The following is a 72,089-nucleotide window of genomic DNA, read 5'->3' on the forward strand; positions in this document are numbered from 1 at the left end:
TTTACAGAGCTAGAAATTGATGGAGGATAACGCAAGGTGCCTAAGATACGAAGAACACCATAGGAAAGTACCACTTAATCGTAAATACGTTTCTTCCAGCCCAAGATACAAAAGCGGAATTGAATGGTGGCTTTTTTGTGCTAAGCCGCCAAATCACTCAATTTACAAAAGGGTTGTTCTTGGACAAAAACTCAATGGCCACGATTTACTGAGGAATATTATTTTACAGCACTCAGACAACTATAGGAATATTCTAACTACCTATAGCAGAACCTACCACGTATCCGACAGTACACATCTAAGATTTTCAGCCTGAATAACATAGTTACCGCAGGGTGAGCATCTATATCGAGGGGTACAACGTTACATTCCAATTGCACCCCATCCGTGTGCCATGTTATCAGATAATACAAACAAGCCTATCAACTCACTTGCATTTTGGTGGCTCCACGAGACCAAGTTCGTATTACACAAACGGCAATTACAGTATATATGATCCACCGTTATCAAGAACGCTACACCAGAGCAGTTGCCCTGCTATACAAGTCCCGGTATGGCTTGTTCGAACATCTAATCACATGTAGAGGCTGGAGGAGGCAAACGTCAGACTTTTTCAACGATTCGACCTAGAACAACTAACACAAATCTCACAAAATGTTTCAGCTTATGAGGCCCTTGAAACAAGCGTTTTCCTTGCGATCCTTTATGTGAGGTTTCTGGCACTTAAAACCACAGCTCCTGCAGTTCTTTAATGAAGTTTTAAACAGCATATTTCTACCGGACACTTTCACTGATGTAACCGTCTTCCTTTTAACGAAGCAAGCCAGACCGACAATGTTGCAGCATTATCGACCTATCGCGTGCCTTAACCTGGCTTCAAGCTGTAAACCAGGTCACTTAACGCACGGATGCAGACAGTCACCACCCTAATACTAGGAGAGAAACAACCAAGGGCGGTACTAAGTCGAGGCTGAGGTTCTTGCGATACACAGAGAAGCTGTGTCAATGACGTGGCATGCGCACGCTTCTTTGGTCTTCGCCTTTTTAGCTTTTAAAAACGCATTTGATACCATACAGTATTCATACCTAATACTGCGTCTAATGACTTAAGGTTTTCAGACCGACTACTTTGAGATTGTAATGGGATGCCTCTTGTACACTCAAACCAGAATTAGTGTCTATCAGTCCCACACATTTCACGTAACTTTCCATCCACACCTGAGACTAGGCTGCCTGCATCGACGGCGCTACACGCATTAAACATTCATCCACTTCTGGGACATGTCGATACCTCGACTTCGCCGGCCGCGGTGGTCTAGCGATTCTAAGCGCTCATTCTGGAACCGGGGGACTGCTACGGTCGCAGGTTCGAATCCTGCCTCGGGCATGGATGTGTGTGATGTCCTTAGGTTAGTTAGGTTTAAGTAGTTCTAAGTTCTAGGGGACTTATGACCACAGATGTTAAGTCCCATAGTGCTCAGAGCCGAGCCTCGACTTAGAGGACTTCATGTTATCCAAACATAAATATGAAGTCCACGAATATGTAGATGACATCAGTGTTATATTTGCTGGCGAAAAAGTCCTGTCCTTTCTTCATGAGGCCCATCGTCAGCCATCGTCACCTATGAATGTTCTCGGCCACCCTGTACATGTTATTTCGTCCTCCTGATCTTAAATACTTTTCGAAAATATCTCGTTGACATCCTTTTGTATGTGGTCAATGTACAAATTGTTTGCTCCGTCAGTGCCTACCTACCTTTCACATTCTTTCGCTCTCGTAGTTCCATTAGCTTTCACCTCATGCTGTAGATGAACATTCACTTCATCTATTTCATCTCTGAGAATGTCTGAATTTCACATAATATATGCGTACAGTATGTTTTACAGAATTACCACTGTAAATGTAGGCTTTTCTTTCTTCCGGTTCCGGACTGAAGCGCCTAGAACCGCTTGGCCATATTGATGTTTAGGTAGTTGTTTGGTTTATTAGGGGGATTGGACCAAACAGCAATGTCTTCAGTCTCTTTGGATTACGGAAGGTTGGGGACGGCAGTCAGCAGTGGTCATTCGAAGGAACTATCCCGGCGTTTGCCTGAAGGGATTTAGGGAAATAATGGGAACCTAAATCGGGATAGCCGCACACGGGTTTGAACCGTCGTCCTTCCGAATGCGAGTCCACTATGCTAACCACTGCACCACAGTGATTAGGTAGCAATCACATTTTTTTGTACGTGCATTATTGGGACTTTGGATTATTACGTTATTTTGAAAGTCGAAATATTTAGCACGGCCTTGTCTCGGTAAAACACTTTTCATAATTCCCGGTAAAGTTTTCCGTCGTCACCGAACGCAGTTACAAATGTTATTCACAGTAATCATCATGAACATAAAATCCTGACACCGCATAATCGTCCAGTACAAAAATATTACAGCCGAAAAATTAACTACAAGAAGCGTTGGTAATCTGTTTATGTACGTGCTTAAATACATTCCATTCCATTTCATTATAGCCTGCTGCAGCAGTAGGTGAATAATCGAAACGAATAAATAGTACCTTTTGCAGTTACTAATGGTTTCTTGTTTCCTATTTAACGTATCACATGGTTAGCATATCATCACATTGAAGCAACAAGAAAATAATTACCGATCAAAAACGTGAAACAAGCCAGCAGTGGCTCCCATACTGCTCAAAGGTGAGTGAATTTAAAATGGTTTAAAATTTACTTGATCGGAAGCCGAAAGAGTTTAGTATGGGATGCCATAAAACGGCGGTCAAAGACACCTTTGTCATAAACTGCAGGTGAATGTACGAGCATAATGAAAAGAGGTAAAAAGATAAATAGGGAAAACATTGAATATGAATAGCATGGAGGGAGGCAGGGAGAGGTGCGAATAAGATATAAAAATAACAAGACGAAGTTGTCATGGAATTAAAACACCATGGTAAAAGGAAGATCCGCTGCAGCGTTAGGTACACGTTTAGAATCATAAAACTGACGAAAGTAGAATTGCAGTTCCCTCATCGACTGCAAACACGGAAGTGGTACAGCGAGGTTCATGACAGGAAACTGCGTGAGCTGAGGGCCGACCTGTTGACGGCACTGGAGAAACGGTAATGCGAATATAACGTCCCAGGGGATGGGGACAAAGGAGGGGAAGGGTCAGGGGGCAGGAGAAGGGAGAAGGGGAGGAAGTTAAACATACTAGGAACCTTATGTATATGTGTGAATAAATAATGAAAAAAGGGGATAAAAGAGTTGGTAACAGAGGAAATGTTGTGACGTGAGGCTCGTGTAAGATAGAGAGCCACGTTGTAATAAAGGTAAGCGAAACCTGTAATACTGTAAGAGGAATATTTTTTCATTTTCTTAAAGTGCACCTCATCGTACATTATTCAAATTGCACGAGCTCTTAAAATTAGATGTCTAGAACACCCTTCAGCTAAAAAGTGCTCTATCAACAACTCGGCCTTTTCCGATCATCCAAAGAGCAGCAAGCATATTCAGTCTCCTCTAGACAAGTTGCAAATCCTCCACTACGCCTCGAAAGGGAAGAAAAAGCTTCCAGTCTTTAAATAATTAGACATTTTCAAGTCCTTGAAACGGTGTGCTCTAGCAGTCTCAACGAGCAGTTGATCACAAAAAATCAAACGTTTCACAATACTATATTATCCACCTTCTCTCCAAAATCAAATCCAACTGTCCTCCGTCCGCACTACTACTACCTACCGCCTACCACTTCCACTTATCCTACTTATACATTAGAACCAATTCCCCCAACCTTCTACTCTTTCAACATTCACGATGCCTTTCTTTCCGTTTTTGCCAGGCCAAAATCTTTACTCTAGCAGTAAGACAGATTTCCCGATCTTTTATCACAATATTGCCCACTACGTTATGTACATCTCTTTTATCCCCTCCCCTCCCATTTAACCACCTTTTCCCTATTGTTAGATATCAATTCCTTAGAGTTACCTGGATATTTAACTTCATCCACATTTCCCACCCTTTCCCACACCCCAGCCCCCTTTCTACGCCATCCCCCTGTAAGGTGTCAGGCAAATCCAACACCTTCCATGAAAACCATGACATGATAAGCAAATCCAGTAGTATGTAACATAGCTCCGAATAAATCGCGACATTAAATTAACCAAAGTAATACAAGTAACGAGTGAGCAAACGAAAACCACAGACTAACTCAAGAATGCCTAAATGCATGTCATACCTTCCCACCGTGAGACAGATGTAGCTCCGAGGGGAGAAACGAGAACAGAAGCCGAGAGCAGATGCGTGTTAAGTTAGAAGGCCCTACGATAAGGGACGGACACCCACGTTCGACGTTATTTTACCAGCTAACTAAAAATAGGAAAGCCTTGAACCCTTTCCACTAAATTTAGTTAGTATTAAGATTCTTTTACAGGGAGTGCAGTGGAGATAACGCTGAAATCATTCAGTATTTGGTTATATCATCGCTAGTCTCACTGAACTCTTCTGGATTCTACATGTCATGTGTGGTCTGGCGTCTCCTTACCAGCAACAGGTCCTAGGTTCAAACTAGTCAATTCCCTAAAAAAACACGCTCAGAGCGTCGTTGCGCGAAAGTGGTAGGAGACACGATATAGAACAAACATACACCACGCAGAATGTTAGATCCCTTCACACGTAATTCATATCACTCCACCACAGCCATACTGGCCATAAAATCACACAGTTCCCTGTACGTAACTGCACTGTACCCCATGAAATATATTCGCATTTGCGCATATCGACTACGATGGAATGACGACAATAGACTTTGTGTCGAAGTGTTACTCGAACCAGAATTTCCTGCTCATCGCGAGCAGTCGTTTCACCTTTAGGCTATCCGAGCGATACCCACAGCCACACCCAAAAATCCATATGCCGCCAACCATTTGTCTGCCACCTGCACTCATACATTCATTATGTAGAGTCCCATACAGGGGAGACAATTTAATTGAAAGTCGCATGCCTGGTATCAGCGGATGAATACGATATTGCAGTGTTGTTCAGAAGTAACATGCAATGTTTTTTCAAACATGCACACATGTCCGAAGGAACAGGCAGTACAGTGACTATCGCCGTTACAAAATACATGCAATTTATTTGCCTCTGTGAATATGGATAAGCTTCAGCTGCATAATGGAATGACGCCAATGAAAAATGTGCCGGACCAGAATTCGAATCCGGATTTCCCGTTGATCGCGAGCGGTCGCCTTTCTATTAGGCTATCTTTTCCTTTTTATCCAGTGGAATCCTGCCGGCGCCCAAACCGAGGGACTGAGTAAAGCAGGCAGTGGTCCACATCTCATGTTCACTCCTTCAGGAGCCAAGGAAAGCGTGTGGAACGAGAAGTTGACGTAAGAAACATATCAATGAGACAAGGGTTGAATTTCTATTTTTGTTAATACCACCACGCGTTACAGGAGACTGACATGGCCAGGAGGAGGGAGCTTCAATTCGCACATTCGGTGGGACTATCGACGTATATTTTCTCGCGGAAGAACATTCTAATGACCAGAGAATAATCGGTACTAAGGGTGGAAAATGCGTGGATCAGCTGCTCATTGTAGAACACCCGAACTCGAGGGGGGGGGGGGAGTTTAAGAAAAATACTACTAACATGATTAGAGTTAATTTATCCTTATTATGGAATGAGGACAACTGCAAAAATCTAGGTCATTTTTATCTCCAACGAACCAGTAGTAAACTGCGTGTCCACAAATCCACTCCACAGAGATCGTCTTCGTTTGTGGGAAGCCTGAGTTGGGAAAGCAGAGCAGGTGACGTGGTATCTGATGAGGAGTTGTACATGTAATAAAGTCCAGCATGTGTCGCACTAAAAACCAGACACCTGTCGCCGATCGGCAACCAGCCTATGCTAGTCCGTGCCCAGAACATCATAGGCGACACACGTTGTGGTGTCTGCAAGGTGAATGCCGTGAAGGCGTGCCAGCATACCTGATTTACAGAGGCCGTAAGGGACTATCGACGCATATTTTCTTGGGGGAGAACATTCCAATGACTAGACTAGACGTCAGTTATAAGATAAGGAGCGCACACTCCAATCCATGTGCGGATGCGTGCCCTGAATTATATTCGGTGTCCTGCTCTGCTGAAGAAGGCCATATTTATCTGTCGTGGACCTCAAGCTCGTTGACAACAGCGCATTACGGACATAGATGAGCTCTAGGGGAAAAAGCGGAAGTAAAATAAGGGCGGGGGGAAGTCCGAAAGCGGGGTAAGGCTCACAGAGAGCGTAGAGTGAGAGTCTCCAGGAGCAGGCAGGTGAGGTACGTGAGAGAACTGGGCCACATCAGTCTGACAGTTGACGAAAATGGCTATTGCTCTATCAGGACACGATACGATCTTAAACCGCCCCTGCGCCACATCTGGCATAGGGTCTCGTACCCGATCTTGAACTTCAGTCCGTGGCAAACGTACAAACACTGTGCTTTTAGTATTCGGCATTCCAAGGAGATAGCGGAATGGGGAGTGTCTTTGCCACGTGGGGGATAGGTGACATCAAATATACATTAACATACTGCGTCCGTTGCAGAAGACAGAGGGCTCGTAAATGATAGTCTAAGAGCCCAGTTCTTAATTGGGACAGTAGGCGACGACGGCTGAGGGCAATCGTGCGCCGAAGATCACCCTTGAAATCGAGCCCTAAGAATCGGATAGTATCAGGTACACACAATGGAACAGCGCTGTCCTCAGGAAGCTCCGCACCTATAACCATAGGTCTCGATCTGTGGACATTTAGACAGCTGTCAGAAGTTTCGCCGTATACTGTAACCCATTCCAAGGACTCCATGCCTTCAGCACTGCTACGAAGAGCGAGGAAGAGATCGTCTGCATAAACACTGTAGCAAAAGACATAGCCACTGAGAGACATCCCACACAGGTGTTGAGAGAGGCTGCACACCAACGGTTTCATGGTGAAAGTAAACAAAAGTGAAGATAGCGGGCAGCCTTGACGCACCAAACGACGGATCAAGATGGGAAGAGTAAAATTACCATCGTAAAGGACACATGGCGTCGCTCCTTGAAGGAGATGAATTACGACGTAGACGGTAGTATCAGTGACCCGTGGTAAAATTTGCTGATTTGAAGAGAGCGCCGCAGCGCGTAGTGTAAAGCAGTCGCCCTCCGTTTCTGGCGGTGGCGCCGCTGTGGAAATCGCAGGTTTGGTGTCTCCCTTTTGAGGAAAAGGGGAAATGTTGCCTGTCCACGTGCATTTAAGGGGCGCTATGAGCTCGCCAGGAGGTCAGTCAGTCGGAAGCAGCTGGTCAGCTAGAGCAGTCTGTCAGTCTGGACGAGTCTGGTCATTTGGTCAGCCAAGTTAGTCTAGGTCTGTCTCTCGTCCGCATTGGTGAGGCGGTTAGTGTCTGTCGGTCGTCCGGAGTGCTAGTATGTGTTAGACCGCCAGTCTGCTCGAGTTTGCTCAGGCAATGGGAATTGGCGGTTGGTTCGATCGGTTGGTCGGTCGCGCACTGGAACAAAAGATGACTTGTCCGCCTGGAGCGTCGGCGCATGTGAGGTCACCACGTGAGTCCAGTGGCCGTGCCGTATAGCGAGGCGTAGTTGCTTCGCGGCCAGCACGAGAGCAACAGAAGTCAATCCACGACATCGGTCTGGCCGGGGCGAGCTGCGACGACGTCAGACGCGCCTTCCTGCGTCCGTTAAAGCGGCTGGCAGCGGACGGTTCGGGAGAGTGTTTTAGGGGTGCTGCGCCAGGTCTTTGTCAGAAATCGCAGTTATTAGAAGTTAAGTGATTAGTGATATGTTGTTTCAGTTATTTTTTAAATTCTACCTGTGTTCTTGGTAAGTCTCTCGTCTCCTGCTTGCTCGTCTGTTTCTCGTCCGTATTTGTTAGGCAGTTAGTCTCTGTCTGTCTGTCGGTCTGCCATACGTTAATAGCTGCCTCCGATATGTTTGTCAGATTCGGTGTTAACGAATTTATTGCTTAAGGGCTGAATTCTTGAAATATGTATTTATCTTGCCTATCATCTTGCGAGGTGGTATATGCGTAATGTAGAGCATGTTGTACATTTTATGTAAGTCTGCATTTCATGGGTTTTATTTAAATAGTCATTTTAGGTTATAAGGTTGCCGCCCTTCCACCGTAAGAGTCCTTAAAAAATTTCACTTTCGGTGGCAAATAATTTGAGTGTTGTAACATTTCCATCCCTCTTACGGGGTGCACAGATTAAGTGTTTGTGTGAGTTGTTAATTTTTTTTTTTGGTTTAAAGTAATCTGGTGTGTTGCAGTTTTGCACCAGTGTACTCTTTCAGAGGTTGTTGTGAGCGGTCATGACTACGGCCGTGTTGAAAGGGAGCAGGCAAGCTTCTCAGCCCGAAGGCTCCTACTGTTAGTATTGTTCTGTCTGCCTTAAAATAAAATTGTAACTTGTTATTTAAAGGGTGCTTTTGTGCTTATAATTTTAAATCTGTTTTGAAAAAGCTTTTAGGAATAAAACTCACATTTGTTAAAAGTAATTTCATTTTCCATCAGTTACTTTCTGGCAACTACTTCCACGCTCACCTAGTGTGATTAAATGTGTTAATGTTCTTGATGAATCGCTAGTAAATAAAGTAAATTTTTAAGAACAGATTATGAAAGTAAATTTACGGTTCAATCAGAATATTCCATTTTGCGAAGGGTGCTATCCAGGTGGTAGTGATCGACGCAATCGAAAGCCTGGCTGAAGTGAAGAGCGACTCTGTTTCGAGAGCGACGGAGGCCATTGCGGATGTTACTGGCACCCCCTGAGAGGTTTGATCAGGGGAAACCACAAACCGGGCTGTTTGTTTACGCTATGCTACCAACTGCCGAGCAAAGATCTTCGTTTGGCTGTTGAGCAATGATAAGGGGCGATAATCGCATATCTGTGGTGTAATCCGATTCTTGTGCATGGGAATGAGGAGACCATTGACTTAACCGTTTGGGATCTGCACAGCAGGCGATATAAGGTGTCGACAAATTCCCGTCCAAGTCTACTCCAGCACGGGACGAAATGTTCGATAAAACTCTAGTGGGAGGCCGTCAGGGCCAGGCGATTTGTCCTCCGTGACATCAGCTAGCGAATACCTCGTTACATCTCCAGGAACAGAGCCGAAAGGAAGTCGGGAGCCAAAAGGCAGTCGGGAGACTGTAGCCATGTTGGCGGGGTGGTGACGTTGTGCAAAGTACAGCGTAACATAACGTACGGGTAAGGTACACCCTATATCATACTGTGTATCTAAATGCTGTCCCCCATCACTCGCAAGAACATTAATGAAAGTATTCGTAATTATTATAACATTATCGGAGAACAGCGATCTTTTAGTGATAAAATAATTTTAAAACAGTGTTGGTCACCATCAAAACTACTTTTAAATAAAATTAATGAAAGTCCACCGGTGGCGCCTTTGCGCTATTACGTGGTACATAGGCGGTTGCTCCTGCTCTAGTCTCTCGTGTGCGCGCCCTGACCATTGCTCTTTCCAGGTGGCTTCCAGAGAGGGCTGTGAGCTGTCCCTTGGCACGATTCCCCATCGCCTGACGCTCTGACAAACGTGGCATCGTTGCGTAATTCCGGAAAACGGTGAAGCAGAAATCCAGGGTTCATTCCCTCGATACTGCAACCTCCCTTCTGTAACCAATCAAAGCCTTGCGGAGGGCAGGCTTTGTGCAGAGCACTCACCATGACGGGGCAGACTGATACGCATCGCGACGTCGACGACAGGCTGGCTATGTGTCTCGATCAGCAGCCACCAGTCGGGTAAAGTAAGAAGGATCATTTCAGTTTCCATGGTCTCCGCCCATGTCACGCCTACTGGCGACAGAGACTGGTGGTACAAACACAGGTACCATGGTCAGAGGACGCAATGGGCCCGGCCCCACCAAAAATATAGCAGGAGGTATCAACACGATCGACGCGACTGGAACAATGGCTATTGTAATTGGTAAACAACGAGAGATAGCCATGGACGTGCTCCCAAGAGTCCACAACGTTAAGGTGCTGGACAATTGGCTCTAGCATCTCGCAGAGAAAGTGAAACGGTAGTTGGTCTTTGCGCACCTGTGTGGAGTTGAAGTCGCCTCTCATGATCAAGGCATCCTGCCGACCTAGGAACAGAGCCGTGATCGCCTTGGAGAAGAAAGTGGAACCTTCGTAGTGGTGACCCGAACCCGATGTCAGTTAGACGTTGATGATCCTTTAGCAACCAAGCGTCAGAGGCATACCTCAGGCATCCGAGATATGGACAACTGCATCAGTGAACATACCGTCACGTAAGAGGTACGCTACCTTACTACCAGTGGGGGAAGAATGGAGATGTTTGCTGTAAGGCATTGTGGAGCCCACGAAACTGTAACATGCACCTCCTGAAGGAGATCAGCGTCAACATCCGCAGTATGTAGCGTTTCATGAGTAATACCAGTTTATGGGACGCATGAACAGTATTTGACATCAACTGTGCCTATGCAAAAAGATTTTAGCTACCGTTACCAGGTAAGTGGGCGGTGCAAACACACACGCGGAACTCCTGCTAGGTCCATGAAAAGGGCAAGTCACTGTGACAGGCAGGGAGTAGACCTCAACAAAGGGGTCCCATCGCCCTGTACTGTTCCAGTATGTCCATCTTTAGAACTGACGTCGTCCACCCAGGAGGCAGACATCTAGCCAGGCTAGTCCAGTGAAAATCTTTCACAGGAATGTCCACAGGTAACGTCAGACACAGAAAGGTGGTTAACGCCTCATACAATTGGGGAGGAAGATTGGTTTCCGTTGGTGGATGCTGACCAGAGACGGTGGCACGGAGAAACGTCACGTCGTCCAGTGGCAGGACGTCAGAGGACTGCGCATCATTAGTAGGTGGGTCATCATCTCATGCACATATCCAGTGGAGTAGATTTCGGATGGGTACATGGTTTCCTCGTCAACCGTTGCTTCCTAACATGCTGTTCCTTATCGGCTGTTGTCCGACATGCGTCAAGCCGGCAGAAAAGCGTAGGTTGGTGCAGCTACATGATCAACAACTATCGGGTCGGGACTGACTTCTTATTGCTGCTGACGGTCATCGTCTGTTAGTACATCCGCTGGTGGCAGTGTTGGAGAGACAGATAGGTTGTCCATTGCGTTATCGGGAAGAATCGACGCGGGTGCCGTCTTATTCAGAGTGTGCCAAGCAGGCATCCCCGCCGCGGACGCGTGAAACAGAGGTGACCCAGTGGGCGCCACTCGGAGACCGACGTCGTCACCGGTATCTGAAACAGTTGACGTGGAGCACATTCCAAAAGGACATGGCTTTCATGGTTACAACTTAAACAAGTGCGCGGCTGGCCATCATACATGACGACAGCACTACAACTGCCAATAACCAAGTAAAAAGCCTCGTATTTCCGAAGTTCAATTTTTGTCTGGCGTACACCAAAGAGGACACGGTAGGTTGTGAACGTCTTCCACGTTTCAGCTTCGTGACTGACGAAGCGGCCTAAGGTTTAAGGGAGTTATCACAACATCCGACGGCACCACAAATTGGATTTGGAAAACCCTCCACGTTCAGAGACAAAAACCTTCGTGATAATCACGACAGCCCCTATATGGCTGTTAGAGCAATGGAACTTGAGCTCTGCCACACAACGTCAACACACAGCTCTTTACTCGCCGTCTTGATATACACAGTGCCATTAATTATCTAAAAATGAACGCCGAGATTGTCTTGCTGTGGGAAACGCATTTCGTCCCGAATAAAATACTCGAACTAATACGACTTTGGCCTTGCATTTTCCAAAGAAAGAGCTAATTCAATCGTGGCTTGGCGATAGGAAAACGCCATTGTGGTCGATGAATACAGACATGAAGACAAGCCGCAACGCTGAGGTAAACAAATGCGCGGTCGCTCCCAAGCTGCACAGCAGACGAGTTACAAACAAGACGTGCTCACCGAAGGCAGACTCGGCTACCCGAGCGCAACTCTGGGCCTGACCCGAACTTACATATGTCATCAATCATGTGACTACAACCTGCGCTTGCACATTTAATATGTATATTCCTGCGCAGAGCATACAATTTAATAGAAAATCGCTTTCCCGCTAAATGGAAATGCCGTGTGGTTAGGACCTCCCGTCGGGTAGAGCGCTCACCTTGTGCAAGTCTTTCGAGTTGACTCCACTTCGGTGACCTTCGTGTCGATGGGGATGAAATAATGATGATAAGGACAACACAACAACCAGTCCCTGAGCGGAGAAAATCTCCGATAGGTATGACATTCTGTTGCGCTGACCACTCAGCTACCAGGGGCGGACACTGTCCCGCTGTCGACTGATAAAAACGAAGCTGCTGTGCAGGCACTGCTATACAGCCCCATCATCCCTGTATTAAAAAGTTCTCTGAGTGGAAGCAACAAGTTGGAAGGCTCGAGTCATTTGCAGAATGGTGATGGGAAGAGAATCCGAACACCCCTTAAGCCAACTAAATAACCGTGTCGACCCTGTGCTCATGCGGTACAAAGACATAAGAGAAAGAAAGAAAGACTCTACAGAATCTAGTTCGGGACACAACGTAGGTTTTACAACTGAAAATTATTCTAAACATGGCAGTGCTGCGCAACCACACTACATTGGGTTGGAATAGAGGAGACACAGATTAGCGACACAGGTTGCATCTACTAGCAAAATAATCAGAAAGTGTATGCAGATCCAAATCGTAATCAACATACGAGGGTGAGTCGAATGAAAGCCTTAAATTTGCAATAAAGATCAAAATTTGGCGCCGTTATCCTATACGTTGGTAAGCGTGATACAAACAGCGTGCAGAATAGCCTGTAGGTAGCACGATAGTGCAGATGCACACATACCGTCGCAGTATCAGTATAGAGATGGCCGCCCAACTTGCGACTAGCACCAGGGAAGAACAGCGTTCTGTTATTCGGTTTTTGCGTAGTGAAGGTGTGAAACCCATTGAAATTCATCGACGAATGAAGGTTCAGTACGGTGATGCATATTTGTCACAGTAGCAAGTGACGAATGGTGTGACTCCTGTGGAAGACGCTCCTCGTCCAGGCACAATGAGTTGTGATTCCACATAACATTGCAGCAGTTGAAGCCATAGTGGAGGAAAACCGTCGAGTTACACTGAATGACATTGCAGCATGTTTACAGATTAGTCTTTGGACAGCACACCACATTGTGCATAATGTGATCCAGTTTCACAAAGTGTCTGCAAGATGGATGCCACGGCAACTGACTCCGGAAATGAGAGAACGACGTGTTGATGCTTGTCAGGAACTTCTTCGGCGCTTTGAACGAGAAGGTGACGGCTTCCTTGCAAGAATCGTTACTGGGGACGAAACCTGGGTTCACTTCCACCAACAGGAAAACCAAAGACGTTTCGAACAGAACCATCAGCAGGGAAGGTTATACTAACTCTCTTTTGGGACGAAAAAGGGGTCATTTTGGAGCATTACGTGCCTATAGGGACCACTGTCATCAGTGCATCATACACAGATCTCCTAAAAAATCATCTGCTGCCTGCAATCAAATCAAATCGACGTGGATTGCTGTCAGCAGGTGTCCTTTGGCAAAGTGACAATGCAAGGCCCCACACTGCCCGTCCAACAGTTGCAACAATCACAGATCTGCATTTTGAGTGTCTTCCTCATCCACCATACTCACCAGACCTTGCCCCAAGTGTTTTCCATGTGTCAGGACCACTCAAAGATGCAATGGGAGGAAAGAAGTTCCGTTCTGATGAAGAGGTACGCCACGCGTGGTTGCGCGGACTACCTAAGGGAATTTATGCACTTTGTAAGCGCTGGAGGACTTGCATTGAGTATGGGGGAGATTATGTTGAAAAATGATACAGCTTTGTAACAATTTTGCACAATAAATGATATTTAAAAAATATTTAAGGTTTTCATTTGACTCAGTCTCGTATAAGCTTGGTTGTCGTAATCTAGGTTTAGAATCCAAGGGCACAATCCATATCGTAAACAAGGGGAACAACATCATACGCAGGTATTGTAACGTCACTTACAGAAGTCGTATGTACACGTTGGGATACAAGTAAGGGAGGCAGAGAAAACATTTGATTTACAACAATCCATTAATTGTTTTCCAAGAATAACTAAGAAAGCACTTACGTGTGAAGAGTACACTAGCATTACATGTAAATGCTTCAGATACTAACTTTAACAGTTATTGGATAATGAGGAAATTTATGTTACACGACATCATGTGTGTGTCAACGACGACTGCACCATATTTCGTTTCAAAACAGTCTTGAAGACAAAACAACAACCATAAATGCTTCATACACATCGCAATAGTATCTCTCCGAGTACAAAGCAGCCCTATTGTGCCCGCCCTCTCATACACCCCAGCTATTGCAGGCGATTTGCCAGTACCGCGTAAGAGCGTGTATAAAACTATAACTATGAGACCAATGATGTCTTAGCCATCTCGTTTTAATAGATATCGTTGTTGTAGGACATTATCCCAATAATGACACAACCAAGTCACACCACAGTACTATTGTAGACAAAAGTCACTTGGAAGACATTTCTGACCAATGAAGCATCAGAAATATAGAAATATCTTCAGAAACATTGTATTCTCCTATATATTTCTGGTCAGTCCTTTATGCACTTCGAACGACCGTCTCAATGGAAGCTGACAGTTGACCGTTTTTGAGATGGATGTGCCTTTGTTTTCTCTATCCCAGTACTTTGCCTAATTGAAAGAAACACAACACTGTGTGAGTTGAACTTTGTGTGCAGCTTGTCAATAGTAAACGACGTTGATGGCAGATGCCAACAGCCATAGCATGTGTCCGGCATCTGTATCCCTGCATCATTTCTCTCTTCAGACTGAATAGTTTACGTTCAGATACCGAGGTGGTTTGGGACATCGTTCACTGTAACTGGTGAAGTTGAGCTGTCTTAGTTTTATTCAGCATATGAATAGAATCCTCTCCTCTACTGATCAGCGAAATTCGTGTATCTTCGATCAGTGAAACAGATAATATCTGATAAACCACACAGACTACTCATTTACGTTATTACACATACGGTATGAGATTTATCGCCAAACAACACAGAAGCCTTGCCTTCGCTGTCTTTGTAAGGATAACGTGAAGACACAAGGAGGAATGTCTACCGAAAACTTTTAAGTAAGGAATTGGACTCCAGTTATACAAATACCATCATCATAGTACGTTTTTCTTCCGATCCATGTGCATAATTCTTGGTTTGTAGATAAATTATTTCATTTTAACACTTTTTGCATAAGTAGAACAATTTTTCTTTCGACCATTTGCCGAACACAGCAGTTAAAGCCTTATTATTCCATTGAGAAGAAGCGGGATTCAACGCCCGTCAATGCATCTAGGTTTATGTTTTACATGTTACGCCTTTCTCAGTGACGTAGAATATTAGGAAGATTCCATTGTATGACAACAGCTAATTCCTTTCTGCATCTTTGCCATCTGTTTTTCAACTCGACGTTATATTCTGATCTTTTTCCATCTTCCTTACTACCATCTTCCTTCTTCCTTCACTCAACATTTCATATCATGTCACACCCGACGATATACTGTGTTACCAAAATGAAACAGGTAGAACGAAGCAGTATTTTTCATTATATCGTACCCTGACATTAATGCATTTCATCTACTATTTTACAGGATAGGGAGGAGGTTAACGCTTAACGTCACGTCGATAACGAGGTCATTAGAGACGGAGCACAAGCTCGGATTAGGGTAGGCTGAGGAAGGAAATAGGCCGTGTTCTTTCAGAGGAACCCTCCAGGCATTGCCTGGCGCGATTTAGGGAAGCCACGGAAAACCTAAATCAGGACGGCCAGACGCGGGTTTCCACATATGTTCAAACTGTTATCTATTTGCTCCTACACACACACATGCTCTACTAAATTTGTGGGCTTACGAAAATCGTACACCTCAAGCTAGACCTCCGTGGTTGTTTAAGATTTATTTGCGAACTGAAATTATAGATAGATCCGTCAATTCTCCATGCGTGTTGCGAATGTTATGTATAGTGGCTTTATACAGAACACCCTACCAGATTGTTACAGGATGTGCATCTTCAAATAAGAGAAAGCAATGCAGTCACATTGTTTGGCATGGGTGATGTAAGTGGACAGACCAACCCATTTCCATGGCCTCAACGGATTACTTAATTTCGTTTTGTTGTGATATCTGAGGTAACAATGTGTTTATGTTGAAGACATTATTGATGAAGTGACACTTCACCAACGTGTTATGGAAGGCTATGAAACCATTGTCCTCCATCAGGAGTCATTAGAAACGATTCAGTAACACAACATACGATTTGACGTATATTTATATCTCTAGAAACTAGTGGAGGGCCCTTTGATTTCGGTTACGAGTTACTGATTTATAAACTTCGTAAAATTTTCTATCATTAATAGCTTAAAAACGAAGGGATCTCGTTCACACAGAGATTACTTCATTTTTAGTTGTCAAGGATATCCTCAAAAATTTGTAAATGTCTCTCTGTATACCATGTGGTCTGCCCATACTTAGTACATTTCTACACGTAGGTTTTTGGTTTCTTGTTTAGCCAAACGCATTTTCGATACTCCCTGCAATCCTAAAGTTATTAGGGTTATTCGGAAAACAAGGAACGATCAGTTGCGAAATGGAAACCACAGTGAAAAGCCGATGTTTAGCACAGGTGAATTGATCAGTGTCTCTAATATGCCCTTCGATCGCGTTACGTCCTTCTTTTTAGTTCTGAGCACACAGGGAGTGCATAGAGATACCTAGAACAATAGTGTCTCCCACCAAGTACGAGGGCCTGGTGAGAAATTTCGCCTGAAGCCAACATTACATAACTGTTGTGCGTTTTCTTCTTCAAGACAATTCTCAGCCGCATTCTGCAGGGGCAATTAAGATGCTCGTGCATCGTTTTCGATTGGAAATGTTTGATTACCCACAATACAGCCCGTAATTGTCTCTATCTTAGTTTCATTACTGTTCACATGAAGCGCTGGCTATGAAGACAACATCTTGGCACAGGCAACGACCTGTAGGCCAGGGTAAAGAATTGGCGAAAAGCACTGGCGGGTGCCCTATATAACGAGAGTATTGGAAAGTTGGTACAACGCTATGACAACCGTCTAAGTCGGATCGGCGACTATGGAGATAAGTAGGTGTAAGTTGTAGCTAACTATTGCAAATAAAACAGTTTTCATTTTCACTGTGGTTTCCATTTCGCGACCTATCGTTCCTTACTTCCCGAATAGCCCACGTATAACTAATAATTGTTGCCTACTAATGCCGTTTTCAGCGGTAAAACTCTTGCACGAGAATGTGCACTATAATGAGCACATCCAAGCCCTGATCGATGTTTCCGCGATAAATAATATAACTCTCCGCAAGTTATAGCTGCATAGAGTTCGGACGTCCTTAACATCAGTTAACAGCGTCTCTTGCTTGAGGGGATATACATAGCATGATTGACATTTAGTCAAATTGCCATTTCTTATTACGTAGAATTAAAGAAATAGATATCTGTTAATAGTCAATTACCCGTCTAAATTCATTTTCAACATTTTTATATGGAAGTTGTGGGCTGAACGGGTTTAAAGATATCCCATAAAAAAATAAAAATATTGTTTGCCGTCGATTTAGATTGTACTTGAAAACTATAGTGACAACTCTATGTATTATTTTGTGTGTAAGTATATCTGTTGTTGCACCTCGAAACACTGAAGCTAGAAGCGAAACCCTTTCATGCGCTGTTTCTCAAGCAGATGTCCTGTTAGTAAACTGAATTAGATTTATGAGACTACTTGAGGTTTATCTTTACCCAGTGACAAATGCACAGATATGTTTTGTCACTTTTGGACAGCACTTGAGATAACAAGCGGAATAACGTAGATGGTTGCTCGGAAAACAACCGTAAAACTTTAACTGCTAACTGAGACATAACGCAGATGGATACACGCCGTAGAAATAAACTTACTATTGAGAGGGAAGGAGTATGTCCTTGTTCTAGCCGTCTATTTCAACGATGACTCACACAGTATAATGAGAGATTTAAATTATATTAAGGCAGCGATTAGGGTAATTTTACAGGTTGTACTAAAGAATTATGGCCACTATTTTATACACAACCCAGTACTTTGAGATAAGGAATTAACGGTCTGCAATTAATATTTGGTTTTTATTGACATAAAAACTTAGAACTTACGGCAATAATTTAACTTGAAACCAAATGTTGAACCCAGTGAGAAAAAGTAATAATGCATGAGTTGAAACGGCTCGTTTTTGTTTTACGCACACTTTCGAACATTTCTGTGGTATCTGTGATTGATTTTAGTATGAGATAGGCAGCTTAGATCCCACAAAGACGCAGAAAAACAAAGGCCATAGTAATGCGAATCGACGATCGAGCTACCACAGGACGGTGACTTCCCTTCAAAAATGTAGCCAGTGTTCAAGAGCCTAATAAAATTTATCCAATGAAGATATTGTTTTTTAGTGTTTAACCACATAAACTCGCATATATTATAAGTAGTCTGTAAAACACTGTGACAGCATATCCCGAATGAAGACCACGGTAATACACACCATTCAACTGGGGTGGCAGGAAACGAGGTCCTGTTACTTGGACTTGCCTAGAAGTTGACAAAGACTTTATGTTAATCTCAGAGTGAACTATTCATTTTCGGTATTCATTTTCGCCACTCTAGTGGTGGCTACTGAGTATACTGCAACTACCGATTCTCACTTTGAACGTTTACCAGGATCTTAGGTTGTTGATAGAACGTGTTATTCTCTGATGATGGTAAAATAATTAAAAATCACTTTTTCACAATTCATGTGTTATTTCCGAGTACCAAAACTAGTTTCCTCCATAAATTATATACTTTTGTCGTCCTGCGTGTGGTACACACATGTATGGAATATTGTAAACCACCTATGATATTGAAGAACATTGAACGTTACTTAAGAGCTCACTGGATGTGTAGCACAATGTCAGAAACACATATTAAAGTTTCTTCTCTCGAGTGAAGTTCCACAGTGCTGAGACATTGGAGGAGGAAGGGAGGACGACGGTTCAAATCACAGTGCGTTCCTTTAGATTTGGGTGTCCCCTGATTTCCCTAAATCACTTAAGGCGTGTGGCAAGATAATTCCTATGACATGGACGGTCGATTTCCTTCCCCACTATGGTCAATTTCTACTGATTCTAAAATTGTTCAAATGGCTCAAAGCACTATTTGACTTAATATCTGAGGTCATCGGTCCCCTAGACTTAGAACTACTTAAACCTAATTAACCTAATGACATCATACACATCCATGCCAAAGGCAGGATTCGAATCTACGACCGTAGCAGCAGCACAGTTACGGAATGAAGCCCCTAGAACTGCTCGGCCACTCTGCTGATTCTAGAACGCAATATGTTGCTCCTAAGGGGGAAAAAATCGACAGATTTGAAAATTGATTTCGGGAGTATCCCAGGGGAGAGTTCGAGGGCTGTTACTGTCTACAGCTTTCATATAAGAACTTTTGGGTAAATTCGCAAGATCCATGATTCTATTCGATGACGACTTTGTTGTCTATAGGAAGGCAGCAACTAAGGGAGACTGTAGCAAAATACGAGAAGCCCTGTGTGTTTCCTGCCGCCGTTGGATAAGCAGCTGCAGCAGCAAGTCGTATACCCTTAGCTTACTTATTTGTTACATAGTTTAATTCTTAATTTCTTAGCGTGTTTTTGGTACTTGAATTGTTTAATTCATAAATTTCGGGCGTATTTTAGTATTTGAGAGTTGTAGCATCGAGCTTTAGTGTTTACTTCGTAGATTCTTACTTAAATTGCGTGTGAGTTTCGCATAGGAGGTGTAATTTCGAGTTTTAGTTACTGTAATCGTAAATTCAGCACATTGTAGCGCAGTCGTTAGGCTTTTGTACAGGTTAGTTAATACATTCTTTGCGTGTTTCACTTGCGTTATCTAGGCACAGACACGTGTTTCAGTAACTGTTGTTCAACATCGATTAGAGTGGACATTGACTGCGATTGCCGTGTTCGGATGAGGGCTGATTTGGTATCCCTTCGCTCACAGCTGCAAGCGGCGCTGACTTCGGTCGCGCAGCTGGAGGCAGTTGCCAATGGGCACCACTGTGGGGAGCCGGACTTGGGTATCACGGGGATGTCAACCTCGTCCCGTCTGTCCCCAGACCGGTCTGCCGCTGTGGTTGCCCCGGTTGCTGCCCGCAGTGGGGCTGAGCCCTCGCCTGTGGTTGATTGGGAAGTCGTTCCAAGGCGTGGCAGGCAGCGAAAGACGTCCCCGGAGGCTGATCAGAAAGCCTCCCCGGTGCGTCTGACAAACAGGTTTCAGGAACTATCTCGGGCTGAGCCAGATACAGCTACCTGCCATGTTTCAGAGGATCATTCTCAGCCTTCAAGGTCCGGGCAACCGCAGAGGGTGGGCTTATTGGTAGTTGGGAGCTCCAATGTTAGGCGCGTAATGGGGCCCCTTAGGGATATGGCGGCTAAGGAGGGGAAGAAATCCAGTGTGCACTCTGTGTGCATTCCGAGAGGAGTCATTCCTGATGTGGAAAGGGTCCTTCCGGATGCCATGAAGAGCACAGGGTGCAGCCAGCTGCAGGTGGTGGCACATGTCGGCACTAATGACGTGCGACGCTTTGGATCTGAGGAAATTCTCTCTGGATTCCAGCGGCTATCTGATTTGGTGAAGGCTGCCGGTCTTGCTTACGAGATAAGGGCAGAGCTCACCATCTGCAGCATCGTCGACAGAACCGACTGCGGACCTTTGGTGCAGAACCGGGTGGAGAGTCTGAATCAGAGGCTCAGACGGTTTTGCGACCGTGTTGGCTGCAGATTCCTTGACTTGCGCCATAGGGTGGTGGGGTTTCGGGTTCCGCTGAATAGGTCAAGAGTTCACTACACTCAGCTGGCGGCTGCACGGGTAGCGGAGGCTGTGTGGCGTGGACTGGGCGGTTTTTTAGGTTAGAAGGCCTCGGGAAAGTACGAGGTGGGCTGCAATCTCAAAGGGTGCATGGTAAATACAGGACGTGCTTGGATCAAGGAACAGTCGAAATTGTAGTTGTAAATTGTTGTAGCTGTGCTGGGAAAGTCCTGAGCTTCAAGCGCTAATAGAAAGCACAGAAGCTGAAATCGTTATAGGTACAGAAAGCTGGCTAAAGCCTGAAATAAGTTCTGCAGAAATTTTTACGAAGTCTCAGACGGTGTTCAGGAAAGATAGATTAGGCAGAATTGGTGGTGGAGTGTTTGTGTCTGTCAGTAGTGGTTTATCTTGTAGTGAAGAAGAAGTAGATACTCCGTGCGAATTGGTATGGGTGGAGGTTATACTTAACAGCCGAACTAAGTTAATAATTAGCTCCTTCTACCGACCCCCATACTCCGATGATGTAGTTGCGGAAGAGTTGAGAGAAAATTTGAGTCTCGTAACAAATAAATACCCCACTCATACGGTTATAGTTGGTGGGAACTCAACCTTCCCTCGACATGTTGGCAATAATACTTGTTCATAACCGGTGGTAGGCAGAAAACATCTTCCGAGATTGTCCTAAATGCTTTCTCCGAAAATTATTTCGAGCAGTTAGTCCACGAACCCACGCGAATTGTAAATGGTTGCGAAAACATACTTGACCTCTTAGCTACAAACAATCCAGAGCTGATAGAGAGCATCATGACTGATACAGGGATTAGTGACCACAAGGTCGTTGTAGCTAGGCTCAATACCGTTTCTTCCAAATCCACCAGAAGCAAACCCAAAATAATTTTATTTAAAAAAGCGGATAAAGTGTCACTAGAAGCCTCCATTCCTTCTGAACTGACTATGCAAATGTAGACGAGATGTGGCTCAAATTCAAAGATATAGTAGCAACAGCAATTTAGAGATTCATACCTCATAATTTGGTAAGCGATGGAACGGTTCCCCCGTGGTACACAAAACAGATCCGAACGCTGTTGCAGAGGCAACGGAAAAAGCTTGCGAAGTTCAGAAGAACGCGAAATCCCGAAGATTGGCTAAAATTTACAGACGTGCGAAATTTGGCACGTACTTCGATGGGAGATGCCTTTAATAGGATCCACAACGAAACATTGTCTCGAAATTTGGTAGAAATTCCGAAGAAATTCTGGTCGTATGTAAAGTACACAAGCGGCAAGACGCAGTCAATACCTTCGCTGCGCAGTGCCGATGGTACTGTTACCGACGACTATGCCGCTAAAGCGGAGATATTGAACGCAGTTTTCCGAAATTCCTTCACCAAGGAAGACGAATGAAATATTCCACAATTTGAAACACGAACAGCTGCTAGCATGAGTTTCTTGGAAGTACACTCCTGGAAATTGAAATAAGAACACCGTGAATTCATTGTCCCAGGAAGGGGAAACTTTATTGACACATTCCTGGGGTCAGATACTTCACATGATCACAATGACAGAACCACAGGCACATAGACACAGGCAACAGAGCATGCACAATGTCGGCACTAGTACAGTGTATATCCACCTTTCGCAGCAATGCAGGCTGCTATTCTCCCATGGAGACGATAGTAGAGATGCTGGATGTAGTCCTGTGGAATGGCTTGCCATGCCATTTCCACCTGGAGCCTCAGTTGGACCAGCGTTCGTGCTGGACGTGCAGACCGCGTGAGACGACGCTTCATCCAGTCCCAAACATGCTCAATGGGGGACTGATCCGGAGATCTTGCTGGCCAGGGTAGTTGACTTACACCTTCTAGAGCACGTTGGGTGGCACGGGATACATGCGGACGTGCATTGTCATGTTGGAAATAGCAAGTTCCCTTGCCGGTCTAGGAATGGTAGAACGATGTGTTCGATGACGGTTTGGATGTACCGTGCACTATTCAGTGTCCCCTCGACGATCACCAGAGGTGTACGGCCAATGTAGGAGAATGCTCCCCACACCACCATGCCGGGTGTTGGCCCTGTGTGCCTCGGTCGTACGCAGTCCTGATTGTGGCGCTCACCTGCACGGCACCAAACACGCATACGACCATCATTGGCACCAAGGCAGAAGCGACTCTCATCGCTGAAGACGACACGTCTCCATTCGTCCTTCCATTCACGCCTGTCGCGACACCACTGGAGGCGGGCTGCACGATGTTGGGGCGTGAGCGGAAGACGGCCTAACGGTGTGCGGGACCGTAGCCCAGCTTCATGGAGACGGTTGCGAATGGTCCTCGCCGATACCCCAGGAGCAACAGTGTCCCTAATTTGCTGGGAAGTGGCGGTGCGGTCCCCTACAGCACTGCGTAGGAACCTACGGTCTTGGCGTGCATCCGTGCGTCGCTGCGGTCCGGTCCCAGGTCGACGGGCACGTGCACCTTCCGCCGACCACTGGCGACAACATCGATGTACTGAGGAGACCTCACGCCCCACGTGTTGAGCAATTCGTCGGTACGACCACCCGGCCTCCCGCATGCCCACTATACGCCCTCGCTCAAAGTCCGTCAACTGCACATACGATTCACGTCGCGGGATGCTACCAGTGTTAAAGACTGCGATGGAACTCCGTATGCCACTGCAAACTGGCTGACACTGACGGCGGCGGTGCACAAATGATGCGCAGCTAGCGCCATTCGACGGCCAACACCGCGGTTCCTGGTGTGTTCGCTGTGCCGTGCGTGTGATCATTGCTTGTACAGCCCTCTCGCAGTGTCCGGAGCAAGTATGGTGGGTCTGACACACCGGTGTCAATGTGTTCTTTTTTCCATTTCCAGGAGTGTAGATACCTTAGGGGTTGCGAAGCAACTCAAATCGCTTGATACGGGCAAGTCTTCAGGTCCAGATTGTATACCGATTAGCTTCCTTTCAGATTACGCTGATACAATAGCTCCCTGCTTAGCACTCATATACAACCGCTCCCTCACCGATAGATCTGTACCTACAGATTGGAAAATTGCGCAGGTCGCACCAGTGTTTAAGAACTGAAGTAGGAGTAATCCATCGAACTACAGACCTATGTCGTTGACGTCGGTTTGCAGTAGGGTTTTGGAGTATATACTGTATTCAAACACTATGAATCACCTCGAAAGAAACGATCTATTGATACGTAATCAGCATGGTTTCAGAAAACATCGCTCTTGTGCAACGCAGCTAGCTCTTTATTCGCACGAAGTAATGGCCGCTATCGACAGGGGATCTCAAGTTGATTCCATATTTCTAGATTTCCGGAAAGGTTTTGACACCGTTCCTCACAAGCGACTTCTAATCAAGCTGCGGGCCTATGGGGTATCGTCTCAGTTGTGCGACTGGATTCGTGATTTCCTGTCGGGAAGGTCGCAGTTCCTAGTAATACACGGCAAATCATCGAGTTAAACTGAAGTGATATCAGGTGTTCCCCAGAGAAGCGTCCTGGGACCTCTGCTGTTCCTGATCTATATAAATGACCTGGGTGACAATCTGAGCAGTTCTCTTAGGTTGTTCACAGATGATACTGTAATTTGCCGTCTAGTAAGGTCATCCGAAGACCAGTATCAGTTGCCAAGCGATTTAGAAAATATTGCTGTATGGTGTGGCAGATGGCAGTTGACGCTAAATAACGAAAAGTGTGAGGTGATCATCATGAGTTCCAAAGGAAATCCGTTGGAATTCGATTACTCTATAAATAGTACAATTCTCAAAGCTGTAAATTCAACCAATTACCTGGGTGTTAAAATTACGAACAACTGCAGTTGGAAAGACCACATATATAATATTGTGGGGAAGGCGAGCCGAAGGTTGCGTTTCATTGGCAGGACACTAAGAAGATGCAACAAGTCCACTAAAGAGACAGCTTACACTACACTCGTTCGTCCTCTGTTAGAATATTGCTGCGCTGTGTGGGATCCTTACCAGGTGGTATTGACGGAGGACATCGAAAGGGTGCAAAAAATGACACCTCGTTTTGTATTATCACGTAATAGGGGAGAGAGTGTGGCAGATATGATACGCGAATTGGGATGGAAGTCATTACAGCAAAGACGGTTTTCGTCGCGGCGAAATCTATTTACGAAATTTCAGTCACCAACTTTCTCTTCCGAATGCGAAAATATTGTGTTGAGCCCAACTTACATAGGTAGGAATGATCATCAAAATAAAATACGAGAAATCAGAGCTCGAACAGAAATGTTTAGGTTGTCGTTTTTCCCGCGCGCTGTTAGGGAGTGGAATGGTAGAGATATAGTATGATTGTGGTTCGATGAACCCTCTGCCAAGCACTTAAATGTGAAATGCAGAGTAGTCATGTAGATGTAGATGTAGATGTAGAAGCCTGCAAAGCATCGCCCGCAACTCGTGGTCGTGCGGTGGCGTTCTCGCTTCCCGCGCCCGGGTTCCCGGATTTGATTCCCGGCGGGGTAAGTGATTTTCTCTGCCTCGTGATGACTGGGTGTTGTGTGATGTCCTTAGGTTAAGGTAGGTTTAAGTAGTTCTAAGTTCTAGGGGACTGATGACCATAGATGTTAAGTCCCATAGTGCTCAGTGCCATTTGAACCATTTGAATGAACCTGCAAAGCATCGAAGACTGATACGGGAACTGGCAGTTAACCATGAACGCACAGGAGTTGGACAAAAACATGAAACACCAAAAATACAACATTTGACATTTTATAAACCAATATTACGTAAGTTTTGTAATACACTTCGTATACTTTACATGAATGTCTTTTCAATGTCTAATGATTTTTAATGTCCCAAAATCTGTAGACTCCTAAAAATGACAGATTAATCTGTTGAAACCGATAAAGCTAAGTAGAAGGTTAACAGCAGTCACAGAAAGCAAAAGAAAAATAATTATTTTACGGCGAAGTGAATTAATAAGAAGCTTAAAGAAGAAAACGCTCTCATCATTAAATCAGATAAAGGCAGTTCTTTTATCATCTTGTAAGAGGAGGACTATGTGAATAATACTAAGGCTAATTTTTTGATAACATTCACACTATTGGCAAGAGCCCCACTGCTGCCTTCACTACAGAACTTAAAAGAGGCCTTTCATTCCCGTAATTCTCTCTTCCCACCTAGCTTACTAAACATGAATCCTACGACATCAAGTTTAGAACTGCAAGTTAAGGTTCATAAAAGTATTTGGCCTATTCATTCAGTCGTTAATGGACTTCGTAACCCTGCCTATTTCGTGTCCAAGAAATCACTGTTTCTTCTCAAGAAATACAATAACTCTGTGAAAAAAAGGAATTCATTTTTTCTTCTGGGACAAACTTACATCTTTTGTTATTACAAATCTTTGCAGTAACATTCTAATAGAAGAAACGATCCCTATACCGAAGACAGTCACTAAGCACGAGGTATTTAAGTCAAACGAAATTAAAGAATTTATAAGATTTTTGAGGATCATTCTAAACTAGAACCACTTCAACAGCCGTTATGACCGAGCGGTTCTAGGCGCTTCCCCTGGGAACCGCGCTGCTGCTACGGTCGCAGGTTCAAATCCTGCTTCGGGCATGGATGTGCGTGATGTCCTTAGGTTAGTTAGGTTTAAGTAGTTCTAAGTCTAGGGGACTGGTGACCTCAGATGTTAAGCTCCATAGTGCTCAGAGCCGTATGAACCATTTTTGAGTACCACTTTAGTTTCAGTCTCAGTTTTGTCAACAAAATGACGTCTTGCTAAGTGGGAACTTCTTCACTTGATTTCTTGTTGACGTTTTCATTAATAATTTTGAAATACTGCGCCCTAGCTAATGGCATTTCTTCCTAGAGTGGCTATGCTCATAATACTATCAATACATTGAAACGAGTTGTGAATGACGTCACATCATGTAGTGTGTCCCTGTACTGTATACACTCTAAAATGAAACTTAAATATGAAATAGAAAATAAGCGTAATGAAATTAGTTTTCTGAGCCGGAAACTTCGTCTTTTATAAGGAAAAGTTAACTTTGACATTTACAGAAAATCCAACACAACAGGAAACATCATTCACGCTTCCCCTTACCACGCCATTAAGCACAGATCCATATTCTTTCACCTCATGATCGCCTGCATTATTGAGGTCCAGCTAACACGTTCTCCTACTGCTACTGAATTTAATAACTTCAAACACGTAGTGGTCAAAGAAGAATATCAAATACCCATGTACAGAAACTTTATAAAAACAAGAACAATAAGAATATAACTTTCTCTATCCTCAGTGAAAATGTAATTTTTTTCCTTTTTTTTTTTTTTTTTAATTTGTGATAAGTTTCTAAGGGACCAAACTGCTGAGGATATCGGTCCCTAGGCCCGAGGGAGGACCGAACTCCGACGGTGACAGTTCATATTTTATATTTCATTTGTCTGAAAATATGACAGTGCATTGTCCTTTATCACAGATAACGTATCAATGTTGCTATTTCGACATAATGAGAAACATCTAAATGGCAAATGTCTCAGATTTGCGGTATATATAATACACTGCGATATATGTCCGAGTTTTTATATAGGACATATAGGGAGAATATTTAAGAGCACTTTCATTAGTACTTGCTCAACAAACGAGCGAGAGTTCATAGCAGTCAAATTCTGCAGAACATGTCACAATAAAACGCTCTTATTCCTCCTTCTTTGCTTATCATGGATATTTTGCATTTAGTTGACACGGGCTACAAAGTGAACATTTTAGAAAGGTTTGAAACATGTAAACATTGCTACCTAAGTTCAAAATATTTGTTGAACGATAAGCTTACATTGAAAAATAGATACCATTTTGACTGTACAGTATCTCTTATAAAATGTGAATATTACTCCACTCTTTTTAGATTTTGGAACTATGCACCCTGTGTTTAGTTGTATTTTAAATAATTTCTTTATCTACTGTAGTTGTGCTTTTTATACGTTTTTACAATTATACCTTGCTGCTAACCCAAAACTTTGAACATAATTGTGTTTACTGTAAGTCATCTTCATGTTAATCTGTGTTCATAATGATCATATATGATATGTACATTTTTGGACATGTCATGACATTATGCTTCTGTGACGAAGCTACTGACATCAGCTACAGCAATACTAAGAAAATATTTCTGAACCAGTTCTTATGCTTTACGCAAATGTATGGCCAAGTTCTAATTATGTGTAATATCCAAAATTTTATAGGCTTTTGAGGATTAAAAATTAATCTATTGACACACGTAATTTGAAATAAAAATATCTATGCAACTGAAGACTGAATTTTATTCTGCAGCTAGCCGAGTACCTGGCATCATCAGGATATATATTTATTACCATCTTCTATTAGCCCACTTCCACCTTCTTCCCTCTCTCTGTCCCACTACTCCTTCACCAATTCTCTGTCTATCTCCTGCCACCCCACGTTCTGTCCATCTGCTTCTCCTCCTCTCTCTGTACATCCGCTCCTCCCCTCTCTGTCAATCTGCTCCTTCCACCTCTGTTCATTTATTCCTCTCCCCTCTAATTTCATCTCCCCCACCACCCCTATCCTTGTCCTCCTCTTTTCTTTCTATGCCCAACTCCTCCTCTCCCCTCTCTCAGTCCATCCCTCCTCTTCCCTTTCTCCAACCATTCCTCCTCCCTCTCTTTGTTTTCTTCTCCCCCGCCCTCTATCTGCCTATCTCTTCCTCAACACTGTTTCTGTCCATCTCCATCTCTTTCCTTCCTCTGTCTATCTCCTCCTCTTTCCTCTCTCTGTCGATTTCCGCCTACCTACCTCTGTCCATCCCCTTCTCCTCCTCCTCCTATCTGTGCGTATCTCCTTCTCCCCTTGCTGCCCATCCACCTGCTCATCCTCCCTTCTCTCTACACGTTATCACACTCACCCCAGTAGGAGACTGGTGGATCTTACCCCTGCAGTATTCCTTTCCAGATTATAGTTAATATGTGCACCAGATTCGATCGAAATCGCTCCAGGGATTTAGGATGATATTGTTACCTGTGGCTTTGCCCGAATAAGCACATGTCAGATAGGTTTCCCACATATTTAGCATGTTTCATGTGAATTCTTCATTTTCACGCAGCTCAATTTTCATAACGTCCTACATCGTGAACTGTGTCCTGTACAATGACACAACGTCAGGGGTACATCTAGTGGTATATGTAGCTACTGTCTGCGAAATGTGTCGTGAATAGAGTTAGTAGTAAAGAAGTAAGACATCAAAACGTCATGCATGATGCAGCAGTTTTTCACGCATTGCAGTATTGGCCTTCATATTTTTGAACTGTGTGTTGATGCTGGGTGACAATTATTGAACTAAATGAAATAAACCTAAATTAGTTACAATCTACTGCTGGCACACACTTTATTCAACATGTAAACATCACTAAAGATATTCGGATTTAGGTTATGACATATTGGATATGCCTGCCATCATTGGCGATGATGTGGCGCAGATGAATAGCGAAATTCTGCATGAACCGCTAAAGTGTCGGACAATCGTTGTTGTCGATGACTTCCTGAATGGCTGTCTTCAGCTCAGCATTGGCTTCGGGTTATTGCTGTACACCTAGTTTTTAATATAACCCCACAAAAAGGAGTCGCATGTGTTCAGATCTGGAGAATGTGGATGCTAATCGAGGCCTATGCCAGTCTCCTAGGGTACCCCACGGAACCGATTATTCCGTGACTGGACATAGCACACCACACAGTCACCCGTTGAGGCTGAAAAGACTTCTCGATCGCGAAATGTGGATTCTCAGCCTCCAAATGCGCCAGTTTTGCTTATTGACGAACCCAAACAAATGAAAGTGGGCTTCGTCGTTAAACCAAATCATACCAATTCCCATCATGCCCCGCGGTAAACCGTTCAGTCTGAACGGCCTAACGCAAACCGTTGAGAAGTTATGACCATTTTATTTCGTATAGCTCAGTAATTATTACCGTGTATATTTTTGTAGGCACACTCAATGGAAGATGTGAATTCTGGACTCTGAAATTTGTTGTGAGTAGGCACACTACCAAAGACGTAATAAATTAAAAAATTAAAAGGTCATCCACAATGCAGCAGTTTTTTCACGCATCTCAATGTTTATGACGTCATATCTCCTGAATTGTGTGTGGAAGAGTGATATATTTTGTAGATACATTTACATCTACATCTACATGGTTACTCTACAGTTCACACTTAAGTGCCTGGCAGAGGGTTCATAAAAACAATTTTCATACTACTTCTCTACAACTCCACTCTCGAATGGCAATTGGGAGAAAGGAACACATAAATCTTTCTGTTCAAGCTCTGATTTCTCTTATTTTATTACGATGATCATTTCTCCCTACGGAGGTGAGTGTCAACAAAATATTTTCGCATACGGAAAAGAAAATTTGTGATTGAAATTTCGTAAATAGATCTCGCAGCAAAGAAAATCGCTTTTGTTTCAGAGACTACCACCCCAACTTGCGTATCATATCAGTGACACTCTCACCCTTATTGTGCGATAACACGAAACGAGCTGCCCTTCTTTCCACTTTTTCAATGTCCTCCCTGTTAGCACACCGCGCAGCAATATTCCAGCAGAGGATTGACAAGTGTAATGTAGGCCGTCTCTTTAGTGGTTTTGTCGCATCTTCTAAGTGTTCTGCCAACAATGGTCAGTCTTTGTTTCGCCTTCCCCACAATATTATCTATCTGGTCTTTCCAATTTAAGTTGCTCGTAATTGTAATTCATAGGTATTTAGTCGAATTGTATTGGAGGGCAGCGTGGAGGGTAAAAATCGTAGAGGGAGACTAATAGATGAATACACTAAGCAGATTCCGAAGGATGTAGGTTGCAATAGGTACTGGGAGATGAAGAAGCTTGCACAGGATAGAGTAGCATGGAGAGCCGCATCAAACCAGTCTCAGGGCTGAAGACCACAAAAACAACAACAACAACAAGTCGAATTGACCGCCCTTAGATTTGTGCGATTTATCGTATACCCAAAATTTATCGGATTTCTTTTAGTACCCATGTGGATGACTTCGCACTTTTCTTTGTTTAGTGCCAATTGCACTTTTCGCACCATATGGAATTTCTCTCTAGATCATTTTGTAATTGGAATTGATCGTCTGATGATTTTACTAGACGGTAAATTACAGCCTCATCTACAAATAATATATGGGCTCTGCTCAGATTATCATCTAGATCATTTATGTAAATTAGGAACTGCAGAGGGCCTATAACACTATCTTGTGGAGCGCCAGATATCACTCCTGTTCTTCTCGATGATTTACCACCTATCACTACGAACTGTGACCTCTCTGAGAGGAAATCACGGATCCAGTCACACAACTGAGACGATACTCAATATGCACCCAATTTGATCAATAGTCGCTCGTGAGGAACAGTATCAAAAGCCTTCTGGAAATCTTGGAATATGGAATCGAACTGAGATCTCTTGTCGACAGCGCCCATTACTTCATGGGAATAAAGAGCTACCTCTGTCGCACAAGAACGATATTTTCTGAATCCGTCTTGGTTATGTATCAATAAGACATTTTCTTTAAGGTGAGTGATAATGTTCGAGTACATTATATGCTCGAAAATCCCACTGCAAATTGAGGTCAGTGATATGGGTCTGTAATTCAATGGGTTACTCCTATTTCCTTTCTTGATATTGGTGTGACCACCTGTGTTACTTTCCAGTCGTTAGGAACAGAGCTTTCGTCATGTGAGCGGTTGCTAAGAAAGGCGCTATTGTGTCTGCATACTCTGAAAGGAACCTGATTGGTATACCATCTGGACCGGAAGACTTGCCTTCTTATGTGGTTTGAGTTGTTTTGCAGCACCTAAGATATCTAATTTTATGTCACACATACTAAAAGCTGTTCTGGTTTCGAAGTCCGGAATATTTACTTCGTCTTCTTTCGCGAAGGAATTACGGAAAACTGCATTTAGTAACTCCGCTTTAGTGGCACCATCAACGGTAACATTCCCATCGCTATTGTCGGTATTGACTGTTTTTTGCCACTGATGTACTTTACATTCGACAAGAATCTCTTGAGATTTTGTACCATATTTTGAGACAATGTTTCATTGTGGAAACTATTAAAATCATCTCGAATTAACATCCGCACTAAATTTCGTGCTTCCGTGAATGTTAGCAAATCTTGCGGATTTTGCGTTCTTCTGAATTTAGCATGCTTTTTTCGTTGGTTCTGCAACAGTGTTCTGACGTGTTTCGTGGTTCAGTCCCGTCTCTTATTAACTTATGCAGTATGAATCTCTCTATTGCTGTCGATACTGTATATTTGAATTTCACCCATATCTGGTCTACACTTACAAAATTAGCGTGGAAGGAATGGAGACGTTTCTTAGCGGCATATGTGAATACTGCCTGTGAATTTTTTTCTCCCCTTTTTCGGAACAGAATTAATAGCAGAGAAGTAATATAAATATAAACATAATGCATGATACGTCAATTTTTCATGCATGTCAATGTTTATTATGTCTGTGTGTCGTACAAAGGTATAACTTTGTAGGTACATTAAGGAACGTACAGTATATGCATAGTGTCGGTGAAATTCGTTTTGACGAGAGTCAGTAGCAAAGCAGTAATTAATTTTAACGTGATACATTGTAACCGCCCCCTCACTTATCTTCCTTAATGACAGTGAAGAATTAAACCGCGTGTACCTAATAGAAATTTGCGAAAAGCAATCGTCACCGAAGTTAATCCATCGGTAAAGAGGGAGGAAAGAGTTAAATCTACATGAAAGGAAAAATACAAATGAAATTGGTGGAAATTAATTTTGAGAAAAGGGTAAAATTAATAAAGAAAGTAAATCTGCGGTCGTCACGTTAACAATTGATTGACGTTAATTACATATTTGAGATTTTGGGGAAAATTACGGTCGCCAGTCCTATGGACAACTACTACAATGAATGAAAATGAAAGGTTATTGCACATATAATTAGCACTAAAAGCGTGGCAACTTTGTAGGCAACTGAAGGTTGACACGTGTTGTGTGAAAACTGAAAGTTGGTCAGAAGTAATAAATTTCGCTACACTCTGAATTAATTTAGCAAAAGAATTAATACAACCGGAAAATTGAAAGTTAATTTAGTGACTGAAATCAATAGTGAGATTTGATAAGGTTAGTATTGAGCGACCTCAACAATCATTTCAAAAGCTACTTGAATCTACGCAATTTAGAAATAAGAGATGTAACTTTGAACTTGAAATAAATGATTCTGGACAATTAACAATAATAACATTTAGTACGTACCAAGCTGAGCTGCAGTCACAGGTAAGCTAAAATATGCTAACAAAACTCGCACTCTTAATTTGGGCTTGTGTAATCCAAATATTGAAATCAGTTATGAATACCTTAACGGAACTTTGAAATTAAAGCAGTGGAATGGAATGATATTACTTTAATGCTGGCGTCTGAATTTCAACGATACTCGGGTTCATTTCGGAAAAGGAAGGGACCCTGCTTGAAAATGCAATTCGGACAATGAGCAACAAAGGTTCATGCTAAGTTGCTGTAATTTTGTGATGCAACAATTTTAAAAGCTGAGGTCTGCCATACAGTTCTAAACCTTTACGTGCTTCCAGTGTTCCTTGGTGGTTATTTGAAGGTTTGAAGTCGTCGGTCGAGGGGGTGGCGACAGTCACTCATTGTCGCCCATCGCTGTTGCAGAAGCTGGATGTTGGTGTGCCTTCATCTCGACACTTTCACCAGGCGAAACGAGCTCTTGATGTGCGCCAGCTAATGCTTCCCGTCCGCGACATCGTGTCAGGAACTATCATAGCAAGTCGAGCGCAATTACGTGCTGCCAAACCCCGAAACCGCTGCTACTCGTGGGAGCGTCACACAACACACCTGTTCAACCGCACTACTCCAGCCAGACTCTCCCTGCCCGCGCTCCATGCGGCAGAGTTAACACTACCAAAGATCCTAAACACTTTGGTTCTCCACACGACCTATCTATGTATTCGTTCGATAGCATAGTTTTCCCTAGGCAAGACCCAGCGTAAAAATAGAAATAATATTTACAAAAAAATACAATTATACATCGACATAAATTCATAAATATATATATACAAATATTAAAACAATAACAATATATAAAGACACAGAAATGTCATATCTTGAGGTAACAAAACAAGGAAAAATATTATAGTACAATAGATGGAAATAGGAGGATATGCATTTCCGGTGTTACAACATGACACGGCAGTTTTCCACGAATCTCCGTGTTTATGATGTCATGTCTCCTGAACTATGAGTCGTGCCACAGTATAATCTTCCAAGTACATTCAGTAATACGTATGTGAATCCTGTGTGCAAAATGAGTCATGAATACAATATGCAATAAAGAAGCAATAAATAAAACATAATAACTGATGCGGTAGTTCTACTGACCATTAAACATTTCTTCCTCTCATCATTCTATGGAGGTTGCTAGAGAGAAAGTCTCGTAATGATTTGAAATCATATGTGAAGTTTATTATAAATCACTGAGTGTTGTCATTCTCAAATATTGGATGAATAAAATTTGCGAATTCGTGCGTCATATGCTACACTACTTTTTCATCCCACCCTCCGCCCGATTGGTAGGTACCTTGCCCTTACCCCACACCTATTGTTTACAGAAAGTAATTGATACTTTTACGGAGCTTGGTATGGTCCAATGGTTTAAAAGGAGTATGGAACATCCATATATAAGATAAGTGCCATTAATATCGTTCCTTTTCCTAACGTCGTCCCCATACGAACTTTCGGTTACCACAGTTGGTAACAAATGTTTAGCTGTGCGAGCATGCGTAACCTCTGTCCATTGTATTGTTGAGAAGGGTTGTTGTGTAGAGCACATGTAACTTGGGTGAGCAAAGGAAAATATTTTTCTTATAGACTGAGGCAGCCGGCCTGTGTGGCCGAGAGGTTCTAGGCGCTTCAGTCCGGAACCACGCTGCTGCTACGGTAGTAACTTGTAATTCCCAGTGTGAGCACTAATTTGAGTTCAAATATTGGGCTGTATTTCAGTCGTCTGTTGCAGTTTCTGACGTGTCGTCGGTGCAGTCAAAGATTTGGCATATGTTTCTGTAGTCAATATAATAAATTTGGTGATGTTCGTAATTTCGTCCCCCATGAAGTTCCTATATTCTTCCCGGGGACGAAATTTGGAACTACTGTTAAACACGGTTTTTATTTGCTATTTACAAAGTTTACTTCACTTTTTTATATATGAAAACGCAGAGGGAGCGAAATGAATGAGGAACACCAAGTCTGCCGGAGTGGTCGTTGGTTCTAGGTGCTACAGTCTAGAGCCGAGCGACCGCTACGGTCGCAGGTTCGAATCCTGGCTCGGAAATGGATGAGTGTGATGTCCTTAGGTTTGTTACGTTTAAGTAGTTCTAAGTTCTAGACGGCTGATGACCTCAGAAATTAAGTCGCATAGTACTTAGAGCCATTTTGAGAAACACCAAATAATTAATTTATCACCACGAAACATACTGTTTATATACAAAGACATAAAAATTCATATGGTACGCATCTCTGGAAAGCTGAAAAGACCTGAAAAGATTGTTCATTCATGACAGTCAAATGATTCACAATAGTGAAAATACCCGGCAATGTTAGAAAGGAATAATATATTGAAACCAGTTGTGCTTTAGAGAATTTTTGTAAGGGGTGAAGTTACGAATACATTTTTTGTATTTCTGTTTTCGCAGCGTTAACTTTTATGTCAAGTACTGGCTTTAGTATATGACAAGAATTTAACTGTAACTCGCCTTCAAGTGGAGTATAAATTGAGAAATATATGCAACAATTTGTAGCCTTTTCCGCAATCTCTGGACTTATGCAGGTCCTAACGTACTAAGATGGCGAACTTCGGGCCCTCTGCCTTACATACATTCATACGCACATACATACATAGATATATACATGTATCCGTTTTTGTAGGTGATGTGGATATACACTACAGTTGCTGAGAAAATAACAGCTATTAACAGTATGCAGTCGTCTCGAAATAGATAAATACAGATACTGTATGGTTTTCAAGGGCATCTAATACCATTTTGCCTCAAAACCAGTCGCAGATTCAGTAACGATGAACGAGGAAGTCAGCGATCAACGCACTCTTTTTTCGGAAGTAGACCACTGATGCTCAGTGAAGTTGAGATATGATGCCAAGGAGATATGCGACAATTTACCCTTGTGCTAACGAAATTAGTCCTAGACGATGCGAGCTATATCAACAGGAAACCTGTCGAATTGGAACGTAGCATAACCATTGAAGAACAAACATTTTAGCTAGGAATGGACCCGATCACCCAAAATGGTCACATAATCCTTGGTAGTGCTGCGACCCTGCACAGCAGTCGTAGGGTCCATGGAGTACCACGATATGAGCGGTCCATATCATCACGGAACCCCAGCATGTCTTACTGTTGCGAGTTAAATTCGGCGAGAAGTTGGAAACAATGTGGAATAATACTAATCAGAGTAAATGAAATTCCTCCATTGCTCCGTTGTCCAGTTTTAATGGATTCGGCACCACGTTTTCCGCTACGTGCCGTTGCATATCTGATGAGTTGTTTCAAATTCCAGCTCGCCCTGTAGGTTACTGCTTATGGAGCTCCCTCTGAGTTGTTGTGGTATTGACAGGATTCACGTGTGGGACATTCACTTCAGTAACGACTTCTGCAGCAATCGTTCACTTATTTTTCGCCACATTGCGTTTAACTGACCGTCTGCTACCATCAATCAACATGCATTGTCGTCCGCTGTGTGACTTAACAGATGTTTTTTTTTTTCTATTTTCCCCTTATGGGGTACAAATCTTATATCCTGGATACGGTGCTTCTTGAAACACCAGACACTTCGGCTAGAGTGGTTATGAAAGCATTTTACATAGGGGCACCAACTTACCAACGTTCGAATTCACTTAGATCCAACGTAATGCATTCACAACTACGCAGGACATTTAACTGAGAACTGCTGATATTTCACACTGAGGGCATTGCACACATGTCGTTTACAACAGCGCAAGCTGCAGACTTAATTGGGATCTGCATTTATGCTCAAGCATGCATTTTACTCCATGCTCCCATGTTTTTGTCCAGTCTTTGTATATAACACGAGTTGCACATAAATAGGCAAAGAATTTTATTACTATTCGATTAAACAATAGACAACATATCAATGGAACATTCCAGAGGTACCTGAATTGTAACGAACACATAAAATGAAATGGAACGCAGATGTCAGGCTGAGATCTACTGGAGAAAATATTAAAGACGTTCACTCAGGAATTGACTTAAGAAAGTAGCCAGGGCAGATGCTACAATTCATCCTCACGCTCACGAAACGAGTCTTGGACGATGTCAGCTGTGTAAACAGGGGCTCTGTCGTCTTGGAACACACTATCACCATAGAGGAACAATGTAACGAGGACGAATATGATCACCCAAATTCGTCATATATTCCTCATCAATGGTGCACCTTTGCTCAGAACCCATGGGCGCATGCATTACGACGGCACCTTCCACTTTGCGAGACGTAAACTCGTCCACAAGTTCGAAATACTGTTCCAAGTTTTATAGCTTTGAAACAAGGTTTTCTACTTACGGGCATCCGCCTCTCTGATGTGTGGTCTTCGAATTCCAACTCGTCCTACAGTTCCCTCATTCAGAAGATACCTTCTTGCCTTTTTGGTACTGGCAGGGTTCGCAAGTGTGAAATTCAGTTTTGTAGTGGCATTAGCAGTTTTCCTCCTCGTATTTTTCGTCACAATCCTCTTCAATCAGCGTCCGTTACAATCGCTCAACAATTAATTTCGTTGGCAGTGTGACTCAGGAAATGGTGTTTCCCCGTTGTCTCTGTAAATCTTCGATATGGTGCCTCTCGAAACGCGAAACACTTCGGCTCTCTTTGCTACGGTAGCAACCGCCGTACAAGCACCAGTAATAGACCTACGCGTGAATGCACTGAGCTTCGACGTAACACACTCACAATTACACAGAACACTATTTTGAACATGACTGAGATATACAACGTATTCAGGACATTGCTGGATGGCGTTCGTGGTCAAATGCAACAACGCTACCAGTATATTTGCGTAGTCTCTGCATTTAGGTTCATCCATCTCACGATGTTTTTATATTTCTGTCCATTCTCTGTAAATGTAGATATAGACGGAGACACAAATTTCAACGTGACGTATTTTTCTCGACGATATTTATAGGTGATGAAGCAATATTTCTGCTGTAAATTTATCATTAAAGTATTTTTTGTGTGGGATGGCTGAAAAGTAGCATAACACACTTTCCAAATAAAGTAAATCCTTTTTTGTGGCTATGAGTGGATGTCTACTTCGTACACTGAGCAAATTACTTAGTTGATATTAATCAGTAAGTTTCTTTGATAAGTTTTATACCAGTGAATACCACACCGTAAACACATTTACTGCACTTTTCTTTCCTCGGCAGAGCCCTTCATGGCATTTGCAATCAATGCAGCCGCAGTTGCTGTGTCTTGGAACCTGTTAAGTAACTCTACCGCCACCGGCCGAAGTGGCCGTGCGGTTCTAGGCGCTGCAGTCTAGAACCGCGAGACCACTACGGTCGCAGGTTCGAACCCTGCCTCGGGCATGGATGTGTGTGATGTCCTTAGGTTAGTTAGGTTTAACTAGTTCTATGTTCTAGGGGACTAATGATCTCAGAAGTTGAGTCCCATAGTGCTCAGAGCCATTTGAACCAACTCCACCGCCGGAACATAAATAAGACGATCACAAAGCTAAATTTTATTTTCTGGAACAGCGTGGTATTCTAAGTGAACTTGTGGTTCATTAAACTGATGAAAACTGGATTCTAACCAGGCTTAAGCCCTTTCGCAGTTGTTTAACCGTATCTTAGCCTAGCGTCTCGGTGCTTGATTGTACGAGCGGCACCTACGTTTATCGGTTGCTTACGCCATAAGATAGGTTACTTAAAAATAATATTCTTCCATCCATTAGCATAATACATGTACGAATTCCTAAAATTGTATATACTTATATAGTGCAAATATGTATCGTTACGAATCACTAAACTAGTGTGTAATTCTTTAAGGGATAGTTCTTTGCATCTTTCGCAATTCCATAAACGTGTTTCGTTTAATGTTCAATTATAGACATTGGGCAGAACAAAGGAGGCCTTTCGAGATGTAGAATCTTGATTCAAAACCACGAGCTAAGTGTGCACTTCACATGAGCATAAATACAGAAAAATTCACTGGAAGTCGATTTCGTATGACTGTTTACTGTTTATGTGTCAATATTTACTAATATAAAGGGAACTCATTTGCTGCACAGATAAAATTAGTACCATCCGTAAAATTGAAATACTCCGGGGAAAAGTTGGAAAGTTAATATGAACATATTCTATGAATCACAATAGGTCGAAAATAGGTATAATTAGCGACATACCTCATGACTGAAATGAGGTACTTACCGACATCGCTTTGCATAGAATACGCCGTGTGTAATTGAAGCAGCAAACAATTGTCCATTGCATTCAATTTCAAATCTGTAAAACCAACAGATGTTTCTTGGATCCATGTTACAGTAGGCAATTCACAAAAATTCACCTTCAGCCGTTTAATCTATTGTCATAGCGAAATAAAAGTCTCTATCACAGTTTCTGCAACATTAGTCCTTCTTAACCGAGGTGTAGACCGGCAATAAAGCAAAGGGACAAAAATGGTTCAAATGGCTCTCAGCACTATGGGACTTAACATCTGAGGTCATCAGTCCCCTAGAACATAGAGCTACTTAAACCTAACTAACCTAAGGACATCACACACATCCATGCCCGAGGCATGATTCGAACCTGCGACCGTAGCAGTCGCGCGGATCCGGACTGAGCGCCTAGAACCGCTCGGCCACCGCGGCCGGCGAAATCTAAGGGAAAAGCAAGGGCGAAAGTACGTTACACAGGATAATTTATCTTTCTGCTATTACGAATATTGACTTGTCATCGTTTTTAAAACATGTTGAGAGAACTTTCTTCACCAGGGTATCTGTGAATACCGATTTTCTGTACAAAGAACCTTTGACACGATAAGATGATTCTCGATACGAATGTGCAACTGAAAAGCGAGAGGATATAACTGTTGTGAAAGATGTTGCTGAAAGAGGGCTGAATTCATTCAGGTTTAGAGCAACATTGTCAAAAAAACCAAACCGGAAAATAGTTCGTTTTGCACGTTATTATTTGAGACCATACAAAACACCTAGTTGCTATTAAATCTTCTCACAGAAAGAAATAAAGTTCAGTGTTCATCGATTCGAATTACCTTTTGATTGTACACAAATGAAAGTTGTAAAATGATTATGATAAATAAAAACGTTTCTCAGATTGAAAATCTGTGCATGATAGAAAGTAAACTTGATGTTTCTCATATTTTTCGTGTTGGTTTTCTGTTTTAATTCCTTGAGTGATTTTTCCAGTAATATGTGTCAAAACGATTTTAAACAATTGCAGGGCTTGCTCTAATGCGTACATATATTGATATCGTGATATACATGTATCCAATAGAGATAAGGAAGAATACAATGCGTCTTAACGGAAATAGGTCATGCAGATACTTTGTTTCATCATCAAGACGTTTCAGGGCCGACTAGACTTTGTTGGACTGACAAGAAATTTTTCACAGACTCCTTTTGTCAACTGAAACTAAAGGAGGGTTTGGGACAAGCAAAATTGTAACTTCCAAAAACTTACATAAGTAAGGGTCACCCTAGTGCGCAGTCGTAATCTATCCCGACAAGCATGCTATTTCCCCGAGTGGTTCCATTACCAGCCTAACGTTGGAACTCCCAATGACTAGCATAACCACCCTGTGCATTAGTCGGGTCTGGGTAGGAAAATCGGCCACTACCCCAGAAGGAGGTGTCACGCGGTGGCTTAGAAATGTTATCAACACTAGGTAGCACCTTGTGCCTGTTGCTAAGGTGTAAGGAGTTAGCCGTGCGTCCAGTTCCCACTTTCGCCTTCCGCCCAGAGATTCGCGAACGCATAACCATGTGCCACTCGCTCTCGAGTGAAGACAGACCAGTCAGATATTGCTTATCAGAAATCACAGCGACAACCGAGTCATTAGGGGATTCCAACGGAACCGAAGGTTTTGCAGTCCTCGTCTCCTGTGCTCGATGTCTGCAGATTTCAGCAGTTCCCAGGACTCCGTTGACCGTGGACGATGCACTTTCCAGCTGCTTACGGACAGCGGCCCATTCCCCTTGTGCCTCCACAAAAGCACAGTCGCTATCCATATTATACTGTGTACAGATCTGTATGAAGTCTCAGAAAATACTAACAAAGCAGTCTGGACTAACTGAGCAGAACCCCGCAAACACGTCTGTGAGTTTAAAAACTTAAATAGAGGTCACTTCAGTGTAGTTATTGTCTTAGAATAAAACTATCATTTCTGATCATCTCGCTGTGTATTTCTCTCAGTCACTTTCTGATCTATATTGTAGCAGTTCTTTTTATGTATGGCTCAAGTTTCATCGGGCTATCTCATTTAGGACTGCCGCCTCATGCAAAAGTTATTTTCATCCTGAAGTTTGACACACCCGTGTATACGAAGAAACGGCACACTACAGGATACTAATCGTTAACACGTTCAAGGCGATAAGTGCTACATGGAAAAGTAGTGGCAATGTTGATGCGGCCAACGTGTGTGCACCAAAACCACAAATAGCAGTAAGATGCAACAGATTGTCCTTTAACTAACGTGGTGCGGTCAGTTTTACCGCACTTTCGTCAACAATTGAGATTTAGCCAGTTTCCTACCCATTATTGCGGCTGTCGTCTCTTTAGCTTCGAGCTTAGTTGTGAGTGGACCGGCAACTCAAGTGGTGTAATTCCAGAGCTTCCATAATGTAATGACATCCTTTTGATAATCGCTCGCGATCATTTTGACCACACTACGTTCTTTGTGTAATTTTTCCTGCATATTACTTTATAACACTACTGTCTGCTACCGCTGTACCATAACCTTAAAGCTGGAAGCAGGTTGTGTGATAAAACTATTTTATTAAAGAAATTACGATACAACGCAACAGAGCAGTGTCACCCTCTGGGAGGAATTTTGTTGTGTTGACCGTGTTGTACCTAACGGAGGTGGCTTATCGGAAGTGAAAGTCAGAGTTACGGAAATATTTGAACAGTAACAAACAAAATTTTGACTATCAGCACTGTTTAACGGGAAAGGAAAACGGTCGCTAGCCTAACTAGGCAAGAGAATGATTAACATCCTCGTTCAAGAAAATAGTTATTAGTAACTTTAATGGATAAACACAACCTATACTTTGTCACATGCGAGTGCAGTGAACTCTTGAAACATGCATATGTTTACGGTAAGATTGAAACTAACAGTTAGAGCAGCAGAAACTATTTTCAAAATTTTAACAGATACCGAAACACACTACTACTTTCAGGGTTTACACAAACTGAATGGTCTTTATAACGTTATTATTACTATTAACTGCAGAATCATTATTTGGATATAGGTTAAGTCTCTCTCAGTTAAATACTTTACTATTTAAAATGAAAGTTAACTGGAATGCACTATCCGGCCGCGGTGGTCTCGCGGTTCTAGGCGCGCAGTCCGGAACCGTGCGACTGCTACGGTCGCAGTTTCGAATCCTGCCTCGGGCATGGATGTGTGTGATATCCTTAGGTTAGTTAGGTTTAAGTAGTTCTAAGTTCCAGGGGTCTAATGACCACAGCAGTTGAGTCCCATAGTGCTCAGAGCCATTTGAACCATTTTTTTTTGGAATCCACTAACAGGTTGTTTCTGACTATCTTTTGAATAAAGAAATACTCTTTTTTATAACTAGTAGTCTTCCCATTGCTTGTTATCTAGCATTAACACAATAGACGATCTGTGGATCCTGTTGTATTATCAATATCCACATCCAATACACAAGAGAGAAACACTTAGCAAACATGAGTATATAACGTTCCACATTGCAGTTTTCCACTTTTACTTCTGTCAGACACAAAATTAACATATATGTAAGATACTGACTCACCTTCTGCGATTTACAACAGGCAGTAATGTGATCATTTACTAAGGAAAACTTTATAAGCCTCAGTCTTAAGAACTTTTAATTTGAAGTTGGCAACACACATTAATAAGCAGTTTTACTAGGAAAATTATTTTAAGCAAGCATCCTTAACTTTAATTCATTCTCTTGTCACTTTAACTTTCTTTTTACTGTGTTCAAGAAGCATCAATTACCAAAACAAAGGGCTTTAATGTTCTTTCGGTAAGAACACTCGGAAATCACATTAGTTCAAACGGAGGGGAAACTGAGAGGTGATACGTAAGGAGAAAAATCAAGGTAGGTACATAAATTCAATTATAAATTACCTTATATTTGAGCACATTAACACATCCATTAAAGCTGTTCCTTCACTGTACATTACTATAGTGCTCCGTTACAGTGATTGCGCAGTGTGGTGGCAACTGCATGTTGGTAGATGGATTTGAAGGTAGAATTGCTGGACTCTTGTCATTTATTGGTGGCGATGATAGATACAAATTCCAGAATAGTTCCAGCTATTTATCCATCCATCCGAGGCATTGGAAAGTAGCAGAAAAAGCCTCTCTCGGGGCCAGCACAATATGCACTGTTACATTGCAGTTCACAGTTTCGTAGCTCGTCCCCGACTCGTAGCTCGTCCCCGACTGACTCTTGTTCCACCTTTTCTACCTAGGCCAACCACAATTTGCGCGAGCTACACAGTTCCGTTCCGGAGGGGTATTACAACATCTTTTACATACAAACTAACTAAGAACCCTAAGTGAGGACCAGCAGTTTACATAACAGCAAACAAATACAATAAATAAAACAAAACATTTGCACATATTGACATTTCTACCAAAAATTATTCACACAAAATTACAATTGTATACAGTGAGTTTTGTTCCCTCCAAAAGGGACAAAGAATTTAAATGACAGATATACCACATTCCATAGAATCAAATCAAGACATCAAAGTTTTTTACAAAGAAAGGAGTATACAATTCTGTGTTATCTATTCAATCAAACACATTTACAGAAGCGTAACGATGTAATATTAAATGAAACAAAAGCCAAAATAAATCATTGGAGTATTAGAGCTATTGTGTTACACATGCTCCATGTTTCGTTGAAGTTTCCTGTAAGTGATACTTCAAGGAAACATCTATAATATCTAAGTGGTGTTGGCTACAAAAAAAATATTCTATCCAACTTCAGTCAGGAGAGAAAAAAATACATATTACAAACATACAGTATATACACTAAGGAAATTCATACACTTCTTCCAAAAACTTTTTCAAAATAAAGCATTTACAGTAATTTTCATCCTCAGACTTGTTTAAGGAAACTAATTTTGCATCCGTACACAGGGCATACATTAAATTTTCTGTCTCTTGCACATAGATACTACATCACTGGCAGAGAAGCAGTATACAGAATAATCTGCACATTAGTACAACAGGTATAGTATTCTAGAAAAAAATATACCTACACAACAGCACAGTAACATTCTAACTTAACAAAACAAAAATTGGACTCTCAATATTTTCAAAGAAAGTAAATATTCACAGACAAACAAGCATGTTAATGATCATGGTAGGTTTCACAAGGTTCAGCAATTAATTCAATATTAAAATTTTCTGTTTGCATCCACATATGCAGAAATATTTAGATGAACAGCTATGAGGAACATTTTCAGCTGATTATTTAAATACAAAAGCTACTTTTCAAGGTTTTTTCTTTTCAAAATTTTTAACTTTATAGCTGCTCTTTATTAATAGCAGTCCAAAATGTTTGTTGCATACAAACACACTAACCTATTCAGAACCTATCTTTAACCATTACTGCTGTATTTTTAAAGCAAGACAGTACAAAACTTTAAGTTACATAAGAAAACCCACTCTTAAAACATCTATAACTATTTGGAAAAGATTCTATGTATATTTGATAATAACTTTTCACTGACTTCAGTCAGAATAGTCAGTATATAACATATTGGTCAAAAAACCTAACTTACGCCATTGCTTGCCTCAGCATTAGCAGTCCATGTTACTAACATTGCCCATTATTGGTTTGACAGTCTTTATATGTAAACATTTAGACACAAAAACACAATTTAGATAAACACTTAAAAGACACATTTTGAAATTAATACACTGCCCCATCCTCTAGGATCGGCAGTTCGTGACCACTTATCAATTCCTTGCCCCACATTGGTAAGTCTTTTTGGGTACTACTCACATAGCATTTTAGGTAGTCCTCATCCTTAGGACCACGACATTTTTATTCTTTTGTCTTGTTTTGCTGCCCAACAACATATTCTAGAGCAGTTTATTGTCATCATCTTTAAGTTTTTTCATTATTATGTGACATCTTGGTACAAATGGCATGAATGGTATTAAACATGAAACCTGCAACTTTGAAACAGGGATTAGACACTGGGAATATTAAATCTTCCTTTACACCATGACAAAATCAGGTAACACACACATCATTAATAAAGAAAAATCTTTATGATATTTTTTGGTATAATTACAATGTGCATGAGTTATTTGAGTGTCCCAGATTTGTGGGTTTTCACCCCTCTTTCTTACTCAGTAACATTCCTTTTAAAGTAAATATTTTCTTTAATTATTTTTTCACATATTTAGGTCATCAGATATGTCAAGATCATAACAATAATTTTACATCCTATTGTAAGTGCTTTCTGTCCACTTTTGGTTCCATTAGACACATACCTCTCACATTTATTTCACATACATTAGTCAGGTTCATTTCCTCAGTTTTAAACACACATACAGTTTTTCAACACCATATTTGCCCCTTTTTTCAGAAACATTTACATTAAGTCATATTATAGTACTCATTTACCTTGTTTTCAGTATTCTTACCTTTTCTCATCCATATTTCTCTTTCCAATTACTTTTCTATTACATTTTTCCTTTACAATACCCGCTATACTTTCATTATTCTTGGTCATTTTCTAGTGTACCCAATTTAATTATTCATTTACTTGTCCACAAGTAATACACAGTATCTCACATTATTTCCACACTTTTCAGTTTACTCTGATAGAGAAGAAGGAAAGAAGATAGTAAAAGTTGTGAATGATGAAGAGGAAGGTTGGCAGCACGAAAAGAAATGGAAGTAGTGCTGGCAATGACTCGGGTCCCTGGTGCTCGTCAGACACCTGACAAAGCAAAGAGTGCATGTTCCCTGAGGCTTTAACAACCCTCATCTGAGGACATGTACCTTTAATTACACAACATATTGCAAACATTAGCCCTTTCTGATTTTTAAGTATACTACAAATAAATTATTATCTTGTGGAGTTTTCTGCACTTTCATTAAGTTACCATAACCATCACTATTCATAAATTTTCAGGTTTGTCACACTATGCCCCTATCCTCATAATTACTCTGGCAACAATAAGTAATTAATTGAAAGTAAACAGTTCTTAAGCAAAGTCAAACAGTACACTACAATAAATAAGCAACCTGCACATGTCTCAAGATCAATCAAACAATAATCCACTTCCAGGTAACACTCAGATACAATAAAAACTAATCCATGCCTTATATTAACAGTGTATATACATTCAGCAACCTGCCCCCAGTCTCTTTATTAACATGGAAATCTTTTATGGTTCATAAACAGTTACTAAGTCTGGTGGCTTTTTAGGCCTCCTATCTCCTACATATTTCACTAACCCATTGAGATCTTGCCAACGTTTTGTTTCATCAGGTGGCTTTTTAGGTTTTGGAATTTCAAAGTCTTTAGCAAGATACAACTTCTCCTGTCCTGCTATTATTTTATCAGGTGCTTTTGTTTGTTCCTGTAATTCACACTCTTTCAAAACATTAGTTAAAGCTTTCCCTGATATAATGTTACCAGGAAGTTCTTTCTGTTCCTGTAATTCACACTCTTTCAAAACATTTGTTAAGGCTTACCCCAGTATAATATCATCTGGAGGTTCCTGCAAATTATGGCCTGGTGTTACATTACTAAATAATTCCTTCGGTTTTGGCCCAATTCTACTTTCTGTATCTTGCTTTGAAAAAATGTCACTAATTCTCTCATACCCTCTTTCAGTAAATATATATTCACTTTCGTGTACACCTGAAAATTCATCTTCACTGGAATCATCACTACTCTCTTCCTCATCATCAGATTCACTTAAGTACTCGACTTTTGAACAATAGGGAAAGTTAGTATATTCATTCTTATCTGTATTCGTATACCCTTCATCATCTGAACTATCACTGATTTCATTTTCGTCATCAGATTCGAGCAGGAAAGCAACTTTTAAACAGTGAGGCAGATTATCACTAGATGTTTCAGCTACTTCGTTTTTCGATTCATTTTCTACACAATGCACATCGTTTGGACACTCAGGTACTTCTGCTGTGTCACTTTGAACGATTTCAGCCTTATCTTCATACTTAGTATAATCGTCATATACTTCGAAAACCTTCATTTCATTTTCCCCTTTGTTATCATTCTCATGTAATCGTGCGAAATTCCTATTAGGCCCTTCTGCATTAAAATCATTAAACACATTTCCATTAACAATAATTTCATCTGCACTGCTTATAATGTCTTGTTTACTAACGTCCTCCTTTACATCACTTTCACCTATTATTAATTGTGCACACGTCTTTTGCGTGGCATATTCTACCTCCCTTTCCTCTTTATTCATCATAACCTCCCCCACATCTACGTCTTTTACCTCATACACGTCATTAACAGTACAAATATTCTCCTTTTCACTCTCCTTTTCTGGCTCCCTTTCATTCTGTAATGGTGCCTTTTCGCACGATTTCGATACCGAGTTATCTTTATTATATGACATATTAACTTCGTTTTCAGTTTTACATTCGTCTGTTACTGAAACCGGACAACGGAAATGTCCGATCCCGCCTCTTCTGTTTCCCTCTTCGGCAGCCATCTTGTTCTGACGTCTGCCATTTGTGTGTGCTGTCAAGTGTAATGTGCGGTGCTCCAGCAAGCACTGGCCCGGGCGCGAACTGTCGCGTGACTTCGCACTGGGAACGCCACTATGTATCACTCCGCGCCCGTCTTCCATAGGCGCGTCCTTAACCTTCCTGCCCCGTACTTTACATCTCCCCTTCTCGAAATTATGATTTGACATCCTTTCTTTGGCCCAAAACCGGTTTCCGCGTGAATCCGGCCCGTAACACACGCGGTTTTCAGTTTTCCATTTCGTCTGTGTTTTGGAAATTCCGCGCCATGTATCCTCTGCCGAGCGTACTATAATTTCCCCTGCCTCTCGCACGACCTCTTTTAATCGTGTTTACACGATATCTATTGTTTTCAGGACGTTCGTTTTGGTCATTGCTTTCGCGCGAATAATTGTTATTATTACGAGGACGAGATTCGCGATTTCTTCGCCAGTGATCTTCATCCTCTACCCTTTCCATGAACGCAGAATAACTTTTGTGGGTACTCACAACATATCGTTTAGAATCCGCAAGCAGTTTCTGCCAAAGAACCCAAACGATCTCGGCTTCAGTCCTCCTAGACTTGAGATGTATGAACTTCCTGTACCATGATTCGCAAAACTATTTAATGGTTTGTCTACCTCTGACATCATATAGCCTGGCCATTAGAAACTCACGCCACAACTGGTCTTGTTTTTGTTCCGACCAGTATTCGTCAATAAACTTTTGCCTAAAGTTTTCAAAAGACATCTGGTCAGTATCCAGATTCAGCCCTCACCTTTTTGCTCCTACCGTTAAGGCACCGATTACCACATAAATTTTTTCCTGGTCAGATAAGTATTCAGCAAAATTTCTTTCGCAATTCTTTACAAAATCAAGGGGGTGCCATCCGTTATGCCTCTTTGCCGGGTCGAATTTTTCCTCGCCCTCTAAGATTTTACTAAAAGGCATTTTTTCAGTAAAATGTTTAGGTCCTGTTTGTATTTTTCTTTCCAAGTCAGACATTTTGCCTTAGATTTGTGAAGTGTTATGTTCACACTTCTTTTCGCAAGTAACAATCTGTTTGGTTAGTTCTCTACTTGTTTCTGTTACAGATTGTTTAATCTGTGCAAATTCCACATTACATTCTGTTTGTATTTCGGATTTAATACCGAATACCTTTTCGTCCACTTTAGTACAGACTAAGGGTTCTATTTGATCTTGAATTCTAATTACTTCAGAGTCAAATCTTTCGTTAATGTCATCAATTTGTCCTTGTACATTGGCAATATTGCCATTTATGACAGTAATTTCGCTTTTAATATTTTTGATTTCATTAGTCACTGTTCCTACCCTTGAGTTGACTTCTTCAATTTGTTTACTAAGTCTGGTACCCTGCATTTCGATTTGTTTACTTTGTGCTGTAATTTGTGTCTTAATATTGTCATTGATACTGTCATTTTGCGCTGCAAATTGCGCAGACATTATTCTAAGTAAATCAGTCTGATCTGGTGTCTTTTCACTTTTAGGTTCTGCTACATTTTTGTGTTCAAGTCCTACTTCCCTTTCTGTTTTTGGTGATTCAAACATATCTCGCGATTCATCAGCATAGCCACTGTCTTTAACAACATCGCCTACACTGTCTTGCTTAGTACGCGCCACGTTCATAGCCTCTATATGTTTATTTACCTCCGCGTGATAACGTACGTAATTTAACTCGCGCGTAATGCCATCTGTTGGTGTGCTGCCTGAACTGCTCTCGATTGCATCCTGTTTTCGCGTGTCTAGATTTATTTCTAGTTTCCTGTCCATTTTAGCTATTATTAAGTATTCATACTTTTTATTTTCAATTTAAAATGAACTTTCACTATCCGTTCTGTCAAATAAGGTACAGGTTCGTGCCGCTGGACGTTTTGTGTTCACTCCATGTTTGTAAAATGCTAACTACTTATAATTTTTTTTGTCTGTAGATGCAAATTGAACAACGTCCTGTCACGCAACGCCACGTATAGCACTACCATCTGTTACCGCTGTACCATAACCATAAAGCTTGAAGCAGGTTGTGTGATAAAACTATTTTATTAAAGCAATAACGGTACAACGCAACAGAGCAGTGTTACCCTCTGGGAGGAATTTTGTTGTGTTGACCGTGTTGTATCTAACGGAGGTGGCTTATCGGAAGTGAAAGTCAGAATTACGGAAATATTTGAACAGTAACAAACAAAATTTTGCCTATATGCACTGTTTAATGGGTAAAGAAAACGGTCGCCAGCCTTACTAGGCAAGAGAATGATTAACACCCTCGTTCAAGAAAATAGTTATTAGTAAATTTAATGGATAAACACAACCTATACTTTGTCACATGGGAGTGCACTGAACTCTTGACACATGCATATGTTTACGGTAAGATTGAAACTAACAGTTAGAGCAGCACAAACTATTTGCAAAATTATAACAGATACCGAAACACACAACTATTTTCAGGGTTCACACAAACTGAATGGTCTTTATAACGTTATTATTACTATTCACTGCAGAAACATTAATTGGATATAGGTTAAGTCTCTCTCAGTTAAATACTTTACTATTTAAAATGAAAGTTAATAGGAATCCACTAACAGGTTGTTTCTCACTATCTATTGAATAAAGAAATAATTAGTGGTCTTCCCATTGCTTGTTATCTAGCATTAACACAATAGACGATCTGTGGATCCTGTTGTATTATCAATATCCACATCCAATACACAAGAGAGAAACACTTAGCAAACATGAGTATATAACGTTCCACATTGCAGTTTTCCACTTTTACTACTTTCAGACAAAAAATTAACATATATGTAAGATACTGACTCACCTTCTGCGATTTACAACAGGCAGTAATGTGATCATTTACTAAGGAAAACTTTATAAGCCTCAGTCTTAAGAACTTTTAATTTGAAGTTGGCAACACACATTAATAAGCAGTTTTACTAGGAAAATTATTTTAAGCAAGCATCCTTAACTTTAATTCATTCTCTTGCCACTTTAACTTTCTTTTTACTGTGTTCAAGAAGCATCAATTAGCAAAACACAGGGCTTTAATGTTCTTTCGGTAAGAACACTCGGAAATCACAGTAGTTCAAACGGAGGGGAACCTGAGAGGTGATATGATAAGGAGAAAAATCAAGGTAGGTACATAAATTCAATTAAATGGGACAAAGAATTTAAATAACAGATATACCACATTGCATAGAATCAAATCAAGACATCAAAGTTTTTTACAAAGAAAGCAGTATACAGTTTTGTGTTATCTATTCAATCAAACACATTTACAGAACCGTAACGATGTAATATTGAATGAAACAAAAGCGAAAATAAATCATTGGAGTATTAGAGCTATGGTGTTACAACTTTCCTTACATATACTCGATATTTTCCACTTCACAGCTTTTGAGATATGGCGGAGACTAGTAATTCTACAGGAAATGAATCTGATGCAAGTAGCGCACAACGTGTGAACTCTTGAGACCGAAACTTTGAGGAAACTGTGAGCATATTGTTAGAGGAATCAGGCGACGGTAACTGCGACGTTTAAACTATAGAAACGGAACCCATTGCGAGTGAGCATGACACTTTGTCAGAACAAAGTGCAACATAAAATTACTCTGATGAAAATAGTGATCCATGTGATGAGCAACGGAGAAGCAATTACTTCTATGACAAGAATCAGTATAAAGGAGCCACAGCACCTCCGACCCTAGCTGTTAGAATTCCTCACCATAACATCACCATGAAATTTCCATCCAGTGCGTTGAGTACAGGAGATCCAAATGACCCATTTTCATTATTGCATCTCTATTTTGATGACGAAGTTATCGATAACATGCCACTATGGACAAATACTAAAATAGATTGCGTCAGGAGAAGTACAGTAACAAAAGCAAAGCTGAACTTCAGAACCTGGATTCGGATGAACTTCTGGCTTTGTTAGGACTTCTGATATATTCTTCTGCCTTTAAATCCAACCACGAAAATGTAAATCATATATTTGCAACTGATGGTTGAGATCGGGAAACTTTCAAATGTGTCATGTCTAGGAACCGTTTTCTAATGATGTTAAACTGCTTACGATTTAATGGCTTTACAACTAGAAAAGAGAGCCTCAAAGATGATAAAATGGCAGCAGCCTCTTTTACTGTAGATGAGCAACTATTTTCCTCCGTTGGTAAATGCTCATTTGTGGACTACATGCCAAAAAAGCCTGATAAATACGGTTTTAAAATGATGTTCTTGTGTGATGCAAGAACCAGTTACTTTTATAATGGATATATGTAAACTGGAAAAGGCTCTGATGGTGATACTTTGCCAGACAATGATAAGAAACTGATGATACCAATGCAGTCTCTGTCGCGATTGTGTAAACCAATCTATGGCAGTATTCACGACATTACTGTTGCCAATTGGTTCAGCTCGATACAGGCTGTAGAGAAGTTAAGGAAAAGAGGATTGGTTTTTGTAGGAACTCTAAAAAAGAATAAAAGAGAGATTCCTACCAAATGAGCATACGTTCGTCATTGTACAGTTTTACGCAAGCCACCACTCTGTTGTCGCATGTGCCAAAGGCAAACAAAGTGGTTCTTCCTGTCTCTTCCATACATCGCACCCATGCTGATGATATCACTTCTCAGAAACCAGAAATAATATCACAATGCAACGCCACTAACGGAGGTGTCGATGAACTAGACAAAAAGTTCTCTATATACTCCTGCAGTCGAAGAACTCGACGTTGGCCGATGTGTTTATCCTACCGATTTTTGGACATTCACAGTACACTCGTGAAATGGTCGTACTGGAAAATACCCACTTCCTCGCTACCTCGGAGATGATGTGTCCTATCGCTCGTGCCCCGAATATAACACCACTTTCATTCTCACTTAAATCTTGATAACCTGCAAGGTTGCCTATAAATCCGTAGGAGTAGAAGTGGGGTGGAGATCTCTTCTGAACAGTACGTTGCAATACATCATAGGCACGCTCAATCATGTTCATGTTTGGGATACATGATGGCCAGCGGAAGTGTTTAAGCACATATGAGTGTTCCTGGAGCCACTCTGTAGGAATTCTTGACGTGTTGGGTGTCGCATTCTACCTGAGATGGTCATGTACTGCGCCACACACTTGTTGTCTTATAAGGCGTTGCCGACCGAAGCGCCTGCCTATTTACATATCTCTATATTTGAATATGCATGATTATAACAGTTTCTTTAGGGCTTTAGGGTGTATTTCCGTGAGGTGTGTTTCGTGTGGTGTGGCATAGTGGTTAGCATTTGTGGCAGGCCTATGGCGGATTGTAAGTTGAAACCCGACTGCCAGTAACGATTTCTTACTTAGACTGTGTCATTTCTCGAAGATTATGTACGTACATTCTTCGGAAATTCGCTGTTTATGCAGATACCATCGTTCTAGAATATTGGATGTGTGTCTGCATAAGGTGTCAATGTTTGGTGCGAACTTCAGGTAGTTCAAGATCACTGTGGCCCCAATCATGCAGTGTAAAAGACGAATGGATCCCAAGTTAGCAGTAAGTCAGCTGTACATCAGGAAACTCTGTTATCCAGAAACGGCGGTCAGGTACTGACGAAGTGTCTGCAAGGATTCGACTGAGTCGCCAAGCTGGGGAACACCGCCATGACCTCGTCTTCATCTTATGCCAGGTATTGAGAGACGAGATACAGCACTTTATGGCAACCAGAAGTTTTGGACCTAACAAGATTGTGATAGCAGACTTGAATTTCGAGAAAGTACGACAGCGGGTAACAGAGAATGTTGAAAAAGTGGTGTGTCGAACTTCAGCACCGGTTACTGCCACCAACTGAATGAGCCAAGAAGAGTGGACTCAACCAACTGCCAAAGAAACTGGGAAACTGGTACACCTGCCTAATATCATGTAGGGCCCCTGGGAGCATGCAGAAGTGCCGCAATACGACGTGGCATGGACTCGACTAATGTCTGAAGTAGTTCTGGAGGGAAGTGACACCATGAATCCTGCAGGATAGTCCATAAATCCATAAGAGTACGAGGGGACAACAGCTCGTAGCAAAGAATACTAGATATACCCGATAATGTTCATCTCTTAGGAGTTTGGTGGTCAGGGAAAGCGCTTAAACTCCAAAGAGTGTTCTTGGAGCCACTCTGTAGCCGCTGGGCGTGTAGGGCGTCGCGCTATCTTGCTAGAACTGCCCAAGGCCGTCAGAATGCACCATGGACATCAGTAGATGCAGGTGATCAGACAGAATGCTTACGTACGTATCTCCTGTCAGAGCCGTATCTGAACGTATCAAGGGCGCCTCACACAACCTCCACCAGCTTGAACAGTCCCCTACTGACATGCAGGTTCCATGGATTCATGAGATTGTGTCCATAGCCCTACACGTCTATCCATTCGATACAATTTTAAACGAGGCTCGTCCGACTAGGCAACATGTCTCCAGTCATGAACAGTTCAGTGTCGGTGTTGAACGGGCCCAGGCGACGAATAAAGCTTTGTTTAGTGCAGTCATCAAGGATACACGAGTGGGCCTTCGGATCCGATAGCCCATATCGAAGATGTTTCGTTGAATGGTTCTCACGCGGATACTTGTTGATGGCTCAGCACTGAAATCTGCAGAAATTTGCGGAGGGATTGCACTTCTGTCACGTTGAACGATTCTCTTCAGTCGTCGTTGGTCCCGTATTTGCAGTATCTTTTTCCGGCCGCAGCGATGTCGGAGATTTGATGTTTTACCGTGTTCTAGACATTCACAGTACACTCGTGAAATGGTCGTACTGGAAAATACCCACTTCCTCGCTACCTCGGAGATGATGTGTCCTATCGCTCGTGCCCCGAATATAACACCACTTTCATTCTCACTTAAATCTTGATAACCTGCAAGGTTGCCTATAAATCCGTAGGAGTAGAAGTGGGGTGGAGATCTCTTCTGAACAGTACGTTGCAATACATCATAGGCACGCTCAATCATGTTCATGTTTGGGATACATGATGGCCAGCGGAAGTGTTTAAGCACATATGAGTGTTCCTGGAGCCACTCTGTAGGAATTCTTGACGTGTTGGGTGTCGCATTCTACCTGAGATGGTCATGTACTGCGCCACACACTTGTTGTCTTATAAGGCGTTGCCGACCGAAGCGCCTGCCTATTTACATATCTCTATATTTGAATATGCATGATTATAACAGTTTCTTTAGGGCTTTAGGGTGTATTTCCGTGAGGTGTGTTTCGTGTGGTGTGGCATAGTGGTTAGCATTTGTGGCAGGCCTATGGCGGATTGTAAGTTGAAACCCGACTGCCAGTAACGATTTCTTACTTAGACTGTGTCATTTCTCGAAGATTATGTACGTACATTCTTCGGAAATTCGCTGTTTATGCAGATACCATCGTTCTAGAATATTGGATGTGTGTCTGCATAAGGTGTCAATGTTTGGTGCGAACTTCAGGTAGTTCAAGATCACTGTGGCCCCAATCATGCAGTGTAAAAGACGAATGGATCCCAAGTTAGCAGTAAGTCAGCTGTACATCAGGAAACTCTGTTATCCAGAAACGGCGGTCAGGTACTGACGAAGTGTCTGCAAGGATTCGACTGAGTCGCCAAGCTGGGGAACACCGCCATGACCTCGTCTTCATCTTATGCCAGGTATTGAGAGACGAGATACAGCACTTTATGGCAACCAGAAGTTTTGGACCTAACAAGATTGTGATAGCAGACTTGAATTTCGAGAAAGTACGACAGCGGGTAACAGAGAATGTTGAAAAAGTGGTGTGTCGAACTTCAGCACCGGTTACTGCCACCAACTGAATGAGCCAAGAAGAGTGGACTCAACCAAGTCGGACTTAACCCTGCAGCCATCAAAAGGCAACGCAGTACATAACCAAATTTGGTACAATCAATTCCGAACGGTCTCTATGAGTTTACATCTATGTCGTTTGGACTATTTCCCCAATTAGGTGACGTAAAAGTAGGGTTCCACCCGTACAGGAACAGAAATACAATCAATGTATCGTCCCCTCGGTTCGTAAATTCAGAAACGAATAGATTAAATGTTACCAGTAAGTCAGCTGTACAGACAGATGGACAACCTTCTTCGACACATTAAATCGACAATATGTCTGCTATTGGCATTACTATATCCGCGGTAGCCAGATATCGGTGCGCACATCGGCAAATGCAGAATTGGAGGGAGCCGCTAGGAAGGAGAACCGCCTGCAGACGATTAACCCAAATCAACGGTACAGAGAAGGAAATGCGACAGACTGGGTATGGACAGGACATAGACGAGGGCGAGGACAGACAACCTTTCGACAACGAGGCACTTAGCAAAGCAGTCGCCACAGTGATGACAACAAGATCAAGAACCGCGGAGAGACAAATCAAAGACGCAATTACAAAGAGTAACAGGGTGACATGCAAGGTAGTTATCTAACAGTGCTAGCACGGCGAAGATCGATTCATAGGTATCAAGCGCGACTTTTTTCATGTGTGGTTGCATGTGTGTTAGGTATGGGAGAGGTTTCAGACTTTGCTTATTACGCTTCAGTTACAGGCGTTGGGCACACATAGGGTTTCTTTTGCAAATAGGGATGGTGGGTGTACGTTTTATTTTATTCTTGTCTTTCTTTTTTCTGCCATGATTTGTAATTGAGTTGAGATTATTTAGTGTCTTGCTGGTGCAAACCCATCGTCTGCCAGGATAGATCGTGTCACTTCATATTTGTGCCAAGGCTGGGGAAGGACTGTGTCCGCAATCGCTAACTGATGTGTGGCTTGACATTGAGTGTCAATCTTGTCGAAAAGCTTTTGAGGTTTTTCCTTCTCTTTTTTGGGGCAAGTACTTTTTGTGGAGTGCATTACGGAGTTCCTTTGTACTTATCCTCTAGTGTGCTCTGTGGATCCATCGGAGATATTTGTTTTGCAAGACTTGGAGCTTCTTGAAATTACTATCGTATGTTGTGCATCAGTAGGTCGCTCCATAGAGCAGTGTGGGCTCCACTGTGGCTCGGTGATCTCTTGTTCCTGCCAACATTCAGATCCGTATTCTTGAAGACAGGTATAAGAGGTCTTAACATATTAATCAGGCTTTCTTCTTTTCTACGACGTAATAGGTGTAGAGTACTTTCATGTTCAGGTAAACCGCCAGGTATTCTACCACTGTAAACCAAGGTATATTTTGGTTTCAGATTAGGAGCATCTTAAGGATGACTGGTCGGCATCTTGTGAAAACTATGGTCAGGTTGATGGTAATCTTGTGCAGATGTCCCCATCGTTCCCTGAGATTCAGTTGTCGTTGCAGTCTCGTAATCACTTGAACTAATTTTCTGTCTCTTGTTAAAAACATAGTCTCGTCAACATAGAGGGTAACTGTTATAAGTGGAACTTTAGGTATGTCGTTGATATAGAGATTGAAAAGTGCTGGCGAGATTAAAAATCCCCTTGGGATACCGGCATGGACTGATTTCTTGGCAGTGTTCTTGTCGTTGACGCGCACATACAATTCCCTATCTCGAAGAAAATCATCAAATAGTTTCACGAAGCTGTCGTTTATGGTGGTGTCCTGGTTTAGCTTAACAATGAAGTTCCGATGCCGTACTTTATCGTAAGCTTTCTCGAGGTCCAACACTACTCCAGTTGTCGAATATCATCCATTTAAGTTGTCTTGTATGATTTCGGTAAAATCTGGAGGAGTGGAAGTACGGCGGAGAGTTTACTTTGGAATGATAACCGTCCCCGTCAAATCACGTTGTCCCTTATCATAGTGTCTTGTAGTCTCTTGAGCAATACCCGTTCGAAGAATTTCCCAAGCGTTGGTGGAATAGTGGTCAGGCGGTAACTGTTCGCAAGTGTGAGATTCCTCCCAAGTTTCGGCAGCGGCACCGTCTTCCACGCCTGTGAAAAGTAGCCATGGTGCACACATCTGTTAATTCTTTTGATTAGGACCAGCGGCTTCCTGGGAAGATGGTTTAAGTCTTTATTGGCGACGAAGTAGTGTCCCGGCTTGTTGTTGGCCGGTTTACGGATGAGTTGCTTAATTTCCGCTGGAGAGGCAAACTCTGGCTGGAATTGCGTTGCGGTATTACGGCAGACGAGAAGTGCTGTCCATATCTGCTCCTCTTAGCACAGGACTTTGTCATCCTTTGCCGGTGGCTGTGGAGCTGTCATCTGATGTGTGCGTCGACACAGAGTTTTGTTTCTGCCAGTGGGCCGTATATCAGACCATCTGCGCCACGTACTGGTGGTTTTGGTAGGTTTCGGTGACAGAGGTTGTTCACCCATTGCTACTCGTCTCGCGTTAATAGCATGAAGTCAGACATCTTGGATTTCCAGACTTCCTGATGCCATTCAGTGACACATTTTATGGAATTCCCTGTTCAGATGGTACACCGGTCTTCTGTCCTCAGGGTTCCTTAAGCGGATCCAACGTCTGAGGACATAATTTTGTTGTGTTTTGACGACCTGAAAACGTGAGGGAAACGCCTCACAGTTGACGTCTGATTCTAAAATTCGTGTTCTTGATCTGCGTTTCGCGGTTTGGATTTTAGACATTAACATCTGTACCGCTGTGGTAATGGCGGCCCTTGATGAAACAACGTCTTGAGTTGGCCAAACGTTGTTGTCAACGAAATGCTAAAATTGTGGCCATATGCTATGTGGCGGCAGGTGGATGCGTGCCTTCTGTAGTATTCCAATGTACCGTCAAGTTATCTGACGATAAGTCACTGATCACCCGCTACTGGAGGTTGACATTGACATTCTTGAGAACTGTTATATCAAGGACGTCTGCTTCCTGATGGGAGAAAGGTCACACTCTCGTAGGGTCGCACGGACCGTTCACAATAATGATAAGGTCCTCTTCTGGATCGAATAATTTTGGTCGATTTGGATTTGTTTTCCTCGCATTCCAAGCTGTGAGCTTGCTGTGTAGGTCCCCTACCAACAGTAACCTGTCGAAACGGTCGAAGGGGTCATGAACGTCTTCAGGTAATGTCAGCACCGTTAACGTCTGTACCGCTGTGCCAATGGCGGCTCTCGATGAGGCGTTCTGAGTTGGCCGAGCCTTGTTGTCAAGCAAATGCTGAAATTGTGGCCAGTCGGTCTGCCTTGTGATAAGGGCCGGCAGTGAGATACGTGCGGAGGTATGTAGCAACAGACAAGATGGTTCCTATGGCTGTGGCGGTAGTGACCGCCATAACTTCCAATTTTAATAACCTTGGAATTTGTTCCTCGTGATGACGAATTTCTTTTCACTAGACTAGCAGTCCTCCTCCTCTTTGACCGGCCCCATTTGTATCGTGCACGTGCAGTCTCCACTTTCGGAGCTGCGTCGACTCCTTTAAACATGTCGCCGAAATGAGAACAGTTTCTATCCTGTGGCGTGTCCAGAAATTCATTCCTTCTGTCGTCTTTGTTTTGACATGATTCTCGTTCCATATGCAGATCTTGAGGTGCGGTTTGGTGGCGTCTGTGGTTCACTCTAGGGCAAAACGAATGCTTTGATGACATTCACTACCAGTGCGAAAACGGTGCTGAGTTTTTGATGCAGTGAGGTCAGTAGTAAAGTGATATCTGCGATAGCTGGTGTGATGGGGCCCTTGGGGAACGTTCCTGGTTCTCTGGAGGGTCGTAAAAGACGTAGGGACGCCGCGTCGCCGTACGTCCGTGAACGTCGTTGCCGTTGCGAATCAGGTTGTTATTGCTACTTGTGGAGCCAGGTACAGTTTCACCGTTTCTGCCACTGTCGAGGCTTGTCGCTGGATGTTGCCGTATTGCTCCTGCCTGGTATTTTTGATGAAAAAGTGTAAGTAGGCTGGTTTGGTTTTCTTATTGGTAACGCCACGTAGGGCTCTATATGAAAATCACTGGCTGTGCTGTGTGCAGTCTGTGGCTAGTTTGCATTGCTGTCTGCCATTGTAGTGTTGGGCAGCTGGCTGTGAACAGCGCGTAGCGTTGCGCAGTTGGAGGTGAGCCGCCAGCAGTGGTGGATGTGTGGAAGTGAGATGGCGGATTTTTGAGAGCGGCTGATCTGGACGTGTCTCCATCAGAAACAGTACATTTGTAAGAAGTGATGTCATGAACTGCTATATATATTATGACTTTTGAACACTATTAAAGTAAATAAATTGTTTGTTCTCTATCAAAATCGTTCATTTGCCTATCAGTAGTTAGTGCCTTCAGTAGCTTGAATCTTTTATTTAGCTAGCAGTATTGGCGCTCGCTGTATTGTAGTAGTCTGAGTAACGAAAATTTTTGTGAGCTAAGTGATTTGTGAAACGTATAGGTTAATTTAGTCAGGGCCATTATCTTGTAGGGATTATTGAAAGTCAGATTGCGTTGCGCTAAAAATATTGTGTCAGTTTGAGCACAGGCATGTATAACTTTTCTAAGGGGACGTTTCAAAAGGTCTTTTGAAGTGGTAGCTAAAGGGTGGGCTTTACTTTGTGCTCCCCAAAAGTGCTTAATATATTTCTCCCGCAAAATAGGCTGATTTATGATGGCCGCGGCATCGGACACACCTTGGTGGGAGGCAGAAGTAATTCACTCTGATTTCTCACCGTTTTCATAGTTTACACTGAACTGGGCCGTCCATGGAGCTGTTTGTTTCTACACGCACTGTCGTGTAGAGAAAATTCTTCAGATCGCAGTTCTAATTGTTGTCATTCCTCTTATGTAGCCATAGGAAATAAACTGATTGTGGGACGAGTTTCTTTGTTTTATCGTCCCTCTTGTAGTACTGATGTACATCGAAGACGTTGTAGCCTTCTATTCTTAGTCTTTGAGCACTTCGTTCTCAGGATGTGTTCTGGTAGACGTTTAATGCCGACCTTGAGCTCATTATCCTTTTCAGATTTGTGAATAAAGAAATTGACTTGGCGAAAATGAACATGGGTTGTTGCTGGTCTGCGAATGTGTGGCAGTGCTATTTTATTCTGTCCCACTGATAAATGGCCTTCAGACTACCGACGAGAAGCGTGCTGAGCGCCTTGTCGAGTTCAAGGTAATCCTTTGTATGGTAAATTGTCACCGGTAGTACCACAGGTGGTTTGAGGTGGTTGGTTTCTTGTAGTTCAGTCTCAGCTCCTTCTTCTGGTTCTTGGGTATATCTGGGCAGTGCCTCTGGGGGCGAAATCGATTGGCATCGGTTCGTCATCTCTATCTCGGCAACACGTCGTTTGACTGAGTTATGTGTAGTCCTTCTGCATTCTTTTCTGTGGTGCCTCTTATACTGGACAGTAGTAAAGTCATCATCTTCTTCTCTGAATCCCGTAACATCGTTGTCAGGGAACTGTTGGTACATCTCCTCTCCTCCTCTTCTGCCGTGAATGGTCGGCGATCGTCATTAGGTAACGGTTCCTCTTGCAACTGTTCTTGTAGTGACCTAGAGGGTGACACAATATGGTTTGGAGGTACAACTGTATAGTTTCCTACGGCGAATGGCGCAGAGACCGCTCCAGACCTCCATCGTGAAGTGCATTCGGTTGTCGTTTTCGGATTGCGTCTTGTCCTCCACCATGTGGCTGCTTCGATCGACGAAACAGGCTGAGTTTTCTACTCGTCCGCGTCGGTCGCAGATTCCTTCTCTGGTGTTATTGTTGTGTTGTTGTTGAGGAGAATCGTTGCACGCGCTACCTGCGGTGATAGGTAGGTGTGTCGTGGGTCTCTCAGAAACCGTAGCCGTTGCCGGGGCTACCATACTCCAGAGTCCTCCCGCCTTTGTCCTGGTCATCGTAAGTGAAGTGGCCGGTGGGGCGGGCGGCGGGGTGAGACCCCCTATCGACGATCGGCAGCTGCCTCGGTCGCGCACCCTCCCCTGCTCTGCGGCATTGCGAACTCGACTACGACGTGTACCTGACCCTGTCCTGTTAAAGCACGAGCACTGCACTGGCTGGCTACGTGCTGTGCGGCTGTCTAAATACCGGCCGCAAGGAACGGTACTGCCTGCGCACTCACGGACCGAGACGCTGGCCCGCTCGCCGTGTGAGCGCAGTGTGGCTGCGGTTCCACCTATCAGCTATCGAGATCCATCTCCTCCGGTAGGCATTCAATCTCTGCGGCGCTCGATACCAGATGGATGACACTGTCATTTCCTCGAAGTCATTTGAAAAACATTTTATGTCCCATAGGGCCTGGAACGTAGTATATATCAACAAGCCGACACAATTATAAGGGGTTTCTAGACTCGCTGTTCCGTGATTCTGATTTGAATTTCTTTACATTCCCTAAAGATGTTTCTGGTAAATTGCCATTACTGAGTGACCTGCGGTACAATGTGGGGGACATTATTTTCATTATGTATTTTTACATTATATTAGAACTTTGGGCACGCATTGATACGTACGTATATATCGACTACATGGACTCTTATACTAATAACATCGCTGGTAACTGTATTTTAACTGGTGCTCTATATATTCCCAATTGTGATGGTAATTATTTCCTTATCACAGTGATTTGAGAGTCTTGCTGCTACAATGTCTTGTATTTACAAAGTATAAGCACTGTTATATCCTCAAACACATAGTGCTTATAGCATCTGAATATCTATGGTTCTTTATGTTTAGAGACCTCAGTTGCTATTAATATATTGATATCTATTTCATAGGCGTTTTTGCTTGACGTTTATGTATTTATTAACTTCAGTTACCGATAATTTTTGGTTAACTATAACATACTCGTACATATTGTATTGACTATATGACATGTTTCCAAACTATATGCAGGATGATTTTTTCCACCGTGTACTATCTCAAGGGATAGATAGATGAGAGGATACGGAACAAAAAGGGTCTATTGAACTTACGTCCGAAAATGCATGGTTTCCATGACATAGACCGTTTATTCAATCATGCTTTGTTAAAGAGACTGCGGCCTAATATGCACTGTACCGTGCTGCCACACTAACAGTATGCATGGTTTCCTTCTAGAGGGTGGTACTGTTACTCAAATTTCATGCCCTAGTACCCTCTCCTGCCATAGTACTTGGTAATATTGTGTCCGATTCACTTCTCTTGGTAACTCAGTTTGTACTGGATGTGATACAGCGTTGTAACCAGTGGTTTCGTATTGGAATCTAAAGTTTTGCGATATGGTGTTTACTACGGAAAGACAAATGGCAACGGGCGGCGGGCTGCAAGGTTGTATCAGGAGACCTATCTCCGCCCACATCAACCACAGCATTCAATGCTTTCTACTCTGTTTTACCGTTTGTATGAGATAAGTTCGTTTCAAGAAGCAGGAAATCATGAAGGACGTACCCGAAAAGTTGGGACACCAGACCACGCGAAAAATGTGACTAACACTGTGGAAAGTGACTGCTGTATCCGTCAGTACCAGGCAGTTGGTCCGCCAGTACAGGGTAAGACAGACGACAGTGTGGAACGTTATCCATGACAGTTGTTATTACCCTCACCACTTACAGCGTGTTAAGAGCTTACTAGCGATAGGCTTTACACATCAGAAGCAGTTTTGTCACTGGTTTCGTCACCAGGAAACCACAATGTCGGAATTTGTGTCATCCATCCTGTTCACAGATGAGGCCACCTTTACGAGGAGTGATATCTTCAACTTTTGTAACAGTCATCTGAGGGACAGTATGAAGAACCCTCATGGTATGGTGACAGCGAATTATCAGCATCGGTGCAGCTGGAATGTGTGGACCGGAATAATTGGCGAACGTATTTTGAGACCAGTCTTCCTTGCACGTCACCTAACAGGCCGGACGTATAGGGGTTTCTTGCAGGCGACTTTACCTTCACTGTGGAAGAAATGCCATTAATGATCGAAGGGTTATGTGGCTGCTACATGATGGTGCTCCAGCCCACTTCGTCGGTAACATCCAGACGCATCTCAATAGGGTCCTCATGCTAGATGGATAGGAAGACGGCGTCAAGTTACATGGTCTGCTGGTTCACTGAATCTCAACCCGTGCGGTTTCTGGTTATGGTGCCATCCCAAAAGTATCGTATATGCAGAGCGCCTTCTAAATGTAGAAATTCTGAAGCAGCGTATTCATGCTGCTTTTGACACTATTCGGATGCAATCTGCCCGATGTGGACGTGTGAGACAGAACATGCTACAGCTCGTACAGGGATGCGTTTAGGCGAACGGAAAACAGTCAACACATACTGTAACTGAGACTGCATGGTACGAATCATATTAGTCTGCAGTCTCTGTAACAATATATGATTGGCTGCATGGTCTCTAGTGCGGAAATGATGCTTTTCTGTACGTAAGTGCATTAGCATTTTTTCTTCCGTATCCTCTCATCATCAGTCCCTAGAGTTTGTACACGGTGAAAAATATCACCCTATATATAAGCAACCGTCGTAAGCTTCTATATCGATGTGTGTCATCTTTGGCTGTCCAAAGCGCGTTGATTTTTCTGATTTCCATTTAGAGTATTTCAATAACATTTTTAAGTAGTATTGGTGTTTATGAGCCGACTGTTCATTCAGTATGTCTTGTGGTTGTTTTCTTATATGCTGCTGATGACCAACCAACCTTGCGGGAAAATATATAGTGCTGCAAGGAGTATATACGATGCATATGCTGTCTGTGTTCGCGGTATATGTACGAGTGTCTGGCGGTCGATAGCTATATCAGTGATGTAAAAGGGGGCGATTTTTATGGCGCAGGATACGAATTGTATGTTTGCTACATCAGCACGGTATGTGGTGATATATTTCAGGGTTGGAGATCGGTTTCACACTCTAATATTCAAGTTAACATCCTCAGTGGCAGAGCAGTGTCACTGAGTAAGAGTCTTTCTGTATTTCACAATCCGTAGGCCACCTTGCAGGGTTTAACTGTCAGTGCTAGATGGCGATCTGTACAAAATAGTTTTGCCGCTGAAAGTCTCGGCTGCAGAAATGAAAAGGCTGACAGTGGTTCAACACCGGTAGTATCAGTAAGAGCTTATAATAGTGATCCATTCACTCACAAGACATACTTTGTGCTGGCATGTAGGCGCCTCTATACAGTGGTGAGAACGCTTGTGGTTTGGAGATGTTTGTTGAAAGCAGGACTTAACGATTTCCAGGAAGGGTAACAAGTGACAGACGGAGGGCCACATTAGGATCACCAGGAGAAGTGCATTGGACGTCATTCTGGGCTATTTTCGAAAACAGATTCTGTTAGTATAAGAATTTCCATGCGGACAAGTTGAGACATCACGAGAACTCCTACAAATGCGACCGTTAACTATTTCTGCGACAGTTTACAATTTCCGAGAGATTGACTTGACTCTTATTTAGATAGCCATGTGATGTCAATATAACAATGAGAACGTTTTAGTTGCGCCTGTGCAGGTGAGCCATTATGCAGACATCTCTCACTTGAATTTGAACTTGCGTGCAGATGTCAGTCACAGTAAACAGGTGCGTGGCCGGAGTCGTTTCACATGTCCCATTAGGATCTCTGGGAACAATGCATTCAGTGCCATTCTGGAAAGTATTGCAACAGATTTCTATAGAATCATGGCTCTGAGCACTATGGGACTGAATACCTGTGGTCATCAGTCCCCTAGCATTTAGAACTACTTAAACCTAACTAACCTAAGGACATCACACACATCCATGCCCGAGGCAGGATTCGAACCTGCGACCGTAGAAGTCGCGCGGCTCCCCACTGAACGCCTAGAACCGCGAGAACACCGCGGCCGGCTCTATAGAATTACCTGTGATGTCAGTATAGAATTTAGATCCTTTCAGTTGCGCCTACGATGGTGAGTCGCTCAGCAATATAGGTCTTCGCTGGACTGCAGGTAGAGAGGCATCATGCCAGCAATAGTAAACACGTATGTGTGGCCCAAAGGTATCTTGTGTCCGGAGTCAGCGGCAGCGGCGTGGGCATCGAGAGGATGATTTGGCTCGTATTTACACAGACATGTGTCGTCAGTATAACAGTCGAAGAATTCTAACTGTATACCCGAAAATAAATGCGACTTTCACCCACTGGCTGCCAGTGGCATTGGCGTGAGAGCGGTTTCCCGAGCTGGGGGCCGCCGGTGCTTCCCGACTTCTGGCAGCATGTGTGGAGACGGTGGTGGGATGTGTTTCTTACTAGAAATCATTTATTTAAACTATACTCCATCAGTTTACCCTACCAATAGGATGCTGGTAATTTAAAAACTACTCCATACATGAGATGGATAACGATTTCATTAATTTGCACAAATTTTTTACACCACCATGGTGTTAGCAGTACACTAGTTGAGGGGAGGGTGTGTGTGTGTGTGGGTGACATGGAGCACAGCAGCAGGTTAAGTGCAGAACACTAGGTTAATTTGCATGAACATTTGGTTAAGACACCCAGAGTGCAGTGCCAAACATTAGATTATGAACATGTTTGCCCTGAGGTGGAGGGGAGTGGGAGGGGTGGGGGTACAACAGGTTAAGAACCTGTCAATCGAAAGGAAGAATCCCTTTAGCAGTACCTGTCAATCACAGGAGAACACTAGGTTTGCCCCGAAGTGCATGCCTGCCCCAGATGTAGGCAACCCGCACTAACAAAATGCGCTTGTAGGAGGTTTGTCCCCTACTACCGGTGTGCTGAACACATGCCCCTCCATATCCACATCCAGTGATGCCTCTGAGCTGAGGATAACACGGCGACCAGTCAGTACCGTTGGGCCTTCATGGCCTGTTCGGGAGGAGTTTAGTTTAGGAGTTAGTTAACGTATCAGATCTGAATCAAAGGCTTTACGACAAAGTCAGTTTTTTTAAGTTCTAAATAACTGTCTTATTGATCAAAGATTTACAACTGACTCATTTAATTGTAATTTTCGCTTTCCTAATTTGTTGATGATTAAATTCTATTTAAAGTAACATTACAATTTGTGAGTAATTAAACTCAACAACGTAATTCAAGAACCTTAAAGATGGTAGCCATGTTGCTACGTACGACCTTCACAGTCTATATCCATCTTACCTCTAAGTAGGAGTCAATTTCACACCAAACAATTAACTTCATTTCACTAGGTGCTATTTATGAAAGATAAATGTTGAATTTCTTCTTTCGAGCTGATCGAGATCATTGCAGAATAAGATTATTTACAGGGGGAGTGTCATACAGTAAGATAATACCAGATCCGTTTGAATCTTCAAACTACATGCTGCTGAGGTGAAGATAAAAGGGTAGTTGGTAGATCTGGGGGAGGGGACCAAGCAGCGAGGTTATCGGTTCCATCCGATTTTGGAAGGATGAGAAAGGAAATTGGCTGTGTCCTTTCAAAGGAATCATCCCGGCATTTACCTGAAGCAATTTAGGGAAATTACGATCAAATGAAGCTGTAAGGAATACAACGCAGTTAGGATGTGCAGAGACGTGCAATTTCTGTACGCTCCAAATATGTAAGCCGGATCCCTAAACCTGTTCACTCTTTAGTAAGAAATCTGTGAGAGTTTTTGATTGCCTTATCAATAACGTAATTCCTTGTTAGTTTTCACATGTTCTGCATTAGTTAAAAGTATTTGGAATACTGCCAGAAAAGTTTGCGTAAAGTGTAGAACACACGCTAATAATCTACTGAGTAAGCAAAAGCGTTAGCGATGCTGGAAACTGTGCATGTCACGAACGATGCTTTTTGTGACTGCACACGCTTAGACGAGGTACAGTCCGCACCGGAGCAGGTACAGATGGTCGAGCAACCGATTTAAGGAACACTAACCAGCAAGCTGGACTGTGGTTCCTGATGACAACAGTTTGATTCTGCACAAAATTGAAACTCTGCTCCAAATAAAAGCAGCTAACTTCAATCAACTCGTACTAGTAATTTTTGTAATTAAAAAGTTTAATACAAATTTCACGTTACATGTTTCATAAGAATTTTACGGAGAGTAAAAACGGAAAATCGGCGGTTTCGTTTATAGTCTGAAACCCCAAACTGGCATCGCTCGAGGCAATAATGGCAGGGTCCCTTTCAAATAGGGATGGGTGACGTCTTTTCTAATCCTTTCGTAATCCGAGATTGTAGCCCACACATAATGACCGTGCGGTCGTTGGGATATTTAACTACAATCTCCTTTCCTTTATCTACCCGACTGACGGTCCCGTTGAGAAAAGGTGGCCTCGCATCGCAAGCCAAGCTAATAACTTAGGCGGCCAGACTACATTCCGAGATCAGCTACTTTATAACAGAGAAGTAATACATTACAGTTGTTTCAGCCATCAAAAATTTTGAGTATATTTATTTGGCAATCCATTATGCAGCGTGATACGCCACCATTCTTTATGCTGGCTGAAAAGCCGGAACGATTTGTTAGTTTGACTACAAGATGGGGTCGGAGGTTTATGGAGTACAGTGTCTCAATCATAACTGCATTAGTGATATTTCTGCTCAACACAGGTTAGATTCTGCACCCCTGAAAAATATAGAACCTTGAAAAATTTTGAAATGACCGAAAGACATAAATAAATGGGAAATTGTATAAGAGCTATGATCCACTGGAGTGGATATGATGACTTGTCAACTCGGCGCATCTTTATTCAGTTGTCCTGAAGTAGTGCCATGAGGCTCCAACATCTGGTCATCGGGGATTCGTGAAGACACTAGACCGAATCAGACAAGGTATCACTGGACAACATTGGACAGGTCTCTACAGATCCGTTGAGAATTAGGTAGACAGCTCAAAGGAATGCAAACAAAGGAAGTATGTGTTGCATCTACCCTCAGCGGATATGGTGCATATTCCACTTGTAGCAGCACCATTCGATTGAATTGAAAACTACCTCTTGACCAGTTCCCAAGGTCGACAAACGGGAATCGATCGATAATAGTTTACAGTTGCCACTTTTCCTGCTATGCTGTCACCAAAAATTTGCTGACTGCCAAATCCATTTAAATTGAAACGTTGTTTGGAGAAGACATGGTTTTGAAGCATGGAGCCCTCCGCGTAATGATCTCTAATGGCTCAAATGGCTCTGAGCACTATGGGACTTAACTTCTGTGGTCACCACTCCACTAGAACTTACAACTACTTAAACGTAACTAACCTAAGGACATCACACACATTCATGCCCGAGGCAGGATTCTAACCTGCGACCGCAGTAGTCGCGCGGTTCCAGACTGTAGCGCCTATAACCGCTCGGTCACCCAGGCCGGCTAATGGTCTCTGATCGTGGAAAAGTTTCCAGTCGAGTCTAGTACCACAGGTAATTTCAAATTGCAACATCACTCACGCGTTCGAATACAGAGACTTAGACACAGTTCTGCCCGTCAAGACATTTTCATGTAACACAGCGAAACAAAACCACCACAGTATTCACACGGTTCTTTCTGCTTCAAATTCGGGAGCCAAGAACGATAATGGATGCTTGGTTCTCTTTTCAACCAATAGATATTCAAGGTAACTGCTTTAAACACCTCACCAACATTACTAAAGAAGCTAGGCAGCTCGTCAGCACACGGACTCTGCATGCCGATGAGAAATATACCGAGAGCGGTATAGCGTCAAGCATTGGTCATTGCGTTACGTCCAGAGAGGCGTGTTATGGATGATTACGCCTATATGGATTTCAGACTATCGGAAGAGGTACTAAAGAGCTACTTTTGGCCGTACCGTAGCCATCGTTGCTTGTCAGAAATTACATGCGAATTAGACGATTATGACCCTTTATCAAGAAGAAAGAAAGCGGAGAAGTGGCGTTCATATCTGCCTATGAAGTCCTACTACACTCCAAATATTATCATATAATCAGTCACTATCATAGTTTTATCGGAAAGTGAACACTAGCAATCTGGAAGCCACACAGCTTTTGCGAGACTCGGTCAATCAAATGGTTCAAATGGCTCTGAGCACTATGGGACTTAACATCTGTGCTCATCAGTCCCCTAGAACTTAGAACTACTTAAACCTAACTAACCTAAAGACATCACCCACATCTATGCCCGAGGCAGGATTCGAACCTGCGACCGTAGCAGTCGCGCGGTTCCGGACTGAGAGCCTAGAACGACGAGACCACCGCAGCCGGCCTCGGTCAATCCATGATATTGATGATGAAGATAGTGATACTGACTGTGATGGTGATGATAATGTTGATGATTTTCATAGGTTGTTTCGCATGACATCCAGGACTGTAACGAAAGAACTATAATATTTATTAAACAAGTCTGATTCATGATGAAAAAATAAAAATTTAACGTAAATAGTCTATAATACTCTCCCAACCAACATAAACACAGAATCACAGATACGAGAAGAAATCCTGAAAATATATTTACTTTCAGTTCTCACTGCAATTTTCTTTTTTATCTATTCTTCTTCAAGTGTCTCGTCTTCCAAGAACATGGGCGATCAGTAGCATGATCTGTAGTTTGCTCGTGGCATTTATCAACATTGATTCGGTGCTCGGTCCATATCTTTGGCTTTAGAAAAAAAGAAAAAAAACTCCTTTAGCCAGGATATTCTTCTACGTTTTGGACCACGTCTGCCACCGATCTTTCCTTGAAGTGTTTGATTCAACATGTTGAATTTGTTGTTAAGCGGTATATGGCCACAGTAGTCGAGTTTCTCCTCTTGATAGTATTAAGACTTTCTAAATATTTGTCCTTGTGCCACACTAGTGCCACATTTCTCACTTTATCCATCCATGGTTTCTTTAATATCCTACGATACGATCCCGCTTCCAATGCATCACGTTTCTTACCTAAAACCGCGGGAAGTGCTCTTCCTGAGGTCTACGCCGTAGGCTAGTGAAAACATAGCATCTAAGTAGTTTAGTGCGAAGTGAAATACTTCTAGACAGTTTAAAATAGTACAACAAATAAATGCGGTTGGTAGATATCAGGGCTAAAAAAGATGGGCCGACCAAGCTAAATACACGAGCCTATATCTTTATCTTTTTGACCACACAGTGCTGAACATTTTAGAAGTTTTACTATATTTGCGTCTCCGTTAGGCAAACTAGTGGTCTGACCCCATTTTAAATTTGTATCTTCCCTGTCGTCAAAGCACCAAACGCACTCAGTTAAAATGTGGTGCGCACAAATTTCCACGCTACTGGCATTACACATCCAGAGTTCTTCCTGCCAGAGTACGAAGGAATGCGTTAATAAGCTATACCTTATCCAGAGGCAGATTGTGACTATGTCATCCTGCTGGTGACAGGCACGGGGTTCACTTCGGCTGGGCAGTGTGCTTTACTGACCTCAGCTTATTGTTCCTGATGGCCAGCCGCTTTTCTCTTCTGTCATATCATCGTGGCTCTCTGAACTGCGAAATGACGGCATTCTGGGGAATAGTACACTATGTCACGGTATGTTTCCAGCAGACATCCTTGGCTGCCTCGTCTGCTTGTTCGTTCCCCATAGATACTCACCAGAATAGGTACGCAGCAGAATTATAATTGCTTACCTTGATCTTATAAAAGGAGAAGTGTATCTGTAATTGGCAGAATGTTTTTTCCTCTCTTCTCTGTCTATATTTTAAGCAGTTCGTATAGGGTACAAAGAGAATAGGAAACGACGATTAACATTTAACTTTCAAGGTATTTAATTTGATCCAGATCCTGCAGTCTCATTTACTTCTGCACTAAATACCGGAAAATTAATTTTGAAAGGCAAATCCATCAAATAAGGTCGAGGAACGCACTCGCTCCTGCCGCCGCGCCTCAGCTGCAGACGGCCAATGTGATGGATCTAACTCAAGCTCTCCAGTTTCAGAACCAACAAATTACTGCTTTTCTGTTGACAGTAAACAATTAGTAGCTGCGTAATCTGTGTCAGCCGCACAGTCAACCAACCAACCAGCCAAACAAGTGCCGCTGACCAGAATACCAACGTTCCGGGTTTGTTTGGGATGGTTTGGGGAAGAGACCAAACAGCGAGGTCATAGGTCTTACCGGATTAGGGAAGGATTGGGAAGGAAATCGGCCATGCCCTGACAGAGGAACCATCCCGACATTTGCTGGAAGTGATTTAGGGAAATCACGGAAAACCTAAATGAGGTTGGCCGGACGCGGCATTAAACCGTAGTCCTCCCGAATGGGACTCCAGTGTACTATCCACTGCGCCATCTGGCTCCGACCACCATTCTGGCAGTTTAACGACACAGAAGAGGAATGGATCGAATACCCGTCTGAGTTGCAAGTACATCGTCGAGTTCTTCGTGTTCAAGGTACTGTCCAGTT

This window comes from Schistocerca gregaria, chromosome X, assembly GCF_023897955.1.
Source record: "Schistocerca gregaria isolate iqSchGreg1 chromosome X, iqSchGreg1.2, whole genome shotgun sequence".
NCBI classification, from domain to species: Eukaryota; Metazoa; Arthropoda; class Insecta; order Orthoptera; family Acrididae; genus Schistocerca; species Schistocerca gregaria.